We start from the raw sequence: 70,268 nt of genomic DNA on the forward strand, positions 1-70,268 counted from the left end.
TTGGGTCAACCGTGCCAAAAATCACCATTTGGGGCTCAAATGGGCCAAAAGTTGGCCATCTTGGGCTTGATCAAGCCCAAAATGGCCACTGTTGGGCCACTCAGGTGGCTCCTCCTCAACCTCCTCCTCCCCCCACCTCCTCCCCCCGCCCCGAAATCCCCATTTTTGGCTCAAGTGTGCCCCAAAATCGCCATCTTCCCCCCTCCGTTGGCCTCTCCTTCCTTCCTTCCCGCAGCCCTCCCTCCTCCTACTCCCTCCTGCCCCCCCCGCCCCCTCCCTCACGGTGACACCGCAGAAGAGCCTCTACCTCATCGGTGACGTCGTGGCACTGCGCTGCGCTGCCCCCCCGGGGGCAGGGGAGGTGCGGGGCTTCCAGCTGTGGGGCACGGGGGGCCGGGCAGTGGAGGCCACCTCGAGGAAGAGGAGCCACGTCTTCAGCCTCAGCCTCGAGGGGGCCGCGGGACGGGGGGTGCACCGCTGCAGCTACAGCGTGGCCGGGCCCCTGCGCCGGCCCCTGCGCTCCCTCGAGAGCCCCCCCGTGCCCGTCCCCGTCAAAGGTAAGGGGCCCACGGCCGTGGGGCTGGACCTCCATCCGGGGGGCTGGACCTCCACCTGTGGGGACAGACCCAGATCCATGGGGCTGAAGCTCAGTCCCTGGGGACGGACCTCGATCCATGGGGGAGGGGGGACGTGGTGGACTGGGGAGGGGACCCAGGTGGCCAGGAGACCCACATCTATGGGGGCGGGACCCACATCTATGGGGCTGGACCATGATCCATGGGGACGGACCTCGATCCATGGGGGAGGGGACCAGGTGGCCAGGAGACCCACATCTATGGGGCGGGACCCACATCTATGGGGCGGGACCACGATCCATGGGGACGGACCTCGATCCATGGGGGAGGGGGGGAACGTGGTGGACTGGGGAGGGGACACAGGTGGCCAGGAGACCCACATCTATGGGGCGGGACCCATGATCCATGGGGCAGAGAGGACCCAGGTGGCCAGGGAAGGGACCCCAGATGGGGGACCAGGCATCCGGGGGGACCCACATCTGTGGGGCAGAGGGGGACCCAGATGTCCAGGGGGACCCGCATCTGTGGGGCAGAGGGGACCCAGGCATCCGGGGGGGACCCCATCATCTATGGGGCAGAGACCACTCCCTCCCCCCAGCCCCACAACCCCCCATTTCCCCACAACCCCCCCCCAGCCCCATGGCGTGAGAAACACCACACCACTCCCCCCCCCCCCCCCCCCCCCGAAACTACTCCAAAAACGTGTCTTTGGGGGGGGTTTGGGGCGTTTCCTCCCCAGAGCGCCCCCCTGCCCCCGGCTGAGCGCGCAGCCATGGGCGGGAGGGCCATGGCGGGGCAGCCCCTGCTCCTGCGCTGTGACGCGCCCCCCGCGCCCGCCCGCCCCCGACGCTTCCGCCTGCGCCGTGGGGTTGGCGCGGTCACGGCCAATGGCACCGGGGTCAGCGTGGTCAACGGCACCGACGTCGAGGTCAAGGTCAACGGCAGCTGGGCGGCTACCTGGGCCCTGCCCCCGGGCCACCCCCGGCCTGGGGGGCAACTACAGCTGCGGCTATGAGCAGGAGGAGGCTCCCGGCCGCTGGGGTGGCGTCCTGGGCCAGCCCCCCCTGGAGGTGGTGGTCGAAGGTGGGGGGGGGTGGCACTTTTGGGGGGAAATGCGGGGTTTGGGGGGGGGGGGAGGGGGGGGAGATGGCAGCAGCAGGGGGGTGGCCACCGGCAGGGGGGGCAGTGGCCAACGGGGCCTCCTGGCAGCCAACTGTTGGCCAACGGCGGGTGGGAAAACAGGGGATTTGGGTGGTTCCTCCTCAAAATTCGGCTCCAGCTGCACCAAAAATGGTCAGGTTTAGAGCAATTGGGCCCACGATAGACGCTTTTAGATCAATCAGACCCCAAAATAGACATTTTTAGATTGAGCAGGCCCAAAATGGCCAGTTTAAGATCAATTAGGCCCCAAAATACATGTTTTTGGATCAATCAGGCCCAAAATGGCCGGTTGTAGCTCAAATGGGACCAAAAATAGGTGTTTTTAGCTTAAGCGGGCCCAAAAAGAGGCCGTTTTAGATCAAGCAGGCCCAAAAGGAGCCATTTTTAGATCACGCAGGCCCCAAAATAGGTGGTTTTAGATCAATCAGGCCACAAAATAGGCAGTTTTTAGCTCAATCAGGCCAAAAATGGCCATTTTGGGGTTACTCGGGCCCAAAAGAGGTGGTTTTGGGTCAGTACAGGAGGCGGCCACCAGCAGAGGGGGCAGTGGCCAACAGGGCCTCCTGGCACCCAACTGTTGGCCAACGCAGGGAGGGGCATGTGGGGATTTGGGTGGTTTCTCCTCAAAATTCGGCCCCAGACACACCAAAAAATGGCAGGTTTTAGCTCGAGCAGACCCAATAATAGACATTTTTATATTGAGCAGGCCCAAAATGGCGAGTTTTAGATCAGTCGGGCCCCAAAATAGGTGGTTTTAGATTGAGCAGGCCCAAAATGGCCCGTTTTAGATCAATTAGGCCAAAAATCGGTGGGTTTAGATCAATCAGGCCCAAAATGTCTGTTTTTAGCTTAAGTGGGCCCAAAAATAGGCATTTTTAGCTCAAGCAGGCTCAAAAAGAAGCCATTTTAGATCAGGCATGCCCAAAAGAAGCCATTTTTAGATCAATTGAGCCCAAAATTGCCATTTTTAGCTCAAGCAGGCCCCAAAACAGGCAGTTTTAGCTCAATCGGGCACCAAAATAGGCAGTTTCAGCTCAGTTGGGCCCAAAAATGGCCATTTTCAGCACAATCAGCCCCCAAATAGGTGTTTTTAGCTCAACCAGACCACAAAATAGGCATTTTTAGCTCAATCGGGCCCCAAAATGGACATTTTTAGCTCAATCGGGCCCCAAAATGGACATTTTTAGCTCAATCGGGCCCCAAAATAAGTGTTTTAGCTCAATCGGGCCCCCCGAAAAGACGATTTCAGCTCAATCGGGCCCCAAAATAGGCAGTTTCAGCTCAATCGAGCCAAAAATGGCCATTTTGGGGTGACTCAGGCCCAAAAGAGGTGGTTTTGGGTCAGCATGCGGGGAGGCCTCAGGGCAGCCACCGGGGGGGGGGCCACCGGCGGGGGGGGGGGGCGGTGGCCAACAGGGCCTCCTGGCGCCCAACTGTTGGCCAATGGTGGGTGGGAAACAGGGGGATTTGTGTGGTTTCTCCTCAAAAATTTGGCTCCAGCTGCACCAAAAAATGGTCGGGTTTAGAGCAATTGGGCCCCAAAATGGACGGTCTTAGATTGAGCAGGCCCAAAATGGACGGTTTTAGATTGAGCAGGCCCAAAAAGAGGCGGTTTTAGTTCAAGCGGGCCCAAAAAGAGGCGGTTTTAGCTCAATCGGGACCAAAAATGGCCATTTTTTAGCTCAATCGGGCCACATAATAGGCGGTTTTAGCTCAATCGGGCCACAAAATGGACATTTTTGGGTAACTTGGGCCCAAAAGAGGTGGGTTTGGGTCAGCGCGGGGGGAGGCCTCAGTGCAGTCCTGGGGGGTGGCCACTGGCGGAGGGGGGCGGTGGCCAACGGGGCCTCCTGGCGTCCAACTGTTGGCCAACGGGCGTGGGAAATGTGCGGACTTGGGTGGTTTCTCCTCAAAACTCGGCTCCAGCCGGACAAAAAAGGCATGTTTTAGCTCGAGCAGACCCAAAATAGACATTTTTAGATTGAGCAGGCCCAAAAATAGGCGGTTTTAGATCAATTGGGCCAAAATGGCTGGTTTTAGCTCAAGCAGGCCCCAAAATAGGCATTTTTAGCTTGGCAGGCCCAAAAATATGCCATTTTAGATCAAGTAGGCCCAAAAGGAACCATTTTTAGATCAATCAGGCCCCAAAATAGACGTTTTTAGCTCAGTTGCCCAAAATGGCCATTTTTAGCTCAATCAGGCCACAAAATAGGTGGTTTTAGATCAATCAACCCAAAATAGCCATTTTTAGCTTAAGCAGACCCAAAATAGAAAGTTTTAGCTCAAGCAGGCCCGAAAATAGCAAGTTTTAGCTTAATTGGGCCCAAGCCCACCTAGTTTTAGCTCAATTGGGCCCCAAACTAGCCATTTTAAGATCAGCGAAGCGACCCCAAAATAGCCATTTTTTCCTCAATTGGGCCCCAAAATAGGCAGGTTTAGATCCATCAGGCTCAAAATGGCCATTTTTAGTTCAACTGGGCCCCAAAATGGCCATTTTTTGCTCAATTTGCTCAAAAATAGGTGGTTGGGCTGAATTGGTCCAGAAAATAGTCATTTCTAGATCAATCAGCTGCAAAAATAGGCGTTTTAAGATGAAACGGGCCCGAAATAACCATTTTTAGCTCCATTGGGCCCAAAAATAGATGGTTTTAGCTCAATCACGGGGGTACTCTCAACCTGCCCCTCCCCCACCCCCTCCAGCACCAAAAATCCCCATTTTGGGGTGAACTGGGTGGTTTCTCCTCAACTTGTCCCTCCCCCACTTCCTCCAGCCACCAAAATCCCCATTTTGGCGGTCGAATCAAGCCCAAAATCACCATTTTTGGGTCAATTGGGCCAAACCCAGCCATTTTTGGGTCAACCGCCGCCAAAAATAGCCATTTTGGGGTCAACTGGGTGGTTTCTCCTCAACCTGCCCCTCCCCCACCTCCTCCAGCTACCAACCATTTTGGGGTCAATCGAGCCCCAAAATTGCCATTTTTGGGTCAAGCGGGACAAAAATCGCCAGGTTTGGGTCAACTGGGCGGTTCCTCCTCTCCTCCCCACCGCCCCCCACCCTCAAAAATCACCATTTGGGGGTCCACTGGGATGAAAAATCGCCGGTTTTGGGTCAACCTCTCCAAACCCAACCTTTTTTGGGTGTGAACCATGCCAAAAATCGCCATTTTGGGGTGAACCGGGTGCTTCCTCCTTCCCCTCCCTCCCCCCCCCAACCACTTTTGCCTCAATGGGGCAGTTCCTCCCGACCTTCTCCTCCCCGCCCCCCCAAGCAAAAATCCCCATTTTTACCTCCCCGACACGGATTTTGGGTGTTTTCTCCCCGATCTGTCCCCGCAGAGGCCGCCCCGCCCCCGCGGCTGGAGTCGGTGCCCCCCGGGGGGGTGGTGGGGGCAGGGCAGCCCCTGGCCCTCACCTGCCGCGCGCCGCAGGGCCACTTCCCCCGGCGCTTCCGCTTCTACCGCGACGGCGCCGAGCTGCACCAGTGGGAGCCCCAAACTGCCGGGATTTCGGCCCAAATTCACGTCCCCCACGTCCCCCCCGCCTTCGGGGGCAGGTTCAGCTGCCGGGTGGAGGAGGACGCGGGGGGGGACCTGGGTGCTGTCACCCCCCAGCCCCGCCCTGCAGGTCACCGTGGAAGGTAGGTCTGGAGAACTTACACCCAAAATTACCCAAAATCGGGGGAAAATGGGAGGGGAAAAAGGGTGGGAACCACCCGCCGTGGCCACCAGCAGGATGTAGAGGTGGGTCATCACCTTGTGGTTGCCGTCTCCTGGTGGCCACCAAAAGAAAATAGAGGTGGCCCGCCATCTCCTGCTGGCTACCACATACAACATGGTGGTGGGGTCACCATCTCCTGGTAGCCTCAGCATCTCCTGGTGGCCGCCATCATCCAGTGGCCACCAGACAAAGATGGAGGCGGCCCACTGTCTCCTATCGGCCACCAGAAGGACCTGGAGGTGGCTCACCATCTCGTGGTGGCCACAGAAGGAGATGGACGTGAGCCACCACCACCTGGTAGCCACCAGATGGAGGTGGTCCACCCATCTCCTAGTGGCCACCAGAAGGAGATGGACGTGAGCCACCACCACCTGGTAGCCACCAGATGGAGGTGGTCCACCATCTCCTAGGGGCCACCAGAAGGACACGGAGGTGGCCACCAAGCCCCACCTGAGGTGTCCCCAAGCCCTTGGGGACTTTCCCATTGCCCACACCGCCTTGGGGCCAGCTGGGGAGGACCATGGTTGCCCATAAGCACCTTCTGGTGGCCCAAATTGGGGGGGGAAAATGGCCGTTTTGGAGGGGGGGGTGGGGCTACGAGGTGGAAAGCGGGTGGCCCCCCCAACTCAGGGATCGGGGGGGGAGCAGGGGGGGCAACTTGTGGGGCAGAAGCGGTGGCCTTACCTTCTCTTTCAGTGGTCTTTCTCTCACCTAGTTGGCTTCCAGTTGGTCCCGGTGGTGGCCGGGTGCGCAGCGGGCGGCGCCGCGGGGCTCCTGGGGGTCCTACTGGCCATTGGGCTATGGCGCCGGCGCCGAGGTGAGCCATGGGGTGGGGACGCAAGCCACTGCCCCCAAACGGTGGCCAAACTGGTGGCCCAACCCCTTGCCCCCCATTTCCCCCACAGCAGTGCCCACTGGAAGGGGCTCCGTGACAGCGAAGTCCCGGCGGCTACCCCATGGCCACCGTCAGCCACTAGCCACAAGGGGGACCCGCACCAGCCCCACAGCGCCATGGGGCAGAGCAGAGGAGAACCCGGCTAGTGGCTCCGTGGTAACCCCCGCGGGCAAGTCCCCGGGCAATAAAGTAGACAACTTGCCCACTTGGCCCTTAATTTGCCCATTTTCCCCCTCAACTCGCCATTCTGCCAACAAAATGGCGGCCGGCCCCTTAAAATGGCGCGCCGCGCCCCCCCAATCTCGCACGTGCCCGACGCACTGCGCACGCGCGTGACGCAACTCACCCACCCCACCCCCCTCCCCCAGGGGTGGTGGGGGAGCGGCGCGGAGGGGTTTGCGCAATGAGTCCCTGTCAGGAGGCGGAGGGGGCCATGCTGCGCGCTGAGTCCCTTTAAAGAGGCGGAGGGAGCCGCGCTTGCGCACTGCGGTCGCGGCGGCCGCCGCCGGGACGGGACGGGGCTCCGTGAGGGCCGCCGCTTTATTCAGTTTTCGCGGGGGAGGGGGGGATTAAAAGTCGCCTTTGGCGCCGGAACGGGGTCTCCATGCGGGGTCGGAGGTGGCTCTGGCGGCGGCGGTGGGCGAAGCGATCCCTGAGGCGGGTTGGGGGGTCCTGGGGGGGGGGCGTCTCACGGGGATATTGGGGATCTTAGAAGGTCCCAGAGGCTCTTGGAGGGTGTGTGTGTGTGTGTCTCTCAGGGGTGTACTGGAGTCCCAGAGGGTCTTGGGCGGTCCTGGGAGGGTCTCTGGGGGCTGTCGGGAGGAATTGGGGGGGTCTCAGGGGGGTGTTGGGGATCTTAGTCACAGAGGCTCTTGGGGGGTCTCAGGGGGGTACTGGGGTCCCAGAGGGGCTTGGGGGTCCCTGAGGGTGGGAGGTTTCAGGGGGGGTATTGGGGGGTCCTGAGGGTGTCAGGAGGAATTGGGGGGGGGTCGCAAGGGGTTCAGGGGAGGACGCAGGGGGTCCTTGGGGGGGGTCCAAGGAGGAATTGGGGGATCCCAGAGGCGCGGGGGGGGGACCTCTCAGTGGGGTGTGGGGGGATCCTGAAGGGGGGGGCAGGAGGAATTGGAGGGTTCTGGGGGGGTCTCAGGGGAGTCCTGAGTGCCTTAGGAGGAATTGGGGGGTACTGGGGGATCCAGGAGGAACTAAGGGGGTTTAGACGGTCCAGGGGTGGTTTAGGTGGATATTGGGGGGCTGGGGGGGTCCCAGAGGATATGGGGGGGGGCGTCAAGTGAGACTTTGTGGGGTCCTGGATGGGTCCTGGGGTGCCCTAGGGATGTTTGGGGGGGGCTAGGTATAGGGGCATCCTGGGGGAGATTGGGGGGTGGGCTGAGGGGTTATTTTGGGGGGTTCTCGGGCATCCCGGGGGGAGTTGGGGGGTCCTGGGTGGATTTTTTGGGGGGGCTTGGGTGGGCTTTGGGTGTCTCTGGGGGTGTCCTGTCTGGGTTTGAGGGCTTTTTGGGGCATCCTAAAGGGGTTTGGGGGGTCCTGGATGGATTTGGGGGGGGGCCGGGCTGGTTTTGGGGCTTCCCAGAGGCTTTTGAGGGTCCCTGGGGGATTCAGAGTGGTCTTGGGTGGATTTTGGGGTGGTCCCGGCGGGGTTTGGCAGGTTATGGGGGGCTTTTGGAGGTTCCGGGCTGACTTTTTTTGGGGGTGTTGGGGTCCCTGGGTGATTTTTGAAGGTCCAGAGGTGGTTTTGGGGCATCCCAGGGGATTTTGGGGATCCCTGGGGTGATTTGGGGGGCTCTCAGGGTGGTTTTGGGGCATCCCAGGGGGTTTGGGGGGGATCCTGGCTGGATCTGGAGGTGTTCTGGGGAGTCTTGGCTGGATTTGGGGGATGTGGGGGGGTTTAAGGGGGGTTCTGGAAAGTCTTGGGTGAGTTTTAGGGGTCCCTGGGGGATTCTGGGAGGTCTTGGCTGGATTTTGCGGGGGTCCTGGATACATTTTGGGGGGGGGGTTGGGGCATCCCTAAGGGATCTGGGAGGGGCTAGTGGGGTCCTGTGGGATTTTGGGGGTTCCAGGGTGGTTTTGGGGCATCCCAAGGGGTTTGGGGGGGATCCTGGGGGGTTTAAGGGGGTCCCAGGGGGATTTCCGGGGTCTTGGGGGGGGGGGCCTTGGCCCTCCATCCCAAGCCACGCCCCCTTCCTGTAGACCATGCTGACAACCCCTAGGCCACGCCCCCAAAGTCACACCCAATGGGGTTGGTGCAGGGGAGGAGCCCCCAAAGGGGTTACTGTGGGGTCACAAACCAGGCTCCCTTGGTCCTGGCCACGCCCTCTTCCCCAAGGCCACACCCCCTGTGCACCCTGTGACATCATGTGTGACCTCACAAAGGGGTGGTGTCATCACATGTGGCAGGGGGGTGGTAAACCCGCGGAGCGATCAGTTACCCTGCTGGGCACTAATTACCCTTCCGGGGCCATTAGTTAGTTTTCTGGGGTAATTACATGCTTAGGGGTAGTTACCCTGGGGTAATTAGCCACTGGGGGGTCAAAAGGTCAAGTTGGGGGCCAGTGGGGGGTCAATGGGGTGAAGTCATGGCATGATGGGGGTCAATGGGGGGGTCACAATAGGGCACAGGGGTCACTGGGGTCAAGGGGGCTCAATGGGGTGGAGCCACAGGGTCAATGGGGGGGTCAATGGCGTGAAACCATGGGGTGATGGGGGTCAATGGGGGGTCAAGAGGTCAAGGTGGGGGTCGACAGGGTCACTGCGGTGAAGCCATGGGGTGATGGAGGTCAACGGGTGGTCAAGATGGGTCACAGGGGTCAATGGCCATTAGTGGGGACAACTGGGGGGTCAACGGGTCAACTTGGGGGTCAGTGGGGCCAAGGGGGGCAACTTGGGGGCCAATGGGGCCAACTGGGGGTGTCGGCAAAGACTCAGAGTGGTCAACCAAGGATTGACCAGGGTCAAGTGGGGCAGCAGTGGGGTGGGGGGCGGGGTCGAGGGGGTTGTGGGGGGCCCCTTATCTACATTCTCTCATCTACAGCCTGAGGAGAAAGAAGAACAGAGGTTGGGAGGAACTGACAAGAACAGGTCGGGAAAGCTGTCGGCTGCAGAGAGATCCTGCTGGAGAGTCGTGGGCTCGTAGGAAGAAGTCGCTTCTGGTTCTCTTCTGAAGCGGCCCCGAGAGCCTGGGCAGTGAGTACTGTGTCCTGAGCATGGGACAGGAGGACACGGGAGGGCTTTTGGTGTCAGGGAGATGGAGAAGACTGGCCAGTGGCATTGTGACACCTCTCTTAAACACCTTGGCAAGGCCAGAGCTGTCAGAGAGGTTCCTGGGGCCTTGGAAAATGCGGACATGAACCCAGTGTTCCAAAAGGGCAGGAAGGAGGATTGGGACAATTACAGACTGGCCAGCCTCACCAGGGAAGGGGATATGACAAGTCCTCCTGCAGCCATCTGCAGGCACTTGAAGGACAAGCAAGGGATCGCAGAAGACATGTGGGAGGGAAAACAAGGTGAGTGTTGTGTACCTGGACTTTAGCAAGGCCTTTGGCATCGTCTTCCATAGTCTCCTTATAGCCAGGTTGTTGACAGCCAGGCTGAAGAAGTGCACGATGTGGTGGGTGGGAAGCTGGTTCATTAATGAGGGAGAAACGTCATCTGTGGTACAAAGTCCTTCTGGCAGCCACTTACTAGTGGCATCCATCAAAGACCAGCCCTTGACAATTACTATGGAACATTATTATCTCTCTGTATCATGGCAGAAAATGCACTTTCACCTCCTTTGTAGATGATGCCAAGCTGGGGGAGCCCTTGAGGAATCCCACCCTGTTAGCACTGTTGGTAGCAGGAGAGTTGTGAAGGATGACTGTGGTGGGTTAAACATGGCAGGGCACGGAGGGTTGGAAGGGAGAAGCGTAGAGGGATGGCACCTTTGGGGAGGAGCGGACAGGAGAGGTGACCCAAAGCTGACTAACAGAGAACTCCATCCCACCTGCATCATGCTCAGTATAAAAGCTGAGGGATCACAGGGCTCAGGCTCTTTTTCCAATGTCAGATGCCAGCTGGAGGAGCGGTGCTAGAGGAGGCTGGGAAGCAAAAGCGTGGTTGTGATGTGACAATTCAGGGCAGCACTTGGCCAGGGGCTGGTCCCAGGGAAATGGTGCTGGAGCCCCGGTGGTCCTGCTGTGGCCGGGACATTAATGGCCCCTCCGAGCAGGGCGGGGGCTGGTGCACAAGGAGATGCCCTGAGCAGGAGAGGGAAAAAACTAAATGCCCCAAGTGGGGCAGGAGCGAAGCCAGTCACCCCGATTTCAGCAGAGACACAAAGAGCCACCTTGAGTGGGGCAGGAGTAAATCCAGGCACCTGGTGTAGGGCAGGGGCAAAAGAGCGGGGAAAAAACATCTGTCCTGAGATGACATGATGAAAAGAAGCCACCCAAGGATGGCTGAGGCCACACTGGAAGCCCAAAGCGAAGGATATAAAGAAAGCCTCCCTGAGTGGAGCAGGAGGAAAACTCCCTGCCCTGAGCTGAGCAGGAGGAACTCACTGCCCTGAGCAAGAGTGGGGAAAACTAGAGGACGCAGGCGGTGCAGGGGCCCAACTGGTGAGCTCAAGGGGGGCAGGAATAGCAACCAGCTGCCTCGTTGGGGCAGAAGAAACAGTCACTGCCCTCCAGGGGGCTCGAGGGGTTAAACCAGATGCTAAAAAGCCACCCAGAAAAGGCTTTTTGGAGCTGCAGGGTTGGGAGAGCAGCTGGGTGGGGGCCTGGCGGCCACCCAAGGTCCACCCAGTGCAGTTGCTCAAGGTGGTTCTCTGGTAGTGCTTGTTCAGAGTCAGCCTGTGGCCAGCCCTTGGCCAGCAGTGCCTGGGGCAGCCCAACAGCTGCTGGCTGGTGGCCCCAGGAGGCGCCCGGGCTGTGGCGGCTGCGGGGCCGCAGTGTGTCCCCATGCGTGCGGGGGTGGCCCCTGTCACAAAGGGGCAGTGATGCAGCACCCGCCTGCTGCTTGTGAGCTCACCTGGCCAGGGCTTGGCATCCTCAAGAGCGGGCCAGCCAAAGCTCCTTGGGCTGAGCTGGCCTTGGGACAACTCGGCTCCTTCCTTTGCCACTTGCTTGGCTGCTTTTTCCCAACCATTGATCGTTTACTGCCCACTTCTCCTCAACCTCCATCCTCTTCCAAAGGTAACGATGATTTGACCTTCAGGACAGATCATACAGGAGGTAGATATGGGATCAAAGTATCAGCTGGTCTATGCCTTCGGGACGGTAGGATGAGCTCTTACAGCTTTATAGCCTGGCCAGATACTCGCTATGGGTAGAGTTCCTATTTGCTAATTGTTATTTCTTCAACATATCCTAGGATGGGTACGTGGGGGTGGCAGTGTACTCTGAGGCTTTGGGCTCCGTCTGGAATGAGAAGAAGCACATCCTGACAGATGTGGGAGGAAGGGAGACAGTAAAGGAGCACAGCAAAGGCAGCTGTTAAAGCAGCGGCTGAAAGCCGGTCCCTCCTGCGTCCAAGGGGGCAAAGTGTGGGCTGGAGAACCAGAGGGCTCTGCTGCTAATGCCAGCCAGAGGGAAGCAGCAGGTCCTCTTCAGAGAAGGTGACACCCAGTGCAGTCTTCCCAAAGGGCCTTGGTAACTGCTGTCAGTTGGAGTCCTGTGACAGGGACAGCAGGGCCACCAGCCTGCAGCTCTGCAGTGGTTGTGAATCCCCAAAGGATGCCTGGACTTGGGTTTTCACTGCCAAATTGGCATTGTTTGTAGAAACATCTTGATTAGATCTTAGTGTGCCAGGTAGACCAAAGAATGAGGCTGCAGATGTTCCTTCAAACAATTCCCCTTGATCCTCTCCTTAGCAACTACTCAGCGACTATCTACAGTCATCCTTAGCAACAGAGCCAGTACGTAAAGCTTGATTACTGTCGTGGTTTAGCCTCAGATGGCAACAAAGAACCACGTGCCGCTCGCACGTGCCTTCCTAATACAGGAAGGATCGTAAGAAAAGGCAAGACTCTTGGGTTGGGACAAAGGCAGTTTAACAGAACAGCAAAGGGAACAGGCAAACAACAACAACAACAACACGGATAGGGGACTATACAAACGCGATTACGGAACCGCGGCTCCCCGCGGCTCGCCGACCGGCCGGACCCGGGACGCCCCAGCCCGCTTTTAAGCAGCAACTTCCTGCTCCCCTCCCCCGGCAGCTCAGGGTGGGCGTGGCTCACATGGCATGGAATACCAGGAAAAGTTAACCCTATCCCCACCGGAACCAGGACATTATCCACCCCTTATTCCATACCATCTATGCCATGCCCAGCAGGTTCCAATGAATTGCCATCACTTTCCCCTGTTATATATATATATATACACACATATAATGCCCTTAGTTTATGGGTCATCCCTCCAAAGTGTCCGTTGAGTTCTTTTAATCCACGGCTTTGGGCTCCATCTGTTAGAACAGTCTCTCAGGGCAGGTGAGATGCTGGGTGGTGCTGGTCTGTTGCATGCTGTATTTTTCGGAGCTTGTGACTGGTGCACCTGGTGTGGCTCATGCACGCGGTCCGTGGGCTGAAGATGTAGATCTTGAGGAAACTGCTGGGCGCCAGCTGCTGAGATCAGTTCTTATCCCATCATCCCTGTGCCTTACTTGTAGTACAACTGATAGTAATTATAGCAATGAGGACATACAGTGACAGTGTTACTTAGCAATTAACAGCACACAATCTGATTCATTGGCTATTCTCGCCCAAAATCAGATCCCCATAAGGTACACATCGGACTTCCCCATCCTGCCGCATCACCCACCAAGTGCACCCAGGTCCTTGGGCAAAAGCAATCCCACGGATGGGTTTGCCTTTGCCTGAGGCAGGACTAACCCAGACTGTCTTCCCTAGCATATTCTTCATGTGCACTACGGGGACTTTATCCCCTTCTACGGTACGTGGAAGTTTTGATTGGGCAGGGCCAGCCCGATTGTTAGATCCCCTGGTGTTAACTAGCCAGGTAGCTTTTGCTAAATGTGTATCCCAGTGTTTGAAAGTCCCACCACCCATTGCTCTCAGTGTAGTTTTTAACAGTCCATTGTATCGTTCTATCTTCCCAGAGGCTGGTGCGTGATAGGGGATGTGATACACCCACTCGATACCATGCTCTTTGGCCCAGGTGTCTATGAGGCTATTTCGGAAATGAGTCCCGTTGTCCGACTCAATTCTCTCTGGGGTACCATGTCGCCACAGGACTTGCTTTTCAAGGCCCAGGATAGTGTTCCGGGCAGTGGCATGGGGCACAGGGTATGTTTCCAGCCATCCAGTGGTTGCTTCCACCATTGTGAGCACATAGCGCTTGCCTTGACGGGTTTGTGGCAGTGTGATATAATCAATCTGCCAGGCCTCCCCATATTTGTATTTCAGCCATCGCCCTCCATACCAAAGAGGCTTCAAACGCTTGGCTTGTTTGATCGCAGCGCATGTCTCACATTCATGGATGACCTGTGCAATAGCGTCCATGGTCAAGTCCACCCCTCGGTCACGAGCCCATCTATATGTCGCATCTCTCCCTTGATGGCCTGAGGAGTCATGGGCCCACCGAGCTATGAATAGTTCACCCTTACGTTGCCAGTCCAGATCCACCTGAGCCACTTCAATCCTGGCGGCCCGATCCACCTGCTGGTTGTTCTGATGTTCCTCCGTGGCCCGATTCTTCGGTACGTGGGCATCTACATGGCGTACTTTCACAACCAGATTCTCTATCCGGGCAGCAATATCTTGCCATAGGTCAGCAGCCCAGATGGGTTTGCCTCTGCGCTGCCAGTTGCCCTGCTTCCACTGCTGTAACCACCCCCACAGAGCATTTGCCACCATCCATGAGTCAGTGTAGAGATAAAGTACTGGCCATTTTTCTCGCTCAGCAATGTCCAAAGCCAGCTGAATAGCCTTCACCTCTGCAAACTGGCTCGATTCACCCTGTCCCTCACTGGCTTCTGCAACCCGTCGTGTAGGACTCCACACAGCAGCCTTCCACTTTCGATGCTTTCCCACAATACGGCAGGACCCATCAGTGAACAGGGCATATTTCTTCTCATTTTCTGGCAGTTTATTATATGGTGGGGCCTCTTCTGCACGCGTCACCTCCTCCTCTGGTGACATTCCGAAATCCTTGCCTTCTGGCCAGTCCATGATCACTTCCAGAATTCCTGGGCGACTGGGGTTTCCCATTCGAGTTCGCTGCGTGATCAGTGCAATCCACTTACTCCATGTAGCATCGGTTGCATGATGTGTGGTGGGGACCCTTTCTTTGAACATCCAACCCAGCACCGGCAGTCGAGGTGCTAAGAGGAGCTGTGCTTCTGTACCAACTACTTCCGAAGCAGCTCGAACCCCTTCATATGCTGCCAATATCTCTTTTTCTGTTGGAGTGTAGCGGGCTTCGGATCCTCTGTATCCACGACTCCAAAACCCTAGGGGTCGACCTTGAGTCTCCCCTGGTGCTTTCTGCCAGAGGCTCCAGGTAGGGCCGTTCTCCCCGGCTGCGGTATAGAGCACATTTTTAACATCTTGTCCTGCCCGGACTGGCCCCAGGGCCACTGCATGGACTATTTCCTGTTTGATTTGTTCAAAAGCTTGTCGTTGCTCAGGACCCCATTTAAAATCATTCTTCTTCCGGGTTACTTGATACAGAGGGCTTACAATTTGACTGTAATCTGGGATATGCATTCTCCAAAAACCCACAATACCTAAGAAAGCCTGTGTTTCCTTTTTACTAGTTGGTGGAGACATAGCTGCTATTTTGTTGATCACATCCATTGGAATCTGACGGCGTCCATCTTGCCATTTTATTCCTAAAAACTGGATCTCCTGCGCAGGTCCCTTGACCTTACTTCGCTTTATAGCAAAACCAGCGTTTAGAAGGATTTGGACTATTTTACTCCCTTTCTCAAAAACTTCTTCTGCTGTGTTTCCCCATACAATGATGTCATCAATGTACTGCAGATGTTCTGGAGCTTCACCCTGTTCCAGTGCAGTCTGGATCAGTCCATGGCAAATGGTGGGACTGTGTTTCCACCCCTGGGGCAGTCGATTCCAGGTGTATTGGACGCCCCTCCAAGTGAAAGCAAACTGTGGCCTGCACTCTGCTGCCAAAGGGATTGAAAAGAATGCATTCGCTATATCAATCGTGGCATACCATTTGGCTGCCTTGGACTCCAGTTCGTACTGCAGTTCTAGCATGTCCGGCACGGCAGCACTCAGCGGTGGCGTGACTTCATTCAGACCACGATAGTCTACAGTTAGCCTCCACTCTCCATTAGATTTTCGCACCGGCCATATGGGACTGTTAAAGGGGGAGCGAGTCTTGCTGATCACTCCTTGAACCTCTAGTTGACGAATCAGCTCATGGATGGGAATCAGAGAGTCTCGGTTAGTGCGATACTGTCGCCGATGCACCGTTGTGGTAGCAATCGGCACCTGTTGTTCTTTGACCCTCAATAACCCCACAACAGAAGAATCCTCCGAGAGACCAGGCAAGGCAGACAACTGTTTAACTTCCTCTGTCTCCAAAGCAGCTATGCCAAAGGCCCAGCGGTACCCTTTTGGGTCCTTAAAATACCCTCTCCTGAGGTAATCTATACCAAGGATGCATGGAGCCTCTGGGCCAGTCACAATGGGATGCTTTTGCCACTCATTCCCAGTTAGGCTCACTTCTGCCTCCAGTACAGTCAACTCTTGGGATCCCCCTGTCACCCCAGAAATACAAATGGGTTCTGCCCCTCTATAGCTTGATGGTATTAAAGTACACTGCGCACCCGTGTCCACTAGAGCCTTATACTCCTGTGGGTCTGATGTGCCAGGCCATCGAATCCACACCGTCCAATAAACCCGGTTGTCCCTTTCCTCCACCTGGCCGGAGGCAGGGCCCCCCTAATACTCGTCATAGTATCCATTACTCACTTCTTGCATAAATGACTTGGAAGTTCCTTCAAGAGGATCAGAAGCAAGATCAGGCCTTCTGCTTTGTCTGGGGAACGGCCCACTGGAAACTGGGGCGGCACTTTTCCTGGAGGGATCCCCTTTTGTGGTTGTCCTTCCTTGCAACTCCTGTACCCGTGTCCGCAGGATCGAAGTAGGTCGTCCATCCCACTTTCTCATGTCCTCTCCGTGGTCCTGCAGGTAGAACCACAGGGTGCCTCGTGGTGTGTACCCTCTGTACTCTCTCTCTTGAGTGGGGAAATGCCTGCTTCTAATAGCTGAGATGCTGGCCCGTGCAGGTGGGGAGTAGAACATATTCTCTTCAAGTTGCTGGACCTTCCGCGACAATTTCTCCACAGCTGAGACAAGGGGGGAAGAGAGACTTTCTTCATATCGCCGGAGCCGGCCAGCTACCTCATCCACCGTTGGTCCCTCTTCACCTTTCCATTCCATTACTGCCAGGGAGTTGGCATATGACGATGGTGCGCTCCGTACAAACTTCCGCCACATGGGCCTTGTGCATCGCACCTCATCAGGGTCTGTGGGTAAGTCGGCATTGTCCAAGTCATAATAAATCATCTCCCGCACGGCTAATTCTCTCAGGTACTGGATACCTCTTTCCATGGTAGTCCACTTGCTTGGCTGACATACAACATCCTCACTGAAGGGGTACCTCTCCCTCACGCCTGACAGGAGTCGTTTCCAGAGGCTGAGGGCTTGGGTCTTTTTCCCAATCGCCTTGTCAATGCCGCCTTCCCTAGACAGGGATCCCAGCTGCCTGGCCTCCCTACCCTCTAATTCCAGGCTACTGGCCCCATTATCCCAGCACCGGAGCAGCCAGGTGACAATGTGCTCGCCTGAAAGTCGGCTGAAATCTTTTCGCATATCCTGCAGCTCACTCAAGGATAGGGATCGAGTAATTATCTCTGGTTCTGCCTCTTCCTCCTGCTCTCGTGATGGCCCTGGTTCATCATCATCTCTTACTAAGCGAACTGATTTCTTTGTGTACTTCTTCTTCTGTATGGGGGCAACTGATACCGGCACGGGTTGGTTTCCTGGTTCAGTGGCAGTGGCTACCACGGGGGTTGCAGTAGCCGCAGTGTCTGCCGCAGGGGTTGCAGTAGCCGCAGTGTCTGCCGCAGGGGTTGCAGTAGCCGCAGTGTCCGCCGCAGGGGTTGCAGTAGCCGCAGTGTCCGCCGCAGGGGCTGCAGTAGCCGCAGTGTCCGCCGCAGGGGCTGCAGTAGCCGCAGTGTCCGCCGCAGGGGCTGCAGTAGCCGCAGTGTCCGCCGCAGGGGCCGCCGCAGGGGCCGCAGTAGCCGCAGGGGCCGCCGCAGGGGTTGCAGCAGCCGCAGGGGCTGCCGCAGGGGCTGCAGCAGCCGCAGGGGCCGCCAGTCTGGTTTCCATCTCTTCCCCTTGAGGGTGCTGCATAATTCTGAGCAGTGCCTGGTAGATACTGGCCAGGGCCCAGCACAGCGCGGTGAGTTGTGCCTCTCTAGAATAGCCACAGCATTTTCCCTTCAAATATTCTACCACTTTATCAGGGTCCTGTAATTGTTCAGGGGTGAAGTCCCAGACCATTGGAGGTGAGTAGTTCTCTAGGTACCTGCCCATGCTCTCCCACATGCCATGCCACCCCTGACTATCCAGCCTCGGAGCAGATCTCCGGGTGGTAGTCTTAAATAGTTGCTTAACCCTAAACAAGACCTGGAACGTATTCAGGAGACATAGCACTAGGAACACACTAGTTTGAGTATCCCAAGGATATTCAAGGTTCTCAAAAGCTGTCATACCTGACCCGAAGGAGAAAAGGGAGGCAAAAGGGCTGGGGAAACTATTAACAAATTCTGAGAGACGGTGTCCAATGTACGGACAGGACAACAAAACCACATAAAGACCCCAAAATAGCCGTCTGAACAGTGATGTTATCATATCATAAACAGATATCGCACAGGACAGCAGAATGATAATCCTCATCCCTCTTCCAGACATGGTAAACAGCATCGGAGGGAGTACATAAGCCATATAGGAATTTATGTAACACAGCCATGAGAACAAACCAAGCAACATGATAACCAGTGACTATTTACCTAATAAAATAAATGCATACAAGAAAAAAAAAAACAAAACCGTTTTTTCCACGTTCTAGTTGGATTCTGTCGTTATCTCAACCCTTCAAGCCCCACGTTGGGCGCCAAAAAGGACTGTCGTGGTTTAGCCTCAGACGGCAACAAAGAACCACGTGCCGCTCGCACGTGCCTTCCTAATACAGGAAGGATCGTAAGAAAAGGCAAGACTCTTGGGTTGGGACAAAGGCAGTTTAACAGAACAGCAAAGGGAACAGGCAAACAACAACAACAACAACAACAACACGGATAGGGGACTATACAAACGCGATTACGGAACCGCCGCTCCCCGCGGCTCCGCTCGCCGACCGGCCGGACCCGGGACGCCCCAGCCCGCTTTTAAGCAGCAACTTCCTGTCCCCTCCCCCGGCAGCTCAGGGTGGGCGTGGCTCACATGGCATGGAATACCAGGGAAAATTAACCCTATCCCCACCGGAACCAGGACAGGAACGGCCCACTGGAAACTGGGGCGGCACTTTTCCTGGAAGGATCCCCTTTTGTGGTTGTCCTTCCTTGCAACTCCTGTACCCGTGTCCGCAGGGTCGAAGTAGGCTGTCCATCCCACTTCCTCATGTCCTCTCCGTGGTCCCGCAGGTAGAACCACAGGGTGCCTCGTGGTGTGTACCCTCTGTACTCTCTCTCTTGAGTGGGGAAATGCCTGCTTCTAATAGCTGAGATGCTGGCCCGTGCAGGTGGGGAGCAGAACATATTCTCTTCAAGTTGCTGGACCTTCCGCGACAGTTTCTCCACAGCTGAGACAAGGGGGGAAGAGAGACTTTCTTCATATCGCCGGAGCCGGCCAGCTACCTCATCCACCGTTGGTCCCTCTTCACCTTTCCATTCCATTACTGCCAGGGAGTTGGCATATGACGATGGTGCGCTCCGTACAAACTTCCGCCACATGGGCCTTGTGCATCGCACCTCATCAGGGTCTGTGGGTAAGTCGGCATTGTCCAAGTCATAATAAATCATCTCCCGCACGGCTAATTCTCTCAGGTACTGGATACCTCTTTCCATGGTAGTCCACTTGCTTGGCTGACATACAACATCCTCACTGAAGGGGTACCTCTCCCTCACGCCTAACAGGAGTCGTTTCCAGAGGCTGAGGGCTTGGGTCTTTTTCCCAATCGCCTTGTCAATGCCGCCTTCCCTAGACAGGGATCCCAGCTGCCTGGCCTCCCTACCCTCTAATTCCAGGCTACTGGCCCCATTATCCCAGCACCGGAGCAGCCAGGTGACAATGTGCTCGCCTGAAAGTCGGCTGAAATCTTTTCGCATATCCTGCAGCTCACTCAAGGATAGGGATCGAGTAATTATCTCTGGTTCTGCCTCTTCCTCCTGCTCTCGTGATGGCCCTGGTTCATCATCATCTCTTACTAAGCGAACTGATTTCTTTGTGTACTTCTTCTTCTGTATGGGGGCAACTGATACCGGCACGGGTTGGTTTCCTGGTTCAGTGGCAGTGGCTACCACGGGGGTTGCAGTAGCCGCAGTGTCTGCCGCAGGGGTTGCAGTAGCCGCAGTGTCTGCCGCAGGGGTTGCAGTAGCCGCAGTGTCCGCCGCAGGGGTTGCAGTAGCCGCAGTGTCCGCCGCAGGGGCTGCAGTAGCCGCAGTGTCCGCCGCAGGGGCTGCAGTAGCCGCAGTGTCCGCCGCAGGGGCCGCCGCAGGGGCCGCAGTAGCCGCAGGGGCCGCCGCAGGGGTTGCAGCAGCCGCAGGGGCTGCCGCAGGGGCTGCAGCAGCCGCAGGGGCCGCCAGTCTGGTTTCCATCTCTTCCCCTTGAGGGTGCTGCATAATTCTGAGCAGTGCCTGGTAGATACTGGCCAGGGCCCAGCACAGCGCGGTGAGTTGTGCCTCTCTAGAATAGCCACAGCATTTTCCCTTCAAATATTCTACCACTTTATCAGGGTCCTGTAATTGTTCAGGGGTGAAGTCCCAGACCATTGGAGGTGAGTAGTTCTCTAGGTACCTGCCCATGCTCTCCCACATGCCATGCCACCCCTGACTATCCAGCCTCGGAGCAGATCTCCGGGTGGTAGTCTTAAATAGTTGCTTAACCCTAAACAAGACCTGGAACGTATTCAGGAGACATAGCACTAGGAACACACTAGTTTGAGTATCCCAAGGATATTCAAGGTTCTCAAAAGCTGTCATACCTGACCCGAAGGAGAAAAGGGAGGCAAAAGGGCTGGGGAAACTATTAACAAATTCTGAGAGACGGTGTCCAATGTACGGACAGGACAACAAAACCACATAAAGACCCCAAAATAGCCGTCTGAACAGTGATGTTATCATATCATAAACAGATATCGCACAGGACAGCAGAATGATAATCCTCATCCCTCTTCCAGACATGGTAAACAGCATCGGAGGGAGTACATAAGCCATATAGGAATTTATGTAACACAGCCATGAGAACAAACCAAGCAACATGATAACCAGTGACTACTTACCTAATAAAATAAATGCATACAAGAAAAAAAAAACCAAAACCGTTTTTTCCACGTTCTAGTTGGATTCTGTCGTTATCTCAACCCTTCAAGCCCCACGTTGGGCGCCAAAAAGGACTGTCGTGGTTTAGCCTCAGATGGCAACAAAGAACCACGTGCCGCTCGCACGTGCCTTCCTAATACAGGAAGGATCGTAAGAAAAGGCAAGACTCTTGGGTTGGGACAAAGGCAGTTTAACAGAACAGCAAAGGGAACAGGCAAACAACAACAACAACAACAACAACAACAACAACAACAACAACAACAACAACAACAACAACAACAACAACAACAACAACAACAACAACAACAACAACAACAACAACAACAACAACAACAACAACACGGATAGGGGAATATACAAACGCGATTACGGAACCGCCGCTGCCGCTCCCCACCGCTCGCGGACCGGGATGCCCCAGCCCGCTTTTAAGCAGCAACTTCCTGCCCCCTCCCCCGGCAGCTCAGGGTGGGCGTGGCTCACATGGCATGGAATACCAGGAAAAGTTAACCCTATCCCCACCGGAACCAGGACAATTACCTACCGAGCCATGGTTAACTTTCAATTTGATGAAGGATATCAGGGCTTGTGCACAGGTCAGGGATAATCCAAAGCTGCCGAACAGGAACCACTCGCTCGAGTGGAAATAATTGGTGTCTCGTTGCCTGTGGGAGGCAAGGGAGATTAAGAGTCCATCCAAACGAACTTCTCGCTGTTAGAAATGGGTCTCTGGTGCTCAAAGCCAAAAGGTGTTCATTGAGGGTAGTTGTGGCAGCTCGCCGCACAGAGCAATGTGCTGCAGCTGGTTTGGGGACTAAATATCTCCAAAGCTTGTGGTTCATTGATGTTGTGCTTTCCCACAGGTGGGGCCATGTCCTGAGGGGTTGCTGCTGCCTCGTGCGTCAGGCCCAGGGGACCATCAGCCCTCGGGATGGGGCATTTCTCATGTGTGAAGAAATTCTCTAACTCTGTGGGATTTGGGGGAGCGTGGAAATTCCAAGGCAATAGTTGGGGGTGTGCAAGGATGGAGATGGCAAGGAAGGCTAAAGGACTGTCTCAGCGGAATGATCTGTCTCAGCGGAATGTTTTGTCTTTCAGGCAGAGGAGCCAGGGACTTTGAGTTTTGTCTGATAAAGGATAGCACTAAAATCCACATTCAGCCACGAGTTGTGGCCCAGCAGTCAGAATAAGAGCAAACGCTGGGAAAATGAGGGATGAGGGAACTGCAGCTGGGGAGTCGGTGGGAGGTTGGTGCAGCGCCTGGGCTGTGCAGGCCCTCACAGTTGACATCGACCTTCTCCGTATCGCTTGGCCAATTCTGCTGAAGTCAACAGCATGGTTGTTATGGCCAGAGCATACCCCATGTTTGCCAGAAACGCAACAAAATGCCCAGTGAAGCACTGGCTGTGCTTACGTCATAAAGAGTGTTGCCGGCCTCCCGCGTTCTACACAACATTTCGACGCAGTTCTTGCTCGGTGGACGCAGCCCTTGCAGCTCACTGCTGCTCTGGGAGTGAACCTCGCCAGTTTGGTCAGGTTTTGAGAGAAGGACAAACTTTCTTGCCCGATAGGGTGCAAAATGACTCTCGGGGCAGCACGGTGATGCCGGTGGTGCTGGGAAGGGACCGTGGAAGTTGTTAGAGGAGAGCTAGTCATGCTTTGCTGGGAAAGACGTAACTTATTTAGTGCAGCTCCTCACATCTCCCCTCTTCCTAAGTCTCTGCTGATCGTTCTGTATCTGTTCCCAACTTGCCTTCCTCACCTCCTCTTCCTTACGATTTCAGGCACCTCAATATGGGCAGCCGTTTTCAGGCAGAGTTTCCAAACCTCCAGGACAGATCCCGTTTGGCTGAGGAGGAAGCGGGAGCATCTCTGGGGTGGAAGCCCTGGGGAGACATGGAGATGAACCCAGAGACACAGGACAAAGTTTTCTCTAACACTTTTCTTCCACAGTCACCCCTGGGATACTGGGGGTCAAAATTTCCTCATTTTCACAGCAGCTTTTTGGGCTTCTGGATTCTCTCCCTTCTCTTCTTGAACGCTTTCCCCCCTGGTAGCATTAGAGGGAAGGAGATGGCTCAGTTCTGGAAGGACAGTGACCAAATAATAACTGGTGGTGCTCTCGGCAGCATCCTCCATGAGAAATGGGCATTTAGGTGTCGCACTTCATCTGCTCAAAGCCCCATCTGACCTGGTCTTGAACACCTCCAGGGATGGGGCCTCCAAAACTTCTCTGGGCAAGCTCTTCTTTTCTAGGCTGCTCTCGATCCGTTCTCCACCCAGCCTCGGTTTGTGCTTGGGATGATGTCCTCGTGCAGCTTCAAGCTTCAAACACTTTTGGTGGTGTTATCCTCCTTGCTTGGATTTGTCTTGTTCTAATATACTGATCTCTGGGGGATATTTTGTACTGTGTTTGTTTGCAAAGGTAATTGATGATAAAATTGAGGTGGGATGCAATTAGAGCGACATGGGCGCATGGTGCCAGTGTGGCTGCCCTGGGACCCTCTGCCCAGGCTGCAGCTGCAGCTTCCGAGGGGCTCTGCTCTCCAGCAGGTCCTCTGTGACAGCGGCCAGTCCCAGGCATGTGCTTCAGAGACACTGCGTCCTCTGGAGGCCCCGCTGGACACTGGTGGTCAGACTGCGGTTCTCTGCCTAAAGAACTGGGAAATTTTGGCGCGTCTATGAGCGCAATCTCATCAACACAAAATAACCTAAATAATTTAAATATCACGTCAGTGTTTTCCCATGAGATCAAAATGAGGAGTTTTCAGGGTGTGCATTAATAGGAAGAGGAGAGCTATTGACCTTCCACTCTGTTTGCATCGTCAGTACTCTCTCGATCAGGCTGTGCATTTGATCTCCCTCATCTTTCAAGTATTTCCACATCTCTTTAATAAATGGGCCATGTCTGGAGTCACCTTTCCAGCAGCACATCTGAACAGAAGCACATGCGATTGCTCTCTAGATTTCCCCTGCCCTTCCTCTTTCATCACTTAGACACACCTCAACAGTCCAGAAGATGCTTTGAGCTTCACGGAGATCAAAGCTTGTCTGTATTCCAGGAATGTGTCTAATTCTGTCTGTACCACGCTCCTTAATTGTGGTTACTTTTTAATTTACTTTCTGTGTAAAAGATTTCTTGCATGGTTGTGCCTTGTGGAAGGGGAACCTCACTGGTGGCAGATTGTACTCGCACACAGTTGAGGAGTGGTTTATTTTAATCACGGAATCACAGAATCACAGAATGGTTGGGGTTGGAAGGGACCTTAAAGATCATCCTCTTCCAATTCACCCTCACCCTTGGCTCTAGTTAAGATCTGAGCCACACTTCGACTCCAGATGGACTTTTCTGTCAAAACCAAGAGCATTTTTCCTTTCACACTTGGGTTCTGAAAGGGACTCCCAGGAACCTCGGCCACCTTTTTCCTCTACAGCACCACTTGCTTTCAGAGACTGCTTCCCTGACTGAAGGAAGCTGTGGGTTCTCACTGGTGCCCTCCCAATGGTGGCAGCAGCTGAAGAAGTATATCCTGATCAGCCTGTGCAGGTACAGTCTGGAGAGCCAGGCCTGACAAGGACTTAGAGCCTGTTTTGCCCAGTTGCCCCACACTGGTCCTCCATGAGTTCCTCAGCTCTTGCAGCATTGAGGCCTGTGGTCAGCAGGACCCTGTGAGTCTTGTGCTGCCAGTGGGCGGGAGGGAGCCAGTCAGCCTTCTGCAGCCCATCAGTCTCTCTAGGAGGAGACCCAGGTCTGCCTTAGGCACTAATTCTATCCATCACCTGGGCCGTGATCCTCATGATCTCCCCATGGCAGGTGCCCAGGCATGGGAGTGCAGGATGTTTGCAGCCCTGCTCCAGTTGCTGAACACAGACCCCGTAGCCTACCGTTGTGGTGTGGGCTGGGCTGGCCACCGACCACCTACTCACCCGTGGTTCCAGCTTGAAGCTCACTGCCATTCACACATGTCCACTATGGACAGAGAATGCACCCGCACAGAAGGTAGTTGGAAATAGGCTCTAATGAGAAGAGGGCACAGGCTCGTGCAGGGCTCCATCAGAGCAGCCTGCTGACTAGAAACCTGTTTACACGTACACAGTGCCTTTGTCCCCTTTGCTCTCTTTTCCTGTTTGGTTGCCAAACCGCTTTGTTGCTGATTCTGTTTTCCTTCAGACTCAAGAGGAGTTTTCCATGACTACAAACACCAGGAACTTAACTGAGTACCTTAATTCCAGTATTATGAGTAATATACCCATTACGGTGCTGTAGGCATCCTAGTCAAGAGAAGGCTTAAAGGGAAATGGGAAGGAGACCATTGCAGTGGCTCTGTGGGTCTGCAGAAGAGATGCTTCCAAAATGATCGTAGAATCATAGAAACCTTTAGGTGGGAAAAGGCCCTTAAGATCATCAAGTCCAACTCTTAACCTAACACTGCCAAGTCCACCAGTTAATTTTGAAGGTGACTCATTTTGGCTAATCTTGGAGGTGGTTAATTCTAAAGGTGGTTGACTGAGCTCAATCCCTTGGTTTCAAGTCAGTCCACTGTCTCAGACCAGTCTCTCCTCTCGTCCGTGTGCATGATGAGATGGGAGAGTCCCTGGATCAGCCAGGGGATTAATGACTTAAGTGCTCTGGTTGCACGCCGGCACAGGCTTGATGCCCAGCTACACCACCGTTAGAAATGGAACAGAATTCACACAGCTTTTGCCAGAAATATCAGTTTCCAGCTGGCAGTCCAGAATACCCATGCAAAGCAGCCAGGCTGGAGAGGCATTCCCTGTGTCTGAAGAGAAGTGGGCTGGATCAATATTTTTCATGTCATTGGGTAAAAACACAGAGAAAAGCGGACTCCCTACAGAGCACAATTCTGGTGTCCCATTTCAAGAAGGAAGAGGAAGCCTAAGAAAGGGAAGGCAGGCTGACAAACGTAACAAGATGAGTTTCAACAGGCATGGTATTGGTTACTCTTGCCACACCTTCAAGTGACCGGGTACCAAAATGGATCCTCACAACCCTCCTATATCTTTCCTAAAGACGTTCTCAGTCATTCAAGCGTTGAAAATCCTCCTTTTCACACTGCTGCTGGTGGTTGATCTGCTCACTGTCATGGGGAATGCAGTCACCATTGCCATCATTTGGTTCCACCACTAATAACACACCCCCATGTATCCCATCCTCAGCACCTTGTCCTTCTTGGATAGTTGGTTCGCTTTGGTCATTGCCCCTAACATGTTTGGCAGTCCCATGTTGGAGAGTGATGTGCCTCTGCAGCTGCTTACAAGTCCCAGACCTTCTTCTCTGACTTCCTGGGCACAGGTGAGTTTAACCTATGTATTGCGATGTGTTTTGATTGCTGCGGGGTCATTTGCAACCCCTCACTCATACTGCTCTGTCCTTATGAACTCCTGGTTGTGCTCCATCCTCATCTTTAGCTGATGGGGAATGACATCTCTACCCATGCTCAGCCCCACATTCTCGTATGCCATTAGACCCTCTGTGCCCCAGGTAGAGACTGCTGCTTCTGCGGCATCATCCTTTGCTGAGAGCAGCCTGCGTGGGCACCAGCTACTATGGAACAGGAGCGTTGCTCTCTCCTCCGCTGTGTTGCTGAGCTCATTCATGGTGAGTACTGTGGTTTATGCCCACAGTACACGCACCACCCTGAGGACAACCTCTGTGCCAAGCCACAATAAGGCCTTCTTCCCCTGGATATGCTTCACCTGCTTATCCTCTATTCCTTACTCACTATCGCATACGCTAGCTGCGTGTTTGATGATGCAGGGCCTGAGGAGAAGCTGCTTTGTTGTAAGCTGTCTGCAAATTTGCAGGTTCCCTTAAGAACGTGCTTTCAGGAGAAGAAGAATTGTAGATAATTTAGGTGTCACCCAACAGAGTAAGAAGACAAACCCACTGAGTGTTTGAACTGACCCAGAAAAAGGAAACTGAGACTGTCACCTCTCATTCACTATGTTCATCCTGCTGTAGGTGACTGAGCTTGAGTTTTTGCTCAAATACAGCCAGTGGTTTAAACTCAGAAAGTTTTCCAGACGAACCTGGTGCAGAGATTCCCCTATGCCAGACTAGAGGCACAGAACAAGCCAGACATTTGGGATCTAAGACCAGCCCGACCCCCGAGCTCAAATGTCCACACAAACATGGAGCACTCTCCTATACTGCACTTCCCGTTTTACTCCTTGTGAGAGTGCTGTCCATTCTGCCCCGGGACGGAGCCTGAGGGGACAACACAGTCTGTGGAGAAGCTTTGTTTCACTGCTTCAAACCCACCACATCCTCCCCTCCTTCTCCTCCCCTTGCATTTTGAATCAGCCTACTTTGGAGTCATCTGCTCTGCTCCTTTCTATGTCTATGAACAAATGTAAAGACGAAGGGAAAAACATCAGTCTTTATTGCATGTATTTTGCTTGTGCTTCCTTCTGGTAGGTGTGTATTTTAGTTTAAAAAATTGTAACTTAATAAATGAGAGATCTGGGACTTGAACTGTGAGTTTCATCTACTTTGCTGCAGGTGCCTGTGAGAACTTGTTTTCCCAAGGCTCCCTCTCTTGTCAGTGGAGACGGGAGAAAATGCTGGAGTCTGGGTGCTCCTAACCTATAATGGCATGCAAAAGAAAGGTCACAAATCTCTTCCAGCCACTCTTCTCTTGCTCTGCATTTATGCCAGGCCATTTGATAGTAATAGCAATGAGCAGCTGTTTGGAACCGACTGCATTTCGGTGCAGACAGATGTCAGATGAGACCGTGTGACAGACTATGTGGAACCATAATAAATTTCAGTCATTATGCAGAAGAATAAGAAGACAAGTTATATTTGGTCCCTATTCCACCCCCTCCCTCTTTCCTGAAGCAACAGAGAGCAATAAGCTGTGGAAGAAAGCAGGGGATCACAAGAGAGATACTTGATTTTACTTATTTTGAAATCAACAGATTCTCAGGGATTCCTAGTCCAAAAAGGCAAGTACTGAAAAGTAGAAGGAATAGCTTTCAACATGCAGCTTTGATTTGATTGGATTGGATGGTTTAGCACTTGTGCAATAGAAGAGATGAGTTTGGCACATAGGCGTGACAGATGTTTGCGAAAGCTCTGAGTGAAGTTGGAATTTCCCAGGAATGGGGTGAAATAGCTAACAGCCTCTTTAATCTCTTCTGTTCTGGAGAAAGAATCCTTTGTGAGTGTTTGAAAAAGGTAGAAAGAAGACAACAACTTCTCTGAGGCCTCTAACAGAAATGTGAAACACAGAAGCCAAGGTGTGAGCCGTACTCTCTGCGTTATATAGGGAGACTGAGGGAAAGGAGAAAAAGCAGAAAAGGACAGAACTTTTCATCCAGACTGTGGGATTACCACACTTGGGTTTTTTGCCATGTTCCTGTCTCAGCTGGCTGAACTGAAATTTATCACGGGACCAGAAAATGCAACGGCAGTTACTGAGTTCATCCTAGAGGGTTTCTCAGGGCTTGATCAAAGACTACAGCTATTTCTCTCTCTGGTATGGTAGCTTTGCTAAACACTGTCCTGTACCCATTCTTAAATCCGTTCATCTACAGTCTTAGAAACAAGACCCTGATACTGGCCCGGAATGAAGCCATTGCCCGTGCAACAATAAAGCTTTTCGCCTTATCACGATGCATTTCTGGAGAGCAATTCCCATGATCTGCTATCAGATGTTAAACCATACCATTGCATATGTATGTCATCTCCAAATACAGATGCCTCATGAGATGTATGTTCTGGTTGGATTGTGTTAGGTTAGCTCATCTGCACACACAAAGAAGGCACTAACAATGGCAGGAGGAGGAACTCAGTTAATACCCTGCCCCAGCTGCTCCCAGACCCATCACAGGAGAACCACCTGGAACCCATCTCCAGAAACCAAGAAGAGCACAAAGGCACAGTGGCAGATGGGAACCCAAATTACAGGCTCCTGAGGAATGAACACCTTGTCCCACTTATTATGGGAAGTTTAGGGGAGGACACGACCAGTGCAGTCTGTCCTGTCTTCTCATTAAACTTCTAACTCTTTTCCATGTGAGTGAATCTTCTGTGTGAACGTGTGAGCACGGTGGTGTGAGTGCAGCAGCCGGAGCAGGACCAGGAGGTCAGACAGCCCGTATGCCATTAGTGCCAGAACCAGAGAGACTGGAGGGACTGGACTTAAGAGTTCATGTGCGTGTGTGTGAGTGTGACTGGGGTGGTCTGTACCAGCATCTGGAATGGAGCTGTGGCTGCAACTGGGTAGGCTGGTATCCAGGGGCTGAGTTTCCAAGCAGAGCTTCTGGAGGGATCTACCTTCTACAGGTGTATATATAGAATAGAATTAGAATAGAATAGAATAGAATAGAATAGAATAGAATAGAATAGAATAAAATAGAATAGAATAGAATAGAATAGTTCAGTTGGAAGGGACCTACAATGATCATCTCGTCCAAATACCTGAGCACTTCAGGGCTGACCAAAAGAAAAATCATGTTATTTAGGGCATTGTCCAAACACCTCTTAAACACCGATGGGCCTCTTAAACACTTAAACACAAGGCATCGACCGCCTCTCTAGGAAGCCTGTTCCAGTGTTTGACCACCCTTTAGGGAAAGAATTGCTGCCTTCTGTCCAGTCTAAACCTCTCCTGACAAAGCATCCCGTGCGTCCTATCACTGGGTATGAGGAAGAAGAGCTCAGCACCTCCCTCTCTACTTCCCCTCCTCAGGACCCTGTGGAGAGCAATGAGGTCGCCCCGCAGCCTTCTTTTCTCTAAACTGAACAAACCCAGAGTCCTCAGCCGCTCCTCACAGGACATGCCTTCCAGCCCTTTCCCCAGCTTTGTTGCCCTCCTCTGGACACATTTGGGTACCTTCACAGCCTTCTTACATTGTGGGGCCCAGAACTGCACACAGAGCTCAAGGTTGAGGTCGCATCAGCGCTGAATACAGTGGGATAACCACCAGCTGCTTATGCTGTGTGTGACGCACCCCAGGATGCAGTTTGCCCTCGTGGCTGCCAGGGCACACTGCTGACTCCCATCGAGCCTGCTGTCGACCAGCAGCTTCAGATCCCTTTCTGCAGGGCTGCTTTCTAGCCACTCCTCTGCCAGTCTGTATTGTGTCCAGCATTATTTCATCCCAGGTGCAGAATGCAGCCTTTGTTCTTGTTTAACATGGTGGGAGTTACCTCCTTTGGGTCATGGATACAGGTGCTAAACTGAACAGGGCCCAGGAGAGCTTCCTGTGCTGCCCCATAGTCCCCCAGTATGTCCCCGTGGCCTCCAGGTAGGGTATGAGCCCTTCACCATTGCTCTCCCAGCCTCATCATCCAACTGGTGTTTTACCATCCGTTTGTCTGCCCTTCCAGACTGTACTGTCCTAACTTGAGTACAAGAGAGATCATGTCAAAAATCTTGCTGAAGTTGAAGTGAACGACGTCCACTCTTCTCCCCTCATGCACAAACGACGTTACTCGCTCCTTGAAAGTCCAGGCTTGCTGCTTTTGGACGTGGTCTTCTCTCTTAGGTGCCCAGGAATATCACCCAAGAGATATCGATGGTTTACTCCTCACCAAACTGAGCTGGTACAGCCTGTAGTTCCCGGGGTTGCCCTTTTGGTTTCTTTCAGAGTTGGGTGCAACATTGGCTTGTCCTCTCTCACAAGAGACCTCTACCAAGCCCATGACATGTCAAAAAGGATATTCCACAGAAATCTCAATCTTCCCCTGTAACTTCATCACCACTATTCTGCCTGTTATACGATGTACTTAATTTCTCTAATCTTTCATATGTTTTCACCTGTCCTGATACAATGACCACTTCTAAAGTCATCTTTTCTGGTGCAGACTGTCTAGACAAAGGCCTTTTCAGTTATACTCCCGTTTTCTCCTTCTCTTACTCTTTGTTCATTCAGGTTCCTGTCACCCATCCAGCTGCTGCTTCGAGCTTCATGTAGGTAAAAGTTTCCCTGTCCTTCAGTCTAATTGTCTCCTGTGGCCAACTCTTTATACCTATCTGTTTGTACCTGTTTCTCATACGATTATCCCTCGTAGAAAAGCAACCTCATTAGAGGCAGCCTGTACTTGGCATATGGCTGCAGAGGGTGTTTTAGTGTTTATCAAACATGATTATTCTTTACTTTTCTTTGCTTGCAAAGTGGAAAAATCCTTCTGTGCCTGGGTGCAGCCGGGTCTCTAGGGAGGTCGGGTGGGAGCTGGTGCAATGGAGCTGTAACATCCAGCTGCAGAGATCAGTGGAGAAGTCTGATGGAAGGACAAGTGATGTAAATCCCAGCTGGCCAATGAGAGAGATGGTGGGGTTGTGGGGGTGAGGAGCAAGGATGTCCATACAGTGTCACCTCAAGGGACTGCTTTTCCTAGCCATCCAGACCTCCTGAGGAGACCCTCTGGATCAATATCAATTGCAGAAGACTTCCATCATCCCTTCTCTAAACTGAAAAATAAATTTAAAATATTAATAATAAAAAAAAAATTATTAGGTTCTCTTTGAAATCTTCCTTCTTAACTACATTATGAAAAAAACTCCAATTAGCTGTAGAAGTACTGAAGACTTGAAGGAAATTGAAGGAAGAGAGATAGCTCGTTAGGGCTTTCTGTACTTTAATGAGCCCCGTGGTGGATTTAGCTCCGAGTCCTTGAACCTCAGATACTGAGAGAAGATTGAAAAAACTGCTCAAGGAGTCAGAAGCAAAACTCAAAGTACATGGAAGCATTAATGGGTCCCACTGAGGGCCACTGCTGACAAAGTCTCCCCATGGACTCGTTAGAGGAGATAGCTGGAGGATGTGATTGCAGGAAGGCAAAGGCACAGTGCAGGTGGCTGTAATGCTGAGAAAACTGTTCCTTTGTTTGATGAAGCAGCAAGGCCAAACCTGACCCTCAGGCCCTGGGAAGGCAGATCCTGCCCCTCAGGTGTGGCTCAGGGCTCTTCCTGGGGGCAGTGGGGTGTGAGGGTGAGCAAGGCCAAGTGTAGGGAAACTGTGCAACACCTAAAGGCTCCCCCATGTGATGGTGAAGAAGAAACCAAGTCCAGAGCCTCAAAATAAAGTTTCTTCTGGTGGGCCTCGGTGGCAGAGGCAACTGCCATAGCCAAGGGGAGAAAGACCTTGGTGCTGTTGGGCTTTTTAGCCTTGCCAGAGCCCTGGGCCATCTCTGCTGCAGGCTGACCATCACTGTCCCATGCCTGCACCTCTTTCCTTGCAGGCTGCAGACACCCATGATGCTTTCCCACATCGCTCTCACCCCGGCATTTCCATATCTGTACTGATGTCTCTCCACTCTCACCGGCTGTTCCTTGAAACACAAAGCCATGGGCTGATCCAGACTCCCTCTGGGTGACCTCTTGCACCACAGTACAACCATTTGAGTGAGATTTCTTTTTCCTCACATGCAGTCCGAACCCTCCAAGCTGCACTTTGTTGAGGTTTCCTTCTCTTCCCCCTACCGGGAAAAGCTCCACCATCTCTGAAGCCACCCTTCAAGCAGGTGCAGGCTACTGCTAGAGAGCCCTGGGCCTCCACTTCAAAAGGTACAGAAGCCCAGCTCCCTCAGCTTCTCCACACAGGCCCCAAACCCACCCTGGCCAATGACCTTTGGAGCTTCTCCAGTTCCTCCTCCTTCCTTCAGAACAGAGAGCCCCACACACAGACACACGAGTCCAGACGTGGCCACACCAGTGCTGGGTCAAGGGGGCTGATAAATGCCTTGTCTGGGTGGCCGTGTGCCCCCTAATGCAGCCCTGTGTGCAGCTAGTCCAGTTGATGGTCCGCATGTGCCACTGGCTAAAGTTGCATCCCTCGTAATGCCCAGGCCCTTCTCCTCGGGGTCAGTCCTCGGCCAGTCAGGTCACAGCATGCCCTCATCTGTGGGGTAATCCTGCCCCCAGGAAAGGCCTGGCCACTTCTCCTTGTAAAACTATGCGAGCTTTCTATTTGCTGAATCCCAGAGTTTTTCAGGGTCCCCCAGGAATGAAGCTCCATTGGGCCAGTCGCTCATGTGTGCGTGCAGATGGCTCTCCCTGACATGTGGTGCCTCTGACAAGATAGCAGCATGAGGAATCGCAGGACACTACTGTGTCCTGTGATATAAAAGGTAGGCACTTGATCAATGCCATTGTTCACCAAGGTGATTCCCATGGTGAAAAGCTCAGAAACTCCAAATGGAAGTACAAAGGAAGCCAAACTAGGACCATGGAGGAAAGGGTAAATAGAGGTGGGCTATTTGCATGGGAGGGTACAAGGATGGTCAAGGGGAAGAGCTTGTGAGTGGGAAAAGAGGGAAAAAGAAATGGTGAAGCAATGGAAAGGATCAGGGCTGTTTGCAGCCCTGCACCTGAGTAACTATGCCTGGAGTGGGACAAGAAAGTCCCAGATCATCTGACGGGATTTTCTGGTTGACTTCTGAGGTCACCAAGAACCTGACTGATTTCCCTCCCCTCAGGAAGAAAAGATGGTGGATTGAAACACAGAATCATTCACGCGCGGGAAGGAAGGTGAGGAGATCTCTAGACCACCCTCCTGCTCACAGCAGGGTCAGCTGTCGGGTCAGACCAGGTTGCTCAGGGCTTCCTCCATTTTGGGATTGAAAAGCTCCAAGGGTGGAGATGACACAAGCTCTCTGGGAAATCTTCTCCAGTGTTTGCCTGTCTTGACAGGGAGAGAGTTTTGCCCATTTGTTTCAGCTGATGCCATTGGCCCTCATCCTCCCATCACCCACAATAGTGAAGAGCCTGGATGCATTTTCATGGTGACAGCCAAGAAGATGTGGGAAGGCTGATATCAGGTCTCCCCAAAGCCTTCTCTTCTCCAGGCTTTGCACCTTTGCAGCAAAGGTGGACAATGTCTTTCTGGGCTGCACTAGGAAGAGCACTGCCAGCAGGTCGGTGGAGGTGATCCTTCCTCTCTACTCAGCCCTGCTACAATTTGTCTTGCTCATTTCCCTCAGTGTTTTCTACCCGACTACCTTCACTTAGAGGTAGCCGTAGGGCTTCAGGTTACTGGTTGTGAATAGCGTAAAGGCCTCTCATGAATGTGTTCACAGTCAGTGTCACAGAAGTCTAAACATCATCTGAACAGGTCTTAGCTCTTCAAACTTTCCAACCCCTACTGTTCTGTGATGCTGTGATTCTTTGATTCCACTGTCATTGCCCAGAGGGGCTACCACAGATGTAGACTGCTCCAGAGCAGGTATTTATATTTAGGCAGATCAATGATGTTGTTGCTTTAGTGTTTCTTTGTTGTGGTACATGCTGCTGTTGTTAGTGAAATCACACAAACACTTGAAGGACAATGGCAGGGTTACCACCTTAGTGGCCCTCCAGTGAGATGGTTCCTGTTTGCCCTTGTCTCACTGTCACTGGGCAGGGTGTGATGTAAAAGGTGATGAGCAGAGCAGCATAATCACTTCTTCTGGCTGTGCTTCTACTCATACAGCCTCAGATGCTGTTGGCCGCCTTTGCTGCTGGCTCTTGTTTGGCCTGATAAAACTCAAGGAGCCCCAGAGCCATTTCCACAGAGCTGCTGCCCAGCCATGCAAAATGATCCAAAATGGATCAGAGCAGCCCTGCTCTGACATCAGCCTGGTCTCTCAACTGTCTTGGATTCATCCCATCTGGTCCAATGGACGACCAAAGGTTGACCTTACCCATGTAGACCCTGAATTGATCTGCATCCACTGCTGGATTTTACGTGGGGTTCTTCCCCTTATGCACATGGAACTGGGAGACCTTGCTGGTGAAGATGCGGGCCAAGAGTACCTCGTACCTATCTACACCTACTCTTTGCAAATTCAGCCATGACCACACATTATCTTTCTTTATTGTTTCACTGTTCCTGAAGGAATAACTGCTCATTGTTGTGCCCTTCAAGTCCCTTGCAAGTGTCAACTCTACGGGAGTTCTGGCTTTTCTAAAACCAACCATATTCCTCAATTCCTCCTTTGTTTTCATCCTTGCAGCCTCCTTTTCAATGCTTCCTTTTTTTATGGCGCTTCCCCGTGAGTGTCTTGTTTCCCCCAGCTTTTCTTCTGATAGCTCTGCTTGCTGTCCTGACTATGGGTATGACCACACTCTGGTACGTGAAAGACACTGTCCTTGCAGACCACTGTACTGCAGACCCTCTGCTGCCCTTCTGTGCTGCTCACACGGGCTCCCCACAAAAAAGTCACAAGACTAGGCCAAATTGTGCTCCTCTGAGATCTTTCATCTGCATTCTTCTATTATGCTTCTCCTTGGGAGGTGAGACCCCACTATTTCATGGTCACGACACCCAAGGCTAGCACTGGTTTTACATGAAAAACCAACTTTCCACTAGTTGAAAATGCCCATGGTATCGACATCCTTTGATTCAGGCATACTGTGATAATCATTGGCATCCCCAAAACTGGACAGAAAAGAAGCCTCACGAAGTTCAGCAAAGGGAAACGCAGGCCCTGGACACATGGAGAAATAGTCCCCTGCACCAGTACAGGTTGGGGGCTGAGTGAGTGAGAGCTTCTCAACACTTTGGCAGAGCAGTACCTTTGGTGTTCTGGTAGAGCAGCAGCTGATCGAGAGCCAGCAGTGTGCCTTTGCAGCAAAGCAGGCCCACAGCCTCCTGGGCTGCGTTAGGAAGAGCGGTGCCAGCAGGTCGTGGGAAGTGATCCTTCCTCTCTACTCAACACTGGTGACACACTTCTGTGGTGGTCAATAATTTACATTTACTTCCTTAACTGTTCCTCAAGAAGGAACTCCGTGTCCTTGTGCCCTTGAAGTCCAGGGGAGCTCTGGCTTTTCTAAAACCTCCCTTATTTCTAAATTCCTCCTTTGTTTTAATCCTTCCTCAGCCTCTCATATGCTTCCTTTTCCTATGGAGCTTTCCCAAGGTGAGACCCCACTATTTCCCAGGTGAGACCCCACTATTTCATGGTCACGACAGCCAAGGTTGACACTGGTTTTGACATCCATGTTCAGTTCTTCCTTCTTTGAGAGTACAAGATGCAGATGGGTATCACCATTGTAGACCAACCTGGCAGCTGTGCCTTGACCAAGACCTTCCAGGACCCTCCAGGACTGTTTGCATGCTGCTGTGGTCCCCTTCCACTGAATGCCAGGACAATTACAGTCTACAAGGGGACTTTAATAGGTTCTTTGTCTCCCACCACAATGTCACTCTTATTAGTCTCTCCCCTGACACTCACCCACCAGGGCTCACCCAAGTTGTTCATTCCATAGAGGAGCTCCACACATCTCAGCAGCTCCTTCACACAGAGGACACATGCCTCCTGACCTTCCTGGACTCCTGATCATCCTGACCCCACCCAAGACAGCAGCCCAGGCATGTGAGCTGTCCCAACACCCCTCAGCTGTTTTTCCCTCCAAGTGGAAGGAAGAGGTTGCCCACACAGCTCCAGCTCCTCCTCTCTGGGCTCCAGGCTGAAGGCATCAGGGGGGCATGGCTGGGCTGCAGCACCTCAGCTGTGGCACATTTGGGTTGAGAGTAGAACCCTGCTTCCAAGGCCCCCTCAACTGTGCAAAGGCTTTGCTTCAGAGCAGAGACATGCTGGAGTCTAAGGCAGATGGCTGTGTGAAGAAGAAATGAAGTGCCCACCAAGAGGGCAAACGATGCTCACCCCAATGTCAAAGAGAAACAGAGCTGGGCTGTGTAGTGTGAGCAGGAGAGGGCTTTGCTGTCTGTTGTGTCTCTGCAGCCCTGAGGGCCTGTGCTGGAGGTGAAGCTGATCTCAGGAAGGAAGAGATGATGTTGACAATGTCCATGGTGTGGACAACCTGTGATTCAAGCCCACTGTGAAAATCACTGCCCTGATCCATGATTGTATCATCAAGGGGATGGTTAAACCCATAGGGGAGAGAAGAACCAGCAGAGTCTGAGAGTGAAGGAACACGTGTGGAGACCCTGGTGTGATGTGCTGGGTTTTCATGCCCTGCCCGGCATCTACCGTAAAGAGAAGGGACAGCCCTTGCGTCACTGCAGTGGTGGGATTCAGTCAGTGGCCCAAAGGCAGCGCCCCTGTCTGAGATGCCCTGGGGGATGCCTGTCCCACAGCTGGTCTGGATGGGGACGGGGTTCCTGTACAGGACCTGTGCTGTCCATGTCAGCTGCGTGCAGTTGTGCTGGAGAGCCCTGGCACCTCCCAGAGCACCACAGGCCTGAATGTGTCAATTACAGTAAGATTCAGCTGCCCTGAGTTAGGTTAGGCAATGAGGGGATGCACATGAGACTGCTGCTAGAATGGGAGAGACTCAGCTGTCCCTGTGCCACATGACTCCATTTGGTGAGCTGAATCCCTCTATGGGCTGCCCTGAACATTAGGAGGAGTTACAGGTTCCCTTGTCCTACGTGTGGGCACCTTCTGTCATTGAAGTTGGCCAAAGGAATTTCCCACCATCCTCCAGGAAGATGCCCCCAGAGGTCATCCTGTCTCTATGAATTGCTCCACCAGAGCTAGAGCTTGCAGTGACCAGCATGCATCTTGGTCACATCTGGCACCTGATATATCACCGCTTATCTGTACCTGAACATATCCCTCTGGCCCAGCCTATACATTCCTTAGCAAGGGAGCTGAGACAAGGAGCTCACCTGCAGGAGCCTATTTTGGGCACATGTGAACTGATGCAAAAGGAATCCCACCTTCTGGGTGTTTGAGGTGTGCCTGGGATGGAGCTAACTCCTCTTTTATCCCAGAGGACTACAAAGGCAGGATGAGGTCCCTCCATTGACTCAGATGAATCCCTTCCATCAGAAACGGTAAAGGAGAATCCTTCCTGGTATTGTCTGGGTGTCCTGTCTAATATTAAAAAGAAAAAGCTATTTTTGGACCTCAGTACCTCTCTGATTGAGAAATGCAAATGTTGGAACAAAATGTCTTTTTGTAATGGGAGAAATAACACTGCAGGAAAGTGTCTCTGCCCAGCTGAGGCAGGGAACAGCAGGGATTACATCAGCAGGTTGTCCTGGAGCCCCAGGGACACCTGGAGGGAGCCCCGAGGGGGCAGAGAAAGGGCTGCCTTGGGCTGGTCCTCTGCTGCTGAGCTGGGCTGGGCTCCTGGCATGGAGGGAGCTGATGGCAAGCGGGCAGCGCTGCAGAGAGACAGCTCTGCCCAGGAGCAGCTCCTCTGCCAAGCGCAGCAGGGCTGAGGGCACTGCCTGCAGGCAGCGAGGGCAGAGGAGGGAGGCAGAGAGGGTGTAAAGGCAGTCTGGGGTGGGAGGAGAGAGGAGAGCTCAGCTGGAGAAAAATCTTCCCAGCCCTGAACAGGGTAAGTCTCTGGCTGCAGGGCAATGCAGCTGCGGTTCCTGGAATGATCTCCTGAAGCTGGCACATCCCACAGCCTCTGGGATCTATCAGGAGGTCTCTCAGAGGTTCTCCGCCATAGAGAAAAAGGACTTGCTTTGGAGCAGGGCTTCCCCATGGCTCTGTCAAAGGGACAGGGCACATCAGCTGCCTCTACCCGGGGATGGCTGCAGAGTGTGAAGGTGGGTGTGCAGCCAGGGGTCTGTCCTTCAGAGCAGGGTCCCTGCACCCAAGGGTGCTTTGTGCTGTGGCAGGGACTTATCTCCTGTCAGGATGAGCCCTCGGTTTCCCTGAGGATCTCCCAGCAGCAGTGCGGGGAGAAGGTGTGGGTGGAAGAGGCAACTCGTGGCAGGAGAGTGTCCTGCTGTCAAGGGGGTGCTGCGTGGGTCAGGGCTGCTCTCAGCTGCAGTTCACCCCCAGGACATTTCTGAGGGCACTTTTCAAGGGGAAGCTCAAGGCAGGAATTACGTTACAGATAAGGAGCTTTCCTGCGTTTGTGTTTTTATTTTCCTAGTGAGAGGGTGGGGAGGTAGAGAAAGGGCTAAATGTATAGGGAGATCTGAAGTTGGAAGAAGTCAGTGAGACTCCTGAGCTGTAGCTTTGAGTGGTCAGTAGGTCTGCCAGGAACCTCCTGGAGTGCCTTCAGCCACTCCTCTGCCCATGGGCAGCACCAGCATCAGCTCTGCTGGACCCATTGGGGTTGTTCTGACCTGCCCTTTTCCACCTGCAAACAGGAACATGAACCCAGGCAGTGCCCGGCAAACAGGCAGGTTTCTGTGGGGCCAAGGGGAGTGCACAGGGGTTGGGATGGGGTCTGTGAGAGCTGACAGGGAAAAGACAGGGGACAGGGAAACACCTCCCAGGAGGAAAATATCCCGGCAGCAGGGATAGGGTCAGGGAATGAGAGAAAAGAGAAACCAGAAATGCTGTGGGAGGAAGGATTCAGAAAACTCCATATGATCCCCTCCAATGCGGACCCCTTCCCCTGAGCAAGCCCCCTCGCCTCCTCTCCCACCCAGCAAAGCCTCAGCCCTCAGGGCTCTGTGGTTCAAGGCATGACCCTCCTGTGAAGCCAGAGCTCCAGCAGAGCCGTGCTGCAGCTCTCTAACCATGTGCCGTGTGTCCATTTTTCTCTCCAGAGCACAGGGGCTGAGAGAACTGGCCCAGCAAAGTTCATGCTGGGGAGGTGACGGGCACAGCAGGGTAGGGGTAACGCTGTCCTGAGTGCCCGGCTGTCTCTGCCCTGGCCTCTCTCAGCCAGAACATCACCGTGTTTTTCCTTGTTTCTCCACCTGTTTGTGATATTGGGATTGTCGTCTTGTTCTCCTAGCCAGGCTCTCTGGGGATGGGAGTTGCAGCAGCCGAGTCAGGCACCAGTCTTGTGAGTCCATCCCATAAAGTGTCTCCATGGAAGTGAAGTGTCCAAGCTCTCCTCTAACGCATGGGGCTGTGGGCAAAGTAGTCTATGTGGCTGGGGAATGAGCTGACTCTCCCTTTCTGACATACCATCACTAGGACACTTGGGTATCTCCTTGGGGTGTCCTTCCAAGCACTGAGCTGCCCTCCAGGATGCCAGACTGTCCTGGAGCATCCTGCTGTTACCTGAATGCCCTGTGGAGAAGCGCAGAGACGCTACGACCAAGGAAACGCTGCTGGGTTTGTGAAAGGAGCCATGTGTGTCCTTGGCGAGAAGTGGGGTGCTGAGACCTTGAGAAAGGGTGAGACACTGAGCTCTCGGCAGTGGGTTTCTCTGCTCTCAGCAGTGCCTGGTGTCTTTCCATGTCAACACGCGAGTGCGATTCCCCTCTGTCTCAGAAAGGCCCAAGCAGAGGGCAGCTGGGAACAAGACAGAGGGACAGACCAGCTCCCCTCTCTCTGCACTAACCCTCAGACAATCCCCTTGCCTGGCAGGACTCCCTTTGCTGTCCCTGAATGCAGCAGAAATGGTGAGGGTTTCTGAAATGCAAGAGAATCTCCAGCTGAGACGGGAGAGAGCTGTAGAAGAACCTCTCTCCAACACTCTTGCAACTGTGGTTTCATGGCAATGGGAGTGCAGAGACTGACAAGCCCTTTTTCCATGAGGAGAGGTTTATCTGACAAATTGGAACACCAGGACTGCCCACCCCATTCCCACGAATCTGCTGCTGCAGAGCAGGGCTGACTCCTGGGCAGCCAGCGGGCAGAGGTCCCGCTCCTCCTGGTACACTCGGCCAGAAACAGTCTGAGCTCCAGCCACAGAGCTGAATGATCTCATGGAAATGGAAAAGTGGCAGAGAGTGTGAAGTATGAGAAATGGTGTTGATTTTGCTCAGAAAAGTTTCCCCTAACTTCTCACTGTCTTTTCCTCCTTGTTCAGTGCTCCACACCCAGAGGCAGCAAATGTCCAACAGCAGCTCCATCACCCAGTTCCTCCTCCTGGCATTCGCAGACACACGGGAGCTGCAGCTCTTGCACTTTGGGCTCTTCCTGGGCATCTACCTGGCTGCCCTCCTGGCCAACGGCCTCATCATCACCACCATCGCCTGTGACCACCGCCTCCACACACCCATGTACTTCTTCCTCCTCAACCTCTCTGTTCTTGACCTTGGGTCCCTGTCCACCACTGTCCCCAAAGCCATGGCCAATTCCCTCTGGGACAACAGGGCCATTTCATACCCAGGATGTGCTGCACAGGCCTTTTTCTTTCTCTTCTTCATTGCAGGGGACTATTGTTTTCTCACTGTCATGTCCTATGACCGCTACGTTGCCATCTGCAAACCCCTGCACTACGGGACCCTGATGGGCAGCAGAGCTTGTGTCCACATGGCAGCAGCTGCCTGGGGCAGTGGGTTTCTCAATGCTCTGCTGCACACGGCCAGTACATTTTCCCTGCCCCTCTGCCAGGGCAATGCTGTGGACCAGTTCTTCTGTGAGATCCCCCAGATCCTCAAGCTCTCCTGCTCAGACTCAGACTACCTCAGAGAAGGTGGGCTTCTTGTGGTTAGTGTCTGTTTAGGCTTTGTTTGTTTTGTGTTCATCGTGCTGTCCTATGTGCAGATCTTCAGGGCCGTGCTGAGGATCCCCTCTGAGCAGGGACGGCACAAAGCCTTTTCCACGTGCCTCCCTCACCTGGCCGTGGTCTCCCTGCTTGTCAGCACTGGCATCTTTGCCTACCTGAAGCCCAACTCCATCTCCTCCCCAGTTCTCGATCTGGTGGTGGCAGTGCTGTACTCACTGGTTCCTCCAGCAGTGAACCCCCTCATCTACAGCGTGAGGAACCAGGAGCTCAAGGACGCCCTGAGGAAACTATTTGAATACAATCTTCCCTAGATTAATAAGGTGTCCACTGTGCCAATGGAGCTCCCACTGCATCTCAGGAAAAAGCAGGACTAATTTTTCTTCAAATGTTTCTTTACTTTCTCTTTGTGGGATTTTTTTGTTGTTGTTGTTGTTCTTTTGGGGTTTTTTCTTCGTTTGATTGTTTTTATGTGTTTTGGTTTTTTTGTTCTTGACGTTTGTTATTATTCTTGGCTTCCTACTGCTTTTTTTCTTGACCCAAAGACCTCGTTTACAGATGGATCCTGGCTCCCTTTTTAGATAAGCTCAGTAAATATACCTGGAAAAAATTATTTATCTCAGCTCCCATCTCTTCACTTCTCTTCTGCAGCTGGGCGAGCTGCCCCAACACATAAAAGGGGTTCAGGAGGAAAATGTCCAACTGCCCCATTAATGATCAGCCCTGGGGACCCTTGGGGCTGCCCGTGGCTGCCCTCACTGGGCACTCTGTCTGTGCCGCCTGCGAGTCGGGGCTGCTGCTTCCCTGGAGCCATGGCCAAGGACAGCAGCAGGACGAGGCCTTTCAGTGCTGGTCTCTCCTCACATCCCACTGTCCTGCTGTGCCCTTGCCTTTATGTTACCCCTGAGGCCTCGTGTACCTTGTGACAGTCCTGTTGTCTCTACAGTGGCATCCCTGTGACTGTGGGTAGCAGCAGGCGATGAGAACCTCTTTATCAGAGCTGGTATCTGTGAAAATTGCACCATAAAATGGCTCCTCGGGGCAGGGCCAGAACGCTGGACGCCTCTTACAAAGCCATTCTCAGGAGTTGCACCCAAGGAGCTGCTCCCTCAAAAAGACTTTTCTCCTCTGTGGTTCTTGATGGTTTCAGGGCAACAGGCTCAGATTCCCATGGGAATAGTTTTTGGACCAAGAGTTGAATGAAGACCTCTCTCCATGGTTGAACATGTCTCCTAAAGAGCAACTGGTTTTTGACATATGGGCCTGGCGCTGCCCCACTTGCAGCAGAGCTGGTGCCAGATTTCATCCTGGAGAAGAATTGGAAGCTGCCAGCAGAGCTCAGGGGATCTGCAGGGACAGCGTGTGAGTGTGGGTGGTCAGTGAGGGGCACCTCATCAAATGAGTGACCATCCAAGGGAATGTCTCCCTGAGGAAAAGATGAACCTGTGGAGCCCATGGGCAAACGAGGCCCCTGCAATGCCAGGAGAGGCTGTGAGGAGCCAGCAGGCAAAGGGACAGAAGACTGGAGAGTGGTTCAGGACACCCTCGTGGAAAGCCCCATGGGCTGGATCTCGTGCAGCCCTCCCCTGCCCTTTGTGCCACTGGAGACACCCCTTGGTCCTGCCCAGCCCGGACCTTTCTCACTGAGCCAGGAGGGAAGATGGAAGGGGGCTCAGCAGCAGTGATCCCTTTGTGGCTGGGTCTGCTCCTCACCCTGACCAGCATGGCCAGTGCAGGGTCACCCCATGGCCCCAGGGCACCACAGCCCCCTCCCTGTGCAGAGCAGCACCGCCAGATCAGGATCCTGTGGGGAACATGGGGTGCCAGCCTGGATGCACGCACCTGGGGAAACGCTCGCTGGGGAGAAGGGGTGACCAGGGAGAGGAGCAAGGGAGCATTTCTGTGCCTGCCAGGTGCAATTAATGAGAAGGAGACGCCTCATTCTTTAGGCCCCGACTCAGGGCAGGCTGCTCTGTGCCTGGAGCAGGACTCTTGTGCTGGCCTGGGGAGAGGGGCTGGCACTGAGGGGGCAGAGCCAGTCAGTGGTGGGCACCTCCTGGACCCGAGACCATGCACCCTTCATTTTCACCCACCTCCATTGCCTCCTGCCATGTCCAACCTCCAGCCCTGGGGGTGGTGGGGAGGCTGAGCCCCCTCTCTGTTCCCCAGCAGCTGCTGTGCCCTTCAGAGGGGCTGGGGCTTTGGGCTGAGCAGCCAGAGCTCTGCAGCAGCCTGCGGTGGGCAGTCCTGTGGGGTCAGTCCAGACTGGACTTCTCTCCTGGGCTGGCTTGGAGAGAAAGCAGGAGAGCTGGGCTTGAAAATGCCCAGGAGAGGACACCACCACTGTTGGCTGAGCTGTGTGCCCATGCAGGGTGAGGACACACTCCAGTGGGTGTGAGGTGCAGAGCTAAGACAACGTGGGTGCAGGAGAGAGGAGGCCGCTCTGTGCCCTTGGCGGTTTGGACAGACTGGGAAGGTGCCCCAGCGCATTTGTCTCTCTCATCACCATGTCCAGCACCGGCCACTCACCCCAGTTGATGGGAGAGGTTTGGTCTCTGGCCATCTTCTTCCTTCCACTGATCTCCCTGCCTCTGTCAGAGGAACAGCTAGCCCTGCCCAGCCACTCTTCTTGCCCAGAGGTTGGCAGACCCCAGAGCTGGGCTGTCTGCAGACCCCTGCATGCGACATAGCTGGGGCTTGGCTGGGGTCTCATCACAGTCTACAGCTTCCTCAAGGGGGACAGCGGAGGGGGAGATGCTGATCTCCTCTCTCCAGTCACCAGCCATAGGAAATGTGGAAACGGAATGAGGCTGCATCAGGGAAAGCTGAGACTAGATGTTAGGAAAAGGTTCTTCACTGAGAGGGTGGTCAGTCACTGGGACAGGCTTCCCAGGGAAGTGGTCACAGCACCAATCCTGTCAAAGCTGAAGGAGAGTCTGCACGACACCCTTAATCACACAGTTTAGTGTTAGGTAGCTCTGCGAGGAGCAGGGAGTTGGACGCAATGATCCTTATGGCTCCCTTCCAACTCGAGATATTCTATGATACTATGATACTATGATCTCCAATGCCAAGAATAGTCCCTCACACCCCCATTTGTCTGTGTGTGTTTGTCTGTTTCTGGGGCAAGTGGGGAGACGAGGGGATCCGAGATCTACTTCGGGATAGACTGCAAATCTAAGACCTGCTCTGGGAGGGACCTAAACCTGATGTGTGTCGTATGGATATATATTTTCCACTAACATAGCCCGCCGTACAAACAGAGAGACATGGCAGGGTTGGGAAGTGAGGTGCAAAGTTCTCCATACGGTGATGGTCCTCAAGAAGACTGCTTTTACTACCTGTCCACACCTTCTTAGGAAACACTCTGCATCAATATCAACTGGAGAATTCTTCTAGCACTTCTGCAAAGAGCTCTTTACACACCTTCCTCCTGAACTACACTCTTGACACTTTTCTAATTAAGTATAAGTATACTTAAGTGTAAGTCTTGAGGAGCAGATGTAAATGATGGAAGAGACATGGCTCTATCAGTTTTCTCTGTTAACTGCCAGTCCCAGGCACATCGCTCAGATACACTGGGGCTTCTAGAGGTTTGCGCTGGGTGCTTACGGTCATAGAATCATAGAATCACTTAGGTTTGAAAGGACCTTTAAGATCAGCGAGTCCAACCGTAAACCTAACACTACCAAGTCTGCAGCTAAACCATGTCCCTCAGCACCACATCTGCATGTCTTTTAAATACCTCCAGGGATGGTGACTCAACTACTGCCCTGGGCAGCCTGTTCCAATGCTTAACAACCTTGCAGTGAAGAATTTCTTCTTAATTTCTGATTTAAACCTTCCCTGGAATAATTGGAGGCCAATTCTTCTTGTCCTATGGCATGAGAGAAGAGACTGGAACCCCCATCACTACAGCTGCCTTTCAGGTAGTTGTAGAGAGTGAGAAAGTCTCCCCTCAGCCTCCTTTTTTCCAGAATAAACAACTCCAGTTCCCTCGGACACTCCTCAGAGGACTTGTGCTCTAGACCCCTCACCAGCTTCGTTGCCCTTCTTTGAAGTGCTCCAGCCCCGTAATGTCTTTCTTGTTGTGAGGGGCCCAAAACTGAACACACTATTCGAGGTGGGGCCTCACCAGTGCCGACTACAACTAACTTCCCTAGCTGTGCTGGCCATGCTGTTTCTGATACAAGCCAGGATGCTGGCCTTCTTGGCCACCTGGGCACACTGACGGCTCATATTCAGCCGGTTGTTGACCAACACCCCCAGGTCCTTTTCTTCTCTCCAGCCACTCTTCCCCAAGCCTGTAGTGCTGCATGGGATTGTTGTGACCCAAGTGCAAGACCCAGCACTTGGCCTGGATGAACCTCATACCATTGGCCTCGGCCCATCGGTCCAGCCTGGCCAGATCCCTCTGTAGAACGTGCCTACCCTCAAGCAGATGAGCACTCCTGCCTGACTTGGTGTCGTCTGCAAACTTACTGAGGGTTCACTCGATCCCCTCATTCAGATCATTGATAAAGATATTAAAGAGAACTGGCCCCAGTACCGAGCCCTGGGGAACACCACTTGTGACCAGCCACTGACTGGAATGAACTCCATTCACCACCACTCTTCGGGCACTGCCATCCGCCTGTTTTTTTGGCCAGTGAAGCGTACGCTCATCCAGCTTTGAGCATCCACTTTCTCCCAGAGGATGGTGTGGGAAATGCTGTCAAAGGCTTTACTGAAGTCCAGCTAAATCAGACAGAATCACAGAATCACAGAATCTTAGTGGTTGGAAGGGACCTCTGAGATCATCGAGTCCAACCACAAAAAAATTAAAAATAATAAAAAAAAAAAAAACCACACAGAAAAAAACACCAACACCCACCTATGAAACTCCACACCCACAACCCCACTCACAACACCCCAGCACAAACAATAATCTTGGGCACTAGAGCATGCCCTGAAGAGCCATGTCTACACGTTTCTTAAATACCCCCAGGGTTGGTGACTCCACCACCTCCCTGGGCAGGCTGTTCCAGTGCCTGACCACTCTTTCAGTAAAGTAATTCTTCCTAATATCTAATCTAAATCTCCCTTGCCGCAGCTTCATACCATTTCCTCTGGTCCTGTCTTTATTCCCTTGGGTGAAGAGGCCAGCCCCTGCCTCTCTTCAGTTTCCTTTCAGGTAGCTGTAGAGGGCAATGAGGTCTCCCCTCAGCCTCCTCTTCTCCAAACTAAACATGCCCAGCTCCCTCAGCCTCTCCTCATAGGACTTGCTCTCCAGACCCCTCACCAGCTTGGTGGCTCTCCTCTGGACACGCTCCAGCACTTCAATGTCTTTCCTGTAGTGAGGGGCCCAAAACTGAACACAGCACTCGAGGTGAGGCCTCACCAGTGCCGAGTACAGAGGCACGATGACTTCCCTACTCCTGCTGGCCACGCTATTCCTGATACAAGCCAGGATGCCATTGGCCCTCTTGGCCACCTGGGCACACTGCTGGCTCATGTTAAGCCGGCTGTCCATTAACACCCCCAGGTCCTTTTCTGCCGGGCAGCTTTCCAGCCACTCTTCTCCAAGCCTGTAGCGTTGCCCGGGGTTGTTGTGACCAAAATGAAGGACCCGGCACTTGGCCTTATTAAACCTCATCCCTTTGGCCTTGGCCCATTGATCCAACCTGTCCAGGTCCCTCTGTAGAGCCTTCCTACCCTCAAGCAGATCAACACTCCCACCTAGTTTGGTGTCATCCGCAAACTTACTGAGGGTGCATTCAATCCCCTTGTCTAGATCATCAATAAAGATATTGAACAAGACTGGCCCCAAAACTGAGCCCTGAGGGACACCACTGGTGACTGGCCGCCAACCAGATTTTGCTCCATTAATCACAACTCGCTGGGCACGGCCATCCAGCCAGTTTTTTATCCAGCGGAGGGTACACTTGTCTATGCCATGATTCTCCAGTTTCTCCAGGAGAATGCCTTGGGGGACGGTGTCGAAAGCCTTACCAAAGTCCAGGTAGACAACATCCACAGCCTTCCCCTCATCGAGAAAGCGGGTCACATGGTCATAGAAAGAGATCAAGTTGGTCAGGCAGGACCTCCCTTTCATAAACCCACGCTGGCTGGCCCTGATCCCTTGGCTACCCTGCACTTGCCTTGAGAGCTCACTCAGGATGATCCTCTCCATGATCTTTCCCGGTACAGAGGTCAGGCTGACAGGCCTGTAGTTTCCGGGATCCTCCTTCTGGCCCTTCTTGTAGATGGGTGTCACATTGGCCACCCTCCAGTCATCCGGCACCTCTCCTGTTGACCAGGATTGTTGATAGCTAATGGAGAGAGGCTTGGTGAGCTCTCCTGCCAGCTCCCTGAGAACCTTTGGGTGAATCCCGTCCGGCCCCATAGACTTATGCGTGTCCAGGTGCATAAGCAAATCATTAACTACTACTTCCTGGATTACAGGGGAGTTGTCCTGTTCTCCATTCTTATCTTCCAGCCCAAGAAGCTGAACACCCTGGGGGTAGCTGGTCTGACTATTAAAGACAGAGGCAAAGAAGGCATTAAGTATCTCAGCCTTCTCCTCGTCCTTGGTTGCAAGGTTTCCCCCCGCATCCAGTAAGGGATGGACATTCTCTGTCACTCTCTTTTTGTTGATGTATTTATAGAAACTTTTTTTGTTGTCCCTTATGTTAATTGCCAGGTTGAGTTCCAGCTGGGCTTTTGCCTTCCTGATTTTTTCTCTGTATGACCTAACACGATCTCTATACTCCTCCTGAGTTGCCTGTCCCCTCTTCCAAAGGTGGTAAACCTTCCTTTTTTCCTTAAGTCCCATCAAGAGCTCTTTGTTCATCCAGGCCGGCCATTTTCCCTGCCCTTTAATTTAGCACCTCATGGGGACAGCCTGCTCCTGGGCCTTTAGGATTTCCCTCTTGAAGAGCGCCCAGCCTTCCTGGGCTCCTTTGTCTCTCAGGACTACCTCCCACGGGACTCTCCCAACCAGGGTTCTGAACAGGCTAAAGTCTGCGCACTGGAAGTCCGAGATGGAGGTTTTGTTAACCCCCTTCCTTACTTCACTATGGATGGAAAACTTAACCATTTCATGGTCAGTAATAAGGTCCACAGCCTTTCCTTCATCCACTAAGCGAGTCACTTTGTCATAGAACGAGATCGGGTTTGTCAAGCAGGACCTGCCCATGCTGACTGGGCCTCATCCCCTGGTGCTCCTGTACGTGCCATGTAATTGCACTCAAGATGAGCTGGTCCATAACCTTTTCTGGCACTGAGGTCAGGCTGACAGGCCTGTAGCTCCCCAGATCTTCCTTCCCACTCATCTTGTAGACTGGCGCCACAATTGCTGGCCTCCTGTCACCTAGGACCTCCCCAGTTCTCCAGGACTGCTGCTGAATGATGGAAAGTGGCTTGATGAGCATTTCCGCCGGCTGCCTCAGTACCCTCTGGCGGATCCCATCCGGCCCCGTAGACTTGTGTGCGTGCTAAGTGGTGTAGCAGGTCACTAACCACTTCCCCTTGGATTATGGGGGCTTCATTTTGCTCCCTGTCCCTATTTTCCAGCTCAGGGAGTTGTGTACTCCAAGAACAACTGGTCTTAGTATGAAAGACTGAAGCAAAGAAGGCATCAACTCCCTCAGCCTTTTCCTCAGCCTTCGTCACTATGTTTCCCCCTGTTGCGTGGAAAGGGGCCAAGCGGTTTTGGCAGAAAATAAACCCCCTTGCGTTCTAACACTCCTCACCGAGGTGGGAGGCCAGGTGCGGCTAGGTTTAAATTCGGAGTGATGCCCAATTCAGCACTATCAGTCCAATCGCGTTTAATATGTATTAAACTATTACGATTTGGATACACTAATAGTGGACTGCACCTTCAGTCTAGTCGTGCTCCTGAACTAGCACGGCCACTCTCGAGTCTTTGGTCGCGTTCAGTGAGAAACCGAAACGACCAGCTACTGAAACAGCGCAGTTTATTTAAACAACAGATATACAGGTTCTTGGGATTGCCGGTGATAAATACACTGTCTGCAAAGCACGTGCAAATGAAAGTATTGTTACCTATACAAAACGCGCGACAAAGTTATAAAGATACAGCCTGGCTCTAAATGTAGAAAAGAGAGTCTCTAGAGAAATTTCTAAGTTTCCCGAGGAAGCATTCGGTATAATCTAAGTCTTACCCAAAGGTGTCCCTGTGGGGGGGAAGAGAGGCTCAGCCCGTCGACTGATCCCAGAAGTCGGTGATGTAATTGTTTGCGATGGTGTCTTCCCTGGGTATCCCCCCTCTCTCGGGCTATTTTTATACTATTTGTTATCTTCAAGGTGGAGTTTGAGTGACTTTAGTCATACATACTTTTATCATGATTGGTGTAAATTTTTCTCACTTCACAATTAAAGGTATAGTTCACGAGAAATTCAGGGCGCAGGCTCAAGGAGGAGTGGTCGCACCTTGGAGGCGGGTAGCCTTCGGGATGGAGGTGTGTTTTGGTATTATAATGACATTATAATGAGCAAAGTTCGCACAAAGGAGAGCATTTCATCAAAATTTGACAAAATGTTGGCTCCCAGTAGCGTATAGGCTGCTTATCTGTTCCGTAGTACCATCTCGTTCCCATACCTGCTATACGTCACAAGGGAAGGCCACGGAACAAGCGCGTTCCCTTCCATCCCTTGTGTAGTTTCGCCTTTTACAGGGGATCGCAGATGTTGCATTCTTTGCATGCCAGTCGCGGCTGTATGCAACCTCAGAAGCCTCTTGATTTTATGACTTTCCTTAATGTGGGAACAATGCTGTACTTTTGTATTGTTTGGCCAATTTAGTAATTATTCCACAGGGGGTGCAAGGGACAAATTTCTGGGTCCTGAAATTTGGGGTGGAGGGCAAATTTGGAGGGCCCCATAGAGTGGAGGGGGTGCCCTATAGATTGGGAGGGGGTCGCCAGCTGGGTACCAAAGAACACCCCCCGGCCCCCAAACTGGTCCCCACCCAGCCCTGGGAACAACTCCCCCGGCCTTGTTGCCTCCCCCAGGCCTTGGATCCCATCTCTTGGAAGTGCCCGACCGCAGCCGAAGCCCAAAAGGCACCTGCCCGGGGGGGCTGCCAGTCGCAGAGACATGGTGGTGCAGGGGGCAGAGGGGCTTTTTGGAAAGGCCCTGGGGAGAATTCCCAGGACAAGAGGGGAACCCCGTCTCCTCTTTGCCCAGCTGTGCCGCCTCCCTGCTGGTGTCCTAAGGCACCTTCAGGTGACGCGGGCTGATGTCACAGAGGGACGCCGCACGTCCCAGGGAGGTCTCCCCAGCGCCGTGGCGGTGCCGGCACTTCCCGGTGAGGCCTGGGCACCGCTGGGCACTGCTCAGGGGCTCCCCACTGCTGCCCTTCGGAGCTGCTCCACGGCCAGGAGCGGGGTCGGGAGGCAGCTGGGCTGCGCTGGGGGACCCTCGCTGACAGGCAGAGCAGGGGCACGTCGGAGAGGAGTTTTGGGCGAGGAGCTGCAAAGAGCAGCCCTTTTTTCTGAGCTGAGGGCGAGCGGCAAGCGCCATGGAGGGCTGCTGCACCGTGGCCGTCAGCTTGGAGCTGAGCAGCTTGTTCCCCTCCCTCCTGTGTCTCTCCACCAAGGGTAAGAGGTTTGGGAGCTGCTTCCCGAGGGGTCACAGCGGGGCTGTCAGTGTCAAAAGCTGGAGCTGCTGGGCTGTGGGGGCGGCTGGGCAGGGCTGGGGGCTGCAGCGAGAGCCCCTCCTCAAGGCTCGAGGCACAATGTGGCATCCCGGACTCCCGGGTCATGATGCTGGGGCTGCCCTGAGCCCCGAGGCTCCCGTGGGAATGTGTCGGTGCCCTCGCGAGGGAGGCCATCCAGGGCCAGCTTTCCCTGGGAGCTGGTACCTCGTGGGGTTCTGGCCCTGGGATGAAAAATCAGCCCTTCACCTTGGACTGGTCTCCTTTGGGAGAACCTCCCTTCCTCTCCACGGGATCCTCTTGTGCCACCAGGCTGGCAGATGGTGTTCTGGGCTCTGGGGTGCCATCCCTTTGTGGGGGTTAGGTGGCCACAGCCCTGGTGCTGAGTCCTTCCCGTGTCCCCGTTTCTGCTCCAGCCCTGCCCCGGGAGCAGAGTAAGGCTGGCAGTCTGAAATTGGGGCACGGCCCAGCTCCGCAGCCGTGATGGCGCTGTCTGTCTGGGCTGTTTGTGGATGCCTGCATCTGTCACCTCCTGGGCAAGGAGCATGCCGAGAGGCTGTGAGCTGGCTGGCCCCGAGCCTGACACCTCTTTCCCTCGCTTTACAGAGGTCGTGACTATCTGGGATGCTGTGTCTGTGTACATCCTGGGACAGCTGAAGCTGGAGAAGGTGGGCTGGCGTCTTGGTCCCCCTTTGCCCTGGAGAGCCTGGGCCCCGGGGAGCAATCCCTCCCTGAGCATCGGGGCAGCACACCGAGAAGACCCCATCTGCCGAGAGCTGCTACTTGGTCAACCGGGGGAGAAACCAAGTCCCGATCTAGCCCCAGAAAGCATTTGGCAGACGATAGGGCTTTGCCCTTTGCTGTGGTCAGAGTGAAGAGACCAGGCAGAGACACAGGGCATTATGCTGGGCCAGTAATGCCAAGGATAATCCATAGGAATCAGGCCCAGGGGCATTCCCTGTGCTGGAAGTGCCTGGGATCCTCTCTAGCCAAGGGATGTTGGCAAATGTTTTGAGGAGGGGAAGAAAACAAATGGAGAACGCGGGCCTGTTCCAAAGCTTTCCCTTTGCCCCTCTCTGAAGTCCTCACTCATCCGCCTTTGGTCTTTTCCCGGGCAGGGTGTCCTGCTCCCAGGACTCGGGACCTTCGCTATGGTGCAAGAGCGATTCCAGGGTGAAGAAGAGGTGTTTACGGCTCGAAGACCAGTCTTCCAGCTGAACATGGATGTGGCGTTTCTGCAGGAGCTCACATTCCCCACAGCGGTTATCCCTGGTGAGAAGGCAGCGGCCACCCACCACTTCCCAGCTCCGTGTCTAGGGGCAGCTGTGTGCTCTCTGTTCCTTGGAAAGGGCCGGGAGAAGCAGAGAGTTGCCTCCAAAGGTCGGGGGACAGCTTGAGTGCCCCCAAAACAAACCACTCCCCAAGAGCTCTGTTGATAAATGACCTTTTCAGTGGCATTTTGTTAGGAATCTTACATGGAAATTTAGCCTGCTGTGGCAGTGACGATGTTCCTCCTCCTTGCAGAGGATGTCGAGATCAAGCCGCTGAACTACAGGTGGCTATCGCGAGCCACCTCCTTCCCGCGGCACATGGTGGAGGACTGCGTGCGAGACACCATACTCCTCTACTCTTGCCAACTGAGGAACGGGCAGCACCTCTCCTTCACCTTCAAGGACATTGGCGTTCTCTCCTGCCAAGACGGTGTGCTGTGCATGCGGTTTTATTACGACTGCGTCACAGGGCTGGAGAGCAAGGCCAGCCGCATGGCACTGCTTCGCACTGTAAGTGTCTCCGCTTTTGAGGGCGCCTCAGTGTCTTTGGGAAGCCTATGGAAGGGTGAGCAAGCCAATCGCCGTTGGCCAGCCTGGATGTGGCAGGGCAGTGACACGCCTTTCCCCGTGCTCACCCCCGCTGACTTCTGCCTCGGCAAAGAAAGTTTCTTCTGAGGTTCTGGGTCCTTGCCCTAGGAACAGCCTGGCGGTGTTATATTGCACAGCCTCGGGGTTTGCTCTGCAGCTTCTCCAGAGCAGAGCAAGGGCTAATGTTCACGGAGGAGGGTTTGGGAGAGGGCTCTTGAGAAGTGGCTTCCTTTTGGAGCCGGACACAGTGCCCGCTTCCTTTGGGAGCCAAGAGAAAACTGCCTTGGGAAGCTTCTAACAGGTCTGTGCCACTTTGCAGAGGCTGTGGGTGCCATGTGCAGCGGTCTCCGGTGGAGCAGCCACCGCTCGGGGGATGCAGGCTGCTCCTGACCGCACGTTCCCGAGGTGAGTGCGGTTCCTCTGCGGCCCTCGACCGACTGAGCGGGCGGCTTCCCAGCTCCTGCTCAGGAGCGCGCGTTGTTGGGGCTCGGCACTCGGCATTGAGTCAGGGATCAGTCCTGAAGCGACTGGTTTCTGGTGAACTAATGCTGCATTTGGGCTACGCGTGTATTCTCACGGCGTGGCCGGGCATTGTGATCGTGTTTCTCACGCCCAGCCTGCCGTCATTCCCATCAGAGAGAAGCAGCTGCGCACGGAGAGGACTTTCAGCTACATCTTCTGGTGTTGGGGGGAGATTGCAAAGAAAACCTCTGCATGGCCACAAAGGGAAAGGGGTGCCGTGCCTCGCACGACAGCCAGGAGGATTGGTGCTGGGCAGCTGCAGAGGGTAGGGGTCACCCTTCTTCAAACCTGTGTCATCACTCGCTTTCCAGCTTTCGGTTCGTTGTGATCAGCACCGCGGCGGCCGAGGCTCTCGCCAACCGGCACAAGAAGGCTGCAGAAGAGCAGAGGATCAGAAGAGGTATGGGAACGGGTCCCAGCTCTCCATCCCTTCCCCACGCTGGGTGACACAGCCCGGTTCAAACGCGCTCCCCTCGGGGCTGCTCTAAAGAGCTTCCTCCTTTCCCAGGCACAGCGGGGCATCCGGAGAAGCTGCTGCAGAGGCGGGCAAAGTTTTCCCTCCCCGTGCTGCCAAGCCAGAGTCCAGGCAGAAGGCAGCAAGACCTGGGGGAGAAGACTTCTGCCAGGTGAGACCTCGTTGGATGGGATGAAAGGGATCCTTGAGCCCAGGTAGGAGACACATCCCCTTTGGACACTCTGGCTGGAGGGACTCAGGAAGGTCCCCGACACGTGCCCCACGGTTTTCATGAGCTCGTTTGCCTCATCACAGGCCCCTTAGTGGGGACGATGGCAGACAGGCTCCCCCATCCCACAGCAAACGGCCCCACCTCCCACGCCTCTTCTTCCAGCCTGGGGAGCTCGGATCCCACGTGAACATGGGAGACCAACCTGCCCCGGGCTCATGCCGACTCCTGCTGGTGTCTCTTTGCAGTGTGCTCCCCCCGTGTCCAGGCAGCCCCCCCAGGACGAAGGAGGCCATCAGGCAGGAGCCTGCGCCTGCAGCCAGGCCCACCGCTGCCATCCCCTCCTCTGAGGGCTTCAGGAGAATGCTGCAGGTACGTGCTCTGCCTTGCTCTAACTGCCGTGCTGCTTGAGACTCGGCAGACGCCTGTGTGTGCAGAGAGCCATCCTGAAAGGGACCCTGGGCCTCTTTTCATTGTCACCTGTCTCTCACCTCCTTCAGACCTTCTTGACGAAAAGGAAGGCACTGCACACCCTTCCCGCCTGTTCTTGCCCCCTGGGTCATCACAAAACACTTGATTCTGGCCAGAGGCTACGGAAAATGTGCAAGTCCTTTCGAGGTCGTTGACAGTGGAGGTCTTTGGTCCCTCAGCTGTGTCTGCCATGATCTGAGGAGCCTGGCAGGACTCTGATCTGGACAGGGGCAAAGCGCTGCCGACTGGGCGGCTGAGGCGAGGGGCACCAACGTGGCTCAGAGCCGGAGGAAGCCCCTGCAGGAGCAGAGACTAATCCTGCCTGTTGCTGCGTTTCCATCCTCTCCAGGAGGTCTGGCAGCTCTCTGCAGAGTGGGAGAAATCCAAGACCCGGTGCGAAGAGCAGCTGCAGCAAGCGAAGGCGGAATCGGCGGCGTGGGAAGCCTGGTCTGCAGGAGAGGACCAAAAGCCGCCCCAGGTACGGGCAGCGATTGACACCACTGAGAGCAGCAGCCACCCTCCCTGTCGGGGCACCCGGGGTGGCGGGTCTCAGGGGGTGGGAGCAGGACTGAGACCCAGCTGCAGGGCAGGGCTCTGCCTGCTCGTCCCCCTGCGGGAGAGATCGGCAGCAGGATGCGAGGGGCAGAAGCAGCCATCGGCCCGTGATGGCGGACACGTGGTGCTGAGTCTCCCGGCGGCCAGGTCCTGCTGCAGGCTCCTTTTCAGAGGTGCTCTGGCAAAGGGCACCTCTGTTTGCCCTCTGGTTTGCTGAGAGTGTCTCCTCCTTGGCAGGCCCTCGGCACTGGAGGCACTTGGATTCCCCACCCTCCAGCCCAGCCCAGGAGAAAGGAGGCCAGGCAGGGCTGGAGGAAGGCTGGAAACCCTCTCCCAGTAGAGGAGATGGCGGCAGCAGCCCAGCTGCACAGACTCCATCCTGAGTAAGTGCGCGCCTGCTCCGACACAGCCTGGGGCAGTGGAGCAGCGGTGAACACTGGACACCAGCGGATATCCAGGTTCCCTGTCCCTGCATCCTGGGGTTGCACAGGACACCCTCTAATGTCTCCTAACCCAGGCATGAGCCGGGTTACCCCCACAGCCAAGGCCCAAACTCACCCGCAGGGTGAAAGGGTGGGCGCATGGGGGACAGGGTGGGCGCAGGGGCTGGAGGCGGGGAGAGGCAGAAGGGTCTCCGGCAGAGGCTGAGGGATGACGTTTCCCTGTTGTTGCAGCCCCCTTTCCCCACGAGCCGCCCAGGTCCTCAGAAGGCTGGAGCCGCACCAGGCACGGAGGACCACGTACAAGCACGTCGCTGAGAACAGGAGGTGGCGTCAAGAGCAGCAGAGGCAGCTCCCCTGGTAACTATCTCCACAAAGGGACGGTGCTTCCCCCGGCTGCAGGGCCCTTGCCTCCACTGAGGGCAGCCCTGGGGGAAAGAGGGGATTTCTCTGGCAGCCCTCGTGAGCCAGAAGCAGGTTTTGGAGGCTGGCTTTGGGCTGGGCCTCCCTGACACCCAAGGGGACTGCCTGGGCACCCACAAGTGGCTTTCCATGGGGGACGTAAAAGTACTGGCTGAAGGCAGAGGGATCCCGCTGATGGCTGGCTCTCTCCTTTCTGAACCAGAGAGCACGCCCTTCCCTTGCAGAGTCCTGCCCCAACATACCTTGCCCTCAGGGGGGACACCTGCATGGGACACCCAAGGTCCCAGCCCCACCAGACTCAGCCCCAGGCTGACCAGCTGCACCTGGGACCTTCTCAGGGGCTTGGGCATCAGGGGCCTCTCCTGCTTCACAGACACCTTGAGGCTTCATGGCAAGCAGATCCCAACACAGGTGGCCCGAGCCACGCCTGCAGGACTTCTCTCCCTTCTCCCTGTGCACAGGATCACACGCTTTTCTTTCTTCCTCCCTAGCACTAGATGCTGGTACCGCAGCAGAGGGGAAGGTGCCGGGAGCGGTGGCCGTAGCAGTGGCTGTTAGCCAGGGCGCTGGAGCTTCTCAGCTGCTGAGACGCACCGACAAATACAAAATAAAGAGCTCTGGGGCTGTTCCCAGCCCGACTGACTGGCCTGTGCCTAGCGATGGATCGGTCTAAAGGGGTTATACACAGCCCAGGTGTGATCCCAGAACTGCTCCTCGGGGCAGGAGGGACTCGAGGCCACACATACCCCGCAGCGGGACCACGTGCAGCCCCACTCCTGCACACGCCAACACACAGGCAGCACGACCCAGGAGCCTCTCCCGCTCTTCCCGGGAAACCAGCAGAGCTGGTGCCTCCCTGAAGCGCCTGCACGCTCCTGCAGGCAGCGTGGAGAACCACCAGCAGGGCCAGAAGTCTGTGCGTGATTAGCGGGCTGGGACCACCGGGGGAGTGCAGAGGTGCGGTGGGTAGATGGCACGGCGGGAGGGCTGCAGTGCAGGGACGCGGGCTCCTCGGGAAGGGCTGTCTGGGAAGGCGAGGTGGTGGACTTGCCTCCTGCTCGGGGTGGGACAGGAGACAGCAGACAGGTTCAGGGTCAGCAGGCAGACCAAGGTGGGTGCCGTGTTAGCAGGTATCTGCCAGAGAGCTCCTGTTCAGGAGGGGGATGGAGAGGAGGCCTTCTTCAAACAAGTGAAGGAAGCCTCACGTTCACAGGCCCTGGTCCTCACAGGGGGACCTGAACCACCCGGATACCTGCTGGAAGGACAATCCAGCAGGGCTCAAGCAATCGAGGACATTTCTAGAGTGCATTTGCTGGCACGGGTGATGGAGGAATCAGGAAGGGGAGGTGCTCTGCTGGAGACCTTGTACTGGTGAAGGAGGAAGAACTGGGTGGGGATTTGAAAGTCAGTGACCCCGAGACGGTGGAGTTGAGGATGTGGAAGGGAGGGAGAAAGGGCAAAGAGCAGCACCACAGCCCTGGCTTTCAGGACAGCAGACTGCAGCTTTTCAGAGATGTGTTTGGAAGATCTACCACACCTACACACGGCCCATCCCTCTTCAGAAAAGGCCTGGAGTCTTTTGGATCTTCCCGGTGCTTTGTGTACTCTTCCTCGCTGCCTCCAGAGCTCATGGTGAGCATTTCCTGGCCATAGCAGGGACTCTTCTCTGTCTCTGAGGAAATTGTCATATTTTTATGATCCTTGAAACTGAAGGAGCCCCAGGGCCATTTCCACAGAGCTGCTGCCCAGCCACGCAGCCCCTGGCCTCTGTCCCTGCAGCCTGTCATTCCCCTGCTCAGGCCTCGGCTCTTTTGAGAAGATGTATGCAAGAGTTGCTCTTTGCTTTCTCCAGTCATGATGGCCTTCCAAAATGGATCAGAGCAGCCCTGCTCTGACATCAGCCTGGTCTCTCAACTGCCTTGGATTCATCCCATCTGGTCCAATGGACGACCAAAGGTTGACCTTACCCATGTAGCCCCTGACTTGATCTGCATCCACTGCTGGATTTTGCGTGGGGTTCTGCCTCTTAGGTACATGGAACTGGGAGACCTTGCTGGTGAAGATGCGGGCCAAGAGTACCTCGTACCCATCTACACCTACTCTTTGCAAATTCAGCCGTGACCACACATTATCTTTCTTTCTTCTTTAGCTGTTCCCAAAGGAGTGGCTGCTCATTGTTGTGCCCTTCAAATCCCTCGCAAGTGTCAACTCTACGGGAGCTTTGGCTTTTCTAAAACCAACCATATTCCTCAAGTTCTCCTTTGTTTTCATCCTTGCAGCCACCTTTTCATGCTTCCTTTTTTCTATGGAGCTTCCCCATGAGTTTCTTCTTTCCCCCAGCTCTTGTTCTGATAGCTCTGCTTGTTGTCCTGATGATGGGTATGACCACACTCTGGTACGTGAAAGACACTGTCCTTGCAGACCACTGTACTGCAGACCCTCTGCTGCCCTTCTGTGCTGCTCGCATGGACTCCCCACAAAAAAGTCACAAGACTAGGCCAAAGTCTGCTCCTCTGAGGTCTGTTACCTGCACTCTTCTATTCCCCTTCCCCTTGGGAGGTGAGACCCAACTATGTCATGCTCGCGACAGCCAGGGTTGACACTGGTTTTCACATCCATGTCCAGCTCTTTCTTCTTTGAGAGTAACAGCTGCAGATGAGTGTCACCTTTGTAGACCCCTCTGACAGCTGTGCTAGAAAGGCCTGTATCTCAAGCTGTGCCTTGAGCAAGACCCTCCAGAAAGATCCGGAACTACTTGAATGCTGTTGTGGTCCCCTTCCACTGAATTCCAGTGTAATTAAACTCCGCAAGGGACTTTAATAGCGTCGCAGAATCATAGAATTGCTGAGGTTGGAAGGGACCTTTAAGATCATCAAGTCCAACCATTAACCTACCCTGAGAAAAACCACTTCTAAACCATGTCCCTAAGTAACACATTTACCCTTTTTATAAACACCTCCAGGGGTGGTGAGTCCACCACCTCCCTGGGCAGCCTATTCCAATGTTCAATAACCCTTTCAGTCAAAATCTGTTTCCTAATACCCAATCTAAACCTCCCCTGACATAACTTGAACCCGTTTCCTCTTGTCCTATCACTTGTCACCAGGGAGAAGAGGTCAGCCCCCATCTCTCTACAACCTCCTTTCAGGTAGTTGTAGAGGGTGATAAGGTCTCCCCTCAGCCTCCTCTTCTCCAGGCTAAACAACCCCAGCTCCCTCAGTCGTTCCTCATAAGGTTTGTGCTCCAGACCCCTCACCAGCTTTGTAGCCCTTCTCTGGACGCGCTCCAACACCTCAATGTCCGTCTTGTAGTGAGGGGCCCAAAACTGAAGGCAGTACTCGAGATGGGGCCTCACCAGTGCCCAGTACAGGGGGATGATCACTTCCCTAGTCCGGCTCACCACACTATTCCTGATACAGGCCAGGATGCTGTTGGCCTTCTTGGCCACCTGGGCACACTTCTGGCTCATATTCAGCCGGCTGTCCACCAAGACCCCCAAGTCCTTTTCTGCCGGGCAGCTCTCCAGCCGCTCTGCCCCAAGCCTGTAGCGCTGCATGGGGTTGTTTTGACCCAAGTGCAGGACCCGGCACTTGGCCTTGTTGAACCTCACACCACTGGCCTCAGCCCATAGGTCCAGCCTGTCCACATCCCTCTGCGGAGCCAACCTTCCCTCCAGCAGATCAACACTCCCGCCTAGTTTAGTGTCATCTGAGAACTTACTGAGGGTGCATTCGATCCCTTCATCCAGATCATTGATAAAGATATTAAAGAGAACCGGCCCCAGCACCGTGCCCTGGGGGACACCACTTGTGACCGGACACCAACTGGATTTCACTCCATTTACCACCACTCTCTGGGCACGGCCATCCAGCCAGTTTTTTACCCAGCGCAGAGTACACCTGTCCAGGCCATGAGCAGCCAGTTTCTCCAGGAGAATGCTGTGGGAAACGGTGTCAAAAGCTTTGCAAAAATCCAAGTAGATAACATCCACAGCTTTTCCCTCATCCACTAAGTGGGTCGCCTTATCATAGAAGGAGATCAGATTTGACAGGCATGACCTGCCTTTCACAAACCCATGCTGACTGGGCCTGATCACCCTGTTCTCCTGCACGTGCCGTGTAATAGCACTGAGGATGATCTGTTCCATGACCTTCCCAGGCACCGAGGTCAGACTGACTGGCCTGTAGTTCCCTGGATCCTCCTTCCGGCCCTTCTTGTGGATGGGTGTCACATTTGCCAACCTCCAGTCAGCTGGGACCTCCCCGGTTATCCAGGACTGCTCATAAATGATGCAAAGTGGCCTGGTGAGCACTTCTGCCAGCTCCTTCAGTACCCTTGGGTGGATCCCATCCGGCCCCATAGGTTTGTGCACCTCCAGGTGCTGAAGCAGGTCCCTCACCATTTCCCTTTGGATTACAGGGGCTTCATTCTGCTCCCCATCCCTGTCTTCTAGCTCAGGGGTCTGGGTGCTCAGGGAAAAACTGGTCCTACTGCTGAAGACTGAGACAAAGACGGCATTAAGTACCTCAGCCTTTTCCTCATCCATGGGCGCTACGTTACCGGCCCCATCTACTAGAGGACAGAGATTATCCTTAGTCCTCGTTTTATTGCTAATGTATTTATAGAAACTTTTTTTGTTGTCCTTGACAACAGAAGCCAGTTTACTTCTAGCTGGGCTTTGGCCCTCCTGATTTTTTCCCTACGTAGCTTCGCTACCACATTGTAGTCCTCTTGAGTGGCCTGCCCTCCCTTCCAAAGGCCATAAATCCTCTTTTTTTCCCTAAGTTGCAACACTAGCTCCCTGTTTAGCCAGGCCGCTCTTTTGCCCCGACGGCTTGTCTTCCGGCACATGGGGACAGCCTGCTCCTGCGCCTTTAAGACTTCCTTCTTGAAAAACATCCAGGCTGCCTGGGCTCCTTTGCCCTGGAGGACTGCCTCCCAGGGGACTTTGTCAACCAGGCTCCTGAAAAGCCCAAAGTCCACCCTCCGGAAGTCCAAGGTAGCAGTTCTGCTGATCCCCCTCCTTGCTTCTCGCAGAATCGAAAACTCTTATCATTTCATGGTCACTGCTCCCGAGACAGCCTCCAACCCTCCCATCCCCCACAAGACCTTCCCTGCTTACAAACCACAGATCCAGCAGGGCACCTTCCCTAGTTGGCTCTCTCACCAGCTGTGTCAGGAAGTTATCCCCAGTACATTCCAGGAACCTTCTAGACTCTTCCCTCCCTGCTCTATTGTACTCCCAGCAGATGTCCGGCAAATTGAAGTCCCCCACCAGGACAAGAGCTCGCGATCTCGAGACTTCTCCCAGCCGTTTATAGAATATTTCGTCTGCCTCCTCATCCTGGCTGGGCCGTCTATAACAGACTCCTACTACGATATCTGCCTTGTTAGCCCTGCCCCTGATTCTTACCCAGAAACACTCAACCCCATTATCACCATCATTTAGTCCAAAGCATCCATAGCACTCCCTGACATACAGGGGCACACCCCCGCCTCGCCTTGCTTGCCTATCCTTCCTGAAGAGCCTATAGGCATCCATGGCAGCACTACAGCTACGTGAGTCACCCCACCACGTTTCTGTGATGGCGACTACATCATAATTCTCCTGCTGTACAATGGCTTCCAGCTCCTCCTGTTTGTTGCCCATGCTACGTGCATTAGTGTATAAGCACTTCAGCTGGGCTATCGGTCCTTTCTCCTTTTCACTGGATGGAGGTGAAATTCTGCCACCCCCAGACTTATTCCTAAGGAGCCCGGTTACGCCCCCTGTCTTTTCCAAGTCAAGTGCCAGCATGCCGCTTTCAGGCTTTTTGTAGCAAGCTTGGATCTATCCCCATCCCCCTTTGAATCTAGTTTAAAGCTCTGTCAATGAGCCCCGCCAACTCCGGCCCTAAAACCCTTTTCCCCCTCTGAGACAGGCTTTTGCCGTCTCTTGCCAGCAGGCCCGGTGTCCTGAAAAGCAGCCCCTGACCAAAGAACCCAAAGTCCTGCCGATGACACCAGCCTCTGAGCCAGGCATTGATCAGCTGGCATTTCCTGTTAATCTTCTCATCAATCCTCGCACCTGCTGGCATAGAAGCAAACACTACTTGTGCTCCTGATCCCCTCACCAGCCGTCCCAGGGCCCTCAAGTCTTTCTTCATTGCCCTCAGGCTTCTTCCTGAAATTTCATCATTGCCTACCTGAAAAATCCATAAAGGGTAGTAGTCAGTAGGCCTAACTAGGGTAGGGAGTTTCCTCTGGACATCCTTAACTTTGGCCCCAGGGAGACAGCTGACTTCCCTACAGACTGGGTCTGGTCGACATATGGGACCTTCCGCTCCCTTCAGAATCGAGTCCCCTACTACAAGGGCCCGTCTTTCTTTCATAGCTGAGGATGTTGTTATACGAGGCGTAATCCGTCTTGGCCTCGGTGACAGCTCCAAGTTCAGCAAGCTGTGGTCCTTGTCATCCTCCGGTTCCCTTTGCAGAACATCGTCTCTGTTCTGCAAGGGCACCTGGGATGGTGTGGGGGTCACCTGGGAGGCACGCCTGCCACCCCGGGCGGGGACTAGTTGCCACCGACACCAGCAGGGAGGCGGCACAGCTGGGCAAAGAGGAGACGGGGTTCCCCTCTTGTCCTGGGAATTCTCCCCAGGGCCTTTCCAAAAAGCCCCTCTGCCCCCTGCACCACCATGTCTCTGCGACTGGCAGCCCCCCCGGGCAGGTGCCTTTTGGGCTTCGGCTGTGGTCGGGCACTTCCAAGAGATGGGATCCAAGGCCTGGGGGAGGCAACAAGGCCGGGGGGGGTTGTTCCCAGGGCTGGGTGGGGACCAGTTTGGGAGCCGGGGGGTGTTCTTTGGTACCCAGCTGGCGACCCCCTCCCAATCTATAGGGCACCCCCTCCACTCTATGGGGCCCTCCAAATTTGCCCTCCACCCCAAATTTCAGGACCCACAAATTTTTCCCTCACCCCCCCTGTGGAATAATTACTAAATTGGCCAAACAATACAAAAGTACAGCATTGTTCCCACATTAAGGAAAGTCATAAAATCAAGAGGCTTCTGAGGTCGCATACAGCCGCGACTGGCATGCAACATCCGCGATCCCCTGTAAAAGGCGAAACTACACGAGGGATGGAAGGGAACGCGCTTGTTCCGTGGCCTTCCCTTGTGACGTATAGCAGGTATGGGAACGAGATGGTACTACGGAACAGATAAGCGGCCTATACACTACTGGGAGCCAACATTTTGTCAAATTTTGATGAAATGCTCTCCTTTGTGCGAACTTTGCTCATTATAATGTCATTATAATACCAAAACACACCTCCATCCCGAAGGCTACCCGCCTCCAAGGTGCGACCACTCCTCCTTGAGCCTGCGCCCTGAATTTCTCGTGAACTATACCTTTAATTGTGAAGTGAGAAAAATTTACACCAATCATGATAAAAGTATGTATGACTAAAGTCACTCAAACTCCACCTTGAAGATAACAAATAGTATAAAAATAGCCCGAGAGAGGGGGGATACCCAGGGAAGACACCATCGCAAACAATTACATCACCGACTTCTGGGATCAGTCGACAGGCTGAGCCTTTCTTCCCCCCCACAGGGACGCCTTAGGGTAAGACTTAGATTATACCAAATGCTTCCTCGGGAAACTTAGAAATTTCTCTAGAGACTCTCTTTTCTACATTTAGAGCCAGGCTGTATCTTTATAACTTTGTCGCACGTTTTGTATATGTAACAATACTTTCATTTGCACGTGCTTTGCAGACAGTGTATTTATCACCGGCAATCCCAAGAACCTGTATATCTGTTGTTTAAATAAACTGCGCTGTTTCAGTAGCTGGTCGTTTCGGTTTCTCACTGAACGCGACCAAAGACTCGAGAGTGGCCGTGCTAGTTCAGGAGCACAACTAGACTGAAGGTGCAGTCCACTATTAGTGTATCCAAATCGTAACAGTTTAATACATATTAAACGCGATTGGACTGATAGTGCTGAATTGGGCATCACTCCGAATTTAAACCTAGCCGCACCTGGCCTCCCACCTTGGTGAGGAGTGTTAGAACGCAAGGGGGTTTATTTTCTGCCAAAACCGCTTGGCCCCTTTCCACGCAACAGGGGGAAACATAGTGACGAAGGCTGAGGAAAAGGCTGAGGGAGTTGATGCCTTCTTTGCTTCAGTCTTTCATACTATGACCAGTTGTTCTTGGAGTACACAACTCCCTGAGCTGGAAAATAGGGACAGGGAGCAAAATGAAGCCCCCATAATCCAAGGGGAAGTGGTTAGTGACCTGCTACACCACTTAGCACGCACACAAGTCTATGGGGCTGGATGGGATCCGCCAGAGGGTACGGAGGCAGCCGACGGAAATGCTCATCAAGCCACTTTCCATCATTCAGCAGCAGTCCTGGATAACCGGGGCGGTCCTAGGTGACAGGAGGCCAGCAATTGTGGCGCCAGTCTACAAGATGGGTCGGAAGGAAGATCTGGGGAACTACAGGCCTGTCAGCCTGACCTCAGTGCCAGAAAAGGTTATGGACCAGCTCGTCTTGAGCACAATTACACGGCACGTACAGGAGCACCAGGGGATGAGGCCCAGTCAGCATGGGCAGGTCCTGCTTGACAAACCCGATCTCATTCTATGACAAAGTGACTCGCTTAGTGGATGAAGGAAAGGCTGTGGATCTTATTTAGCTGGATTTTAGTAAAGCCCTTGACAGCATTATCCACACCATCCTCTGGGAGAAAGTGGCTGCTCAAAGCTGGATGAGCGTACGCTTCACTGGCCAAAAAAACAGGCGGATGGCAGTGCCCGAAGAGTGGTGGTGAATGGAGTTCAATCCAGTCGGCGGCTGGTCACAAGTGGTGTTCCCCAGGGCTCGGTACTGGGGCCAGTTCTCTTTAATATCTTTATCAATGATCTGAATGAGGGGATCGAGTGAACCCTCAGTAAGTTTGCAGATGACACCAAGTCAGGCAGGAGTGCTCATCTGCTTGAGGGTAGGCAGGTTCTACAGAGGGATCTGGCCAGGCTGGACCGATGGGCCGAGGCCAATGGTATGAGGTTCATCCAGGCCAAGTGCTGGGTCTTGCACTTGGGTCACAACAATCCCATGCAGCACTACAGGCTTGGGGAAGAGTGGCTGGAGAGAAGAAAAGGACCTGGGGGTGTTGGTCAACAACCGGCTGAATATGAGCCGTCAGTGTGCCCAGGTGGCCAAGAAGGCCAACAGCATCCTGGCTTGTATCAGAAACAGCATGGCCAGCACAGCTAGGGAAGTTAGTTGTAGTCGGCACTGGTGAGGCCCCACCTCGAATAGTGTGTTCAGTTTTGGGCCCCTCACAACAAGAAAGACATTACGGGGCTGGAGCACTTCAAAGAAGGGCAACGAAGCTGGTGAGGGATCTAGAGCACAAGTCCTCTGAGGAGTGTCCGAGGGAACTGGAGTTGTTTATTCTGGAAAAAAGGAGGCTGAGGGGAGACTTTCTCACTCTCTACAACTACCTGAAAGGCAGCTGTAGTGATGGGGGTTCCAGTCTCTTCTCTCATGCCATAGGACAAGAAGAATTGGCCTCCAATTATTCCAGGGAAGGTTTAAATCAGAAATTAAGAAGAAATTCTTCACTGCAAGGTTGTTAAGCATTGGAACAGGCTGCCCAGGGCAGTAGTTGAGTCACCATCCCTGGAGGTATTTAAAAGACATGCAGATGTGGTGCTGAGGGACATGGTTTAGCTGCAGACTTGGTAGTGTTAGGTTTACGGTTGGACTCGCTGATCTTAAAGGTCCTTTCAAACCTAAGTGATTCTATGATTCTATGACCGTAAGCACCCAGCGCAAACCTCTAGAAGCCCCAGTGTATCTGAGCGATGTGCCTGGGACTGGCAGTTAACAGAGAAAACTGATAGAGCCATGTCTCTTCCATCATTTACATCTGCTCCTCAAGACTTACACTTAAGTATACTTATACTTAATTAGAAAAGTGTCAAGAGTGTAGTTCAGGAGGAAGGTGTGTAAAGAGCTCTTTGCAGAAGTGCTAGAAGAATTCTCCAGTTGATATTGATGCAGAGTGTTTCCTAAGAAGGTGTGGACAGGTAGTAAAAGCAGTCTTCTTGAGGACCATCACCGTATGGAGAACTTTGCACCTCACTTCCCAACCCTGCCATGTCTCTCTGTTTGTACGGCGGGCTATGTTAGTGGAAAATATATATCCATACGACACACATCAGGTTTAGGTCCCTCCCAGAGCAGGTCTTAGATTTTCAGTCTATCCCGAAGTAGATCTCGGATCCCCTCGTCTCCCCACTTGCCCCAGAAACAGACAAACACACACAGACAAATGGGGGTGTGAGGGACTATTCTTGGCATTGGAGATCATAGTATCATAGTATCATAGAATATCTCGAGTTGGAAGGGAGCCATAAGGATCATTGCGTCCAACTCCCTGCTCCTCGCAGAGCTACCTAACACTAAACTGTGTGATTAAGGGTGTCGTGCAGACTCTCCTTCAGCTTTGACAGGATTGGTGCTGTGACCACTTCCCTGGGAAGCCTGTCCCAGTGACTGACCACCCTCTCAGTGAAGAACCTTTTCCTAACATCTAGTCTCAGCTTTCCCTGATGCAGCCTCATTCCGTTTCCACATTTCCTATGGCTGGTGACTGGAGAGAGGAGATCAGCATCTCCCCCTCCGCTGTCCCCCTTGAGGAAGCTGTAGACTGTGATGAGACCCCAGCCAAGCCCCAGCCATGTCCCTTGCAGGGGTCTGCAGACAGCCCAACTCTGGGGTCTGCCAACCTCTGGGCAAGAAGAGTGGCTGGGCAGGGCTAGCTGTTCCTCTGACAGAGGCAGGGAGATCAGTGGGAGGAAGAAGATGTCCAGAGACCAAACCTCTCCCATCAACTGGGGTGAGTGGCCGGTGCTGGACATGGTGATGAGAGAGACAAATGCGCTGGGGCACCTTCCCAGTCTGTCCAAACCACCAAGGGCACAGAGCGGCCTCCTCTCTCCTGCACCCACGTTGTCTTAGCTCTGCACCTCACACCCACTGGAGTGTGTCCTCACCCTGCATGGGCACACAGCTCAGCCAACAGTGGTGGTGTCCTCTCCTGGGCATTTTCAAGCCCAGCTCTCCTGCTTTCTCTCCAACCCAGCCCAGGAGAGAAGTCCAGTCTGGACTGACCCCACAGGACTGCCCACCGCAGGCTGCTGCAGAGCTCTGGCTGCTCAGCCCAAAGCCCCAGCCCCTCTGAAGGGCACAGCAGCTGCTGGGGAACAGAGAGGGGTCTCAGCCTCCCCACCACCCCCAGGGCTGGAGGCTGGACATGGCAGGAGGCAATGGAGGTGGGTGAAAATGAAGGGTGCATGGTCTCGGGTCCAGGAGGTGCCCACCACTGACTGGCTCTGCCCCCTCAGTGCCAGCCCCTCTCCCCAGGCCAGCACAAGAGTCCTGCTCCAGGCACAGAGCAGCCTGCCCTGAGTCGGGGCCTAAAGAATGAGGCGTCTCCTTCTCATTAATTGCACCTGGCAGGCACAGAAATGCTCCCTTGCTCCTCTCCCTGGTCACCCCTTCTCCCCAGCGAGCGTTTCCCCAGGTGCGTGCATCCAGGCTGGCACCCCATGTTCCCCACAGGATCCTGATCTGGCGGTGCTGCTCTGCGCAGGGAGGGGGTTGTGGTGCCCTGGGGCCATGGGGTGACCCTGCACTGGCCATGCTGGTCAGGGTGAGGAGCAGACCCAGCCACAAAGGGATCACTGCTGCTGAGCCCCCTTCCATCTTCCCTCCTGGCTCAGTGAGAAAGGTCCGGGCTGGGCAGGACCAAGGGGTGTCTCCAGTGGCACAAAGGGCAGGGGAGGGCTGCACGAGATCCAGCCCATGGGGCTTTCCACGAGGGTGTCCTGAACCACTCTCCAGTCTTCTGTCCCTTTGCCTGCTGGCTCCTCACAGCCTCTCCTGGCATTGCAGGGGCCTCGTTTGCCCATGGGCTCCACAGGTTCATCTTTTCCTCAGGGAGACATTCCCTTGGATGGTCACTCATTTGATGAGGTGCCCCTCACTGACCACCCACACTCCCACACTGTCCCTGCAGATCCCCTGAGCTCTCCTGGCAGCTTCCAATTCTTCTCCAGGATGAAATCTGGCACCAGCTCTGCTGCAAGTGGGGCAGCGCCAGGCCCATATGTCAAAAACCAGTTGCTGTTCAGCAGACATGTTCAACCATGGAGAGAGGTCTTCATTCAACTCTTGGTCCAAAAACTATTCCCATGGGAATCTGAGCCTGTTGCCCTGAAACCATCAAGAACCACAGAGGAGAAAAGTCCTTTTGAGGGAGCAGCTCCTTGGGTGCAACTCCTGAGAATGGCTTTGTAAGAGGCGTCCAGCGTTCTGACCCTGCCCTGAGGAGCCATTTTATGGTGCTATTTTCACAGATACCAGCTCTGATAAAGAGGTTCTCATCGCCTGCTGCTACCCACAGTCACAGGGATGCCACTGTAGAGACAACAGGACTGTCACAAGGTACACGAGGCCTCAGGGGTAACATAAAGGCAAGGGCACAGCAGGACAGTGGGATGTGAGGAGAGACCAGCACTGAAAGGCCTCGTCCTGCTGCTGTCCTTGGCCATGGCTCCAGGGAAGCAGCAGCCCCGACTCGCAGGCGGCACAGACAGAGTGCCCAGCGAGGCAGCCAGGGGCAGCCCCAAAAGTCCCCAGGGCTGATCATTAATGGGGCAGTTGGACATTTTCCTCCTGAACCCCTTTTATGTGTTGGGGCAGCTCGCCCAGCTGCAGAAGAGAAGTGAAGAGATGGGAGCTGAGACTAATAATTTTTTCCAGGTATATTTACTGAGCTTATCTAAAAAGGGAGCCAGGATCCATCTGTAAACGAGGTCTTTGGGTCAAGAAAAAAAGCAGTAGGAAGCCAAGAATAATAACAAACGTCAAGAACAAAAAAACCAAAACACATAAAACCAATCAAACGAAGAAAAAACCCCAAAACAACAACAAAAAAAAATAATCCCACAAAGAGAAAGTAAAGAAACATTTGAAGAAAAATTAGTCCTGCTTTTTCCTGAGATGCAGTGGGAGCTCCATTGGCACAGTGGACACCTTATTAATCTAGGGAAGATTGTATTCAAATAGTTTCCTCGGGGCGTCCTTGAGCTCCTTGTTCCTCATGCTGTAGATGAGGGGGTTCACTGCTGGAGGAACCACCGAGCACAGCACAGCCACCACCAGATCTAGGACTGGGGAGGAGATGGAGTTGGGCTTCAGGTAGGCAAACATGGCAGTGCTGACAAGCAGGGAGACCACGGCCAGGTGAGGGAGGCACGTGGAAAAGGCTTTGTGCCGTCCCTGCTCAGAGGGGATCCTCAGCACGGCCCTGAAGATCTGCACATAGGACAGCACGATGAACACAAAACAAACAAAGCCTAAACAGACACTAACCACAAGAAGCCCACCTTCTCTGAGGTAGTCTGAGTCTGAGCAGGAGAGCTTGAGGATCTGAGGGATCTCACAGAAGAACTGGTCCACAGCATTGCCCTGGCAGAGGGGCAGGGAAAATGTACTGGCCGTGTGCAGCAGAGCATTGAGAAACCCACTGCCCCAGGCAGCTGCTGCCATGTGGACACAAGCTCTGCTGCCCATCAGGGTCCCGTAGTGCAGGGGTTTGCAGATGGCAACGTAGCGGTCATAGGACATGACAGTGAGAAAACAATAGTCCCCTGCAATGAAGAAGAGAAAGAAAAAGGCCTGTGCAGCACATCCTGGGTATGAAATGGCCCTGTTGTCCCAGAGGGAATTGGCCATGGCTTTGGGGACAGTGGTGGACAGGGACCCAAGGTCAAGAACAGAGAGGTTGAGGAGGAAGAAGTACATGGGTGTGTGGAGGCGGTGGTCACAGGCGATGGTGGTGATGATGAGGCCGTTGGCCAGGAGGGCAGCCAGGTAGATGCCCAGGAAGAGCCCGAAGTGCAAGAGCTGCAGCTCCCGTGTGTCTGCGAATGCCAGGAGGAGGAACTCGGTGATGGAGCTGCTGTTGGACATGTGGTGCCTCTGGGTGTGGAGCACTGAACAAGGAGGAAAAGACAGTGAGAAGTATAGGGGAAACTTTTCTGAGCAAAATCAACACCATTTCTCAGACTTCACACTCTGCACTGCTTTTCCACTTCTATCAGATCTTCATTCAGCGCTGTGGCTGGAGCTCAGACTCTTTCTGGCCGAGTGTGCCAGGAGGAGCGGGACCTCTGCCCGCTGGCTGCCCAGGAGTCAGCCCTGCTCTGCAGCAGCAGATTCGTGGGAATGGGGTGGGCAGTCCTGGTGTTCCAATTTGTCAGATAAACCTCTCCTCATGGAAAAAGGGCTTGTCAGTCTCTGCACTCCCATTGCCATGAAACCACAGTTGCAAGAGTGTTGGAGAGAGGTTCTTCTACAGCTCTCTCCCGTCT

The 70,268-nt window shown here is 53.9% G+C and overlaps 1 protein-coding gene across 1 annotated transcript; it reads left to right on the top strand.

Moving 5' to 3' along the window:
* Positions 1-19,060: 19,060 nt before the first annotated feature.
* Positions 19,061-54,572, top strand: LOC134509335 (coiled-coil domain-containing protein 81-like). The gene is made up of 9 exons (XM_063321814.1): positions 19,061-19,382; positions 51,487-51,548; positions 51,999-52,152; positions 52,405-52,661; positions 53,059-53,144; positions 53,573-53,661; positions 53,770-53,887; positions 54,193-54,316; positions 54,445-54,572. The coding sequence occupies exons 1-9, from the start codon at positions 19,121-19,123 to the stop codon at positions 54,568-54,570; spliced, it is 1,278 nt and encodes a 425-aa protein (XP_063177884.1). The 5' UTR covers positions 19,061-19,120; the 3' UTR covers positions 54,571-54,572.
* Positions 54,573-70,268: the final 15,696 nt, after the last annotated feature.

The sequence above is a fragment of the Chroicocephalus ridibundus genome, unplaced genomic scaffold (assembly GCF_963924245.1).
Source record: "Chroicocephalus ridibundus unplaced genomic scaffold, bChrRid1.1 SCAFFOLD_98, whole genome shotgun sequence".
Lineage (NCBI taxonomy): Eukaryota > Metazoa > Chordata > Aves > Charadriiformes > Laridae > Chroicocephalus > Chroicocephalus ridibundus.

What these genes read in the sequence shown, in the direction of transcription:
- LOC134509335 (XM_063321814.1), top strand. Translation starts at nt 19,121, where the DNA reads ATGCTGGCCCGTGCAGGTGGGGAGCAGAACATATTCTCTTCAAGTTGC. An exon ending in CACCTCATCAGGGTCTGTGG is followed by an intron (nt 19,383 to 51,486) that starts GTAAGTCGGCAT and finishes CTCGCTTTACAG; the next exon opens with AGGTCGTGACTATCTGGGAT. An exon ending in CCTGACCGCACGTTCCCGAG is followed by an intron (nt 53,145 to 53,572) that starts GTGAGTGCGGTT and finishes CTCGCTTTCCAG; the next exon opens with CTTTCGGTTCGTTGTGATCA.